The sequence below is a fragment of the Hyperolius riggenbachi genome, chromosome 4 (assembly GCF_040937935.1).
Source record: "Hyperolius riggenbachi isolate aHypRig1 chromosome 4, aHypRig1.pri, whole genome shotgun sequence".
NCBI classification, from domain to species: domain Eukaryota; kingdom Metazoa; phylum Chordata; class Amphibia; order Anura; family Hyperoliidae; genus Hyperolius; species Hyperolius riggenbachi.
Window position 1 is genome coordinate 436520375 of NC_090649.1, and position 72089 is coordinate 436592463.

The 72089-nt window shown below is 45.5% G+C and overlaps 1 long non-coding RNA gene across 1 annotated transcript; it reads right to left on the bottom strand.

The window, feature by feature from the left end:
* Nucleotides 1-9105: 9105 nt before the first annotated feature.
* LOC137570930 (uncharacterized) lies at nt 9106-27956 on the bottom strand. The gene is made up of 2 exons (XR_011031242.1): nt 27591-27956; nt 9106-9323 (listed from the first exon to the last, which is right to left on the bottom strand). It is a non-coding gene; the product is annotated as an uncharacterized lncRNA (long non-coding RNA).
* Nucleotides 27957-72089: the final 44133 nt, after the last annotated feature.

The following is a 72089-nucleotide window of genomic DNA, read 5'->3' on the forward strand; positions in this document are numbered from 1 at the left end:
TGAAAGGAACACAATTATGCAATGAGTAAAAGTTTATCTCGGATCCACTTTAAGCATATACAAGCTAATAATGACAGATCTTAGCTCATCGGGATACAGTCTTTGATGTTAAAATATTACAGTGATTATGTTGGAAGACTGCACAGAATCCTTCACACTTCTGGGCAAAGTGTTGACACCACCAGCGAGATGGTGGCACTTATGTAAGGCAAAAACATATTTTCTAAAGAAAGCCATGTGAAGTATGTCTGCTACTTGATTATGAAATAATGTTACATTTTTTAAAGAATGTCTATAGGAATAACATCTACAATTTATACCTATTCAGAAATTATTGTTCTCTCAAGGTTATCAGCTGCACAATTTTAAAACATTCTTACCAGCCGTGTGACTCGCTTATTTGAATAAATCAGGGTATAAAAAGAGAAACATATTGCCTGAATTACAGCTTCAAGGACAATAGACACAATACACTGCCTGGCAAAAGCAGCCTAGTATTGTTAACGGTTCAGGTGGTGTGAAACAGGCTTCTAAAAATCCAGGTAGACCCACTCTATGAAATGCTGTGTTTACGTTTCAAGGGTGTTTATTAAGAAAAACCACATGACAAAGCAAACACTGAAATATCAATTACCCCACACATGGGGAATCTATATATATAAAATCGGATGTATGTATGTATGTGTGTATGTGTGTGTGTATGTGTGTGTGTGTGTATGTGCCGCGATCACTCGAAAACCCCTTGACCGATTTGAACGAAACTTGGTATGCAGATCCCTTACTACCTGGGATGATATGTTCTGGGGGTCTCGCGTCCCCCCTGCACATGTGGGCGGAGCTACAAACAGCAAATCAGATTTCACCCATTCAAGTCAATGGAAAAAATGTAAAAGGCTGCCATTCTCACAGTAATCAAGCCAGAGTCCCCACACTTGGCACAGTTGGTCACTTGGTGACTGAGGTTACAAATCCAGGAAAAGCGGGCGGAGCATAAAACAGCCAATCAAAATTCAGCCATTCATTTTAAATGGGAAAATGTAAACTGCAGCCATTCTTACACTGTTAATCGCAGGGTTCTCAAACTTGCCACACTTGGTCACTGGGTGAATGAGATTAAGATTTTGGAAAGTGGGTGGAGCCTACAACAGCCAATCAAAATTCACCTATTGCATTTAAAGGGGAATATTTAAACTGCTGCCATTCTTACACTGTTTATGACAGAGGCTTCAGACTTGCTGCAGTCAGTCATTGGGTGACTGGGGTCCAAATTCACTAAAGGGGCGGGGCCACAAACAGCCAATCAGATTTCTTTGCTGGATAAACTGCTTCCATTCACACATTTTTGATGCCAGGAACCTGAAAGCTCACAAAATTGGTCATTGAGTGACTGTGTGACAAGGTTACACAAAGTGGGTGGAGCCAAAAACAAATTTTACAGGGAAAATATAAACTGCAGCCATTCTTACACTGTTAATGGCAGGGTTGTCAAACTTTGCACAGTTGGTCATTGGGTGAATGAGATTAAGATTTTGGAAAGTGGGTGGAGCCTACAACAGCCAATCAAAATTCAACTTTTGATTTTCAAAGGGAATATTTAAACTGCAACCATTCTTATACTGTTAATAGCAGATGCCTCAAACCTGGTACAGCTGGTCACTGGGAGACTGGGGTTCAAATTCAGAAAGGGGCGGAGCTACAAACAGCCAATCAGATATACAAAGTATTGATACCAAGGACCCCAAAGCTGATAAACTTGGTAATTTAGTGACTATATGTCAAGGTTACAAAAAGTGGGCGGTGCAAGAAACTTAATTTTTTACATGGCAGGGTTCCCAAACTTGACACAATTGGCCACTGAATGCCTGGGATTATTATTCAGAAATGTGGGTGGAGCCTACAACAGCCAATCAAAATTCACCTATTGATTTTCATGGGGAATATTTACATTGCTACCATTCTTACACTGTTAATGGCAGAGGCCTCAAACCTGATACAGTCAGTAATTGGGTGACTGGGGACCAAATTCACTAAAGGCGGTGGAGCCACAAACAGCCAATCAGATTTGTTAGATTGATTTCAGCCATTCTGTTGTTGGCAGGGTTCTCAAACTTGACACAGTTGGCCACTGGGTGACTAGGATTAATATTCAGGAAAGTGAGTGGAGTGTACAGCAGCCAATCAAAATTCATCTTTTGATTTTCAAGGGGAATATTTACATTGCTGCCATTCTTGCACTGTTAATGGCACAGATTATTATACAGAAAAGTGGGTGGAGCCTACAAAAAGCCAATCAAAATTCACCTGTTGATTTTCAAAGGGAATATTAAAATTGCTGCCATTCTTGCACTATTAATGGCACAATCCTCAAACCTGATACAGTTGGTCATTGGGTCACTGGGGTTCAAATTCAGAAAAGGGGATAGAGCAGGCATGGGCAAACTTGGCCCTCCAGCTGTTGAGGAACTACAAGTCCCACAATGCATTGCAGGAGTCTGACAGCCACAGTCATGGCTCATAAAGGCAAATGCATTGTGGGATTTGTAGTTCCTTAACAGCTGGAGGGCCAAGTTTGCCCATGCCTGGGATAGAGCCACAAACAGCCAATCAGATGTGTTTCATTTCACTGGGAAAATACAAATTATTGATGCCAAGGACCCAAAGCTCACAAACATGGTCATTGAGTGACTGTGTGTCCAGTTTACAAAAAGTGGGCAGAGCCAAAAACAAATTTCACTGGGAAAATGTAAACTGCAGCCCTTCTTCACTGTTAATGGCAGGGATCTCAAACTTTGCCAAGATGGTCACTGGGTGACTGAGATTAATATTCAGGGAAGTGGGTGGAGCCTATAATAGCCATTTAAAATTCACCTGTTGATTTTCAAAGGGAAAATCCCCCCCCCCCCCCCCCATGGAGCCAGGCATAGGTGCCCACAGTACAGGTTGTACAGGTTAGCTACGTAGGTGCCTCCAGTATAGGGTAGCCTGTATAGTTGCCACCAGTGTGGGTTAGATAGGTAGGTGCTCCCAGTATAGTTTAGATAGGTAGGTGCCCGCAGTATAGGTTCGATAGGTAGGTTCCCGCAGTATAGGTTCGATAGGTAGGTTCCTGCAGTATAGGTTCGATAGGTAGGTTCCCCCAGTATGGGTTAGATAGGTAGGTTCCCCCAGTATGGGTTCGATAGGTAGGTGCCCCCAGTATAGTTTAGATAGGTAGGTTCCCGCAGTATAGGTTTGATAGGTAGGTTCCCCCAGTATGGGTTAGATAGGTAGGTTCCCCCAATATGGGTTCGATAGGTAGGTTCCCCCAGTATGGGTTATATAGGTAGGTTCCGGCAGTATAGGATAGTTAGGTAGGTTCCCGGCGTATAGCTTGGCTAGGTAGGTTCCCGCAGTATAGGTTAGTTAGGTAGGTTCCCGCAGTATAGGTTAGTTAGGTAGGTTCCCGCAGTATAGGTTAGTTAGGTAGGTTCCCGCAGTATAGGTTAGTTAGGTAGGTAGGTTCCTGCAGTTTAGGTTAAATAGGTAGGTTCCTGCAGTTTAGATTAGCTAGGTAGGTTCCTGCAGTTTAGGTTAGTTAGGTAGGTGCCCCGCAATATAGGTGTTAGGTAGGATCCCGCAGTTTAGGTTAGTTAGGTATGGGCGGCATGAGTTGGGCGCAGGAGCGGGGGGAGCGGACATAATAGTAATAACTCACCTGCTTCCGCCGAACCCGCGCTGCTTCAATGTCCTTCCTTTCCCGGCATCTATCTAATTAGTAACAGCGCTTCCTGTGATGACATGCGGTACGTCATCACAGGGGGCGCTGTTACCAGGCAACAGACGCCGGGAGAGGAAAGATATTGAAACTGTGGGGGAACGGATGAAGAAGGTGAGTTATAACTATTATGGCCGTTCCCCCGCTCCGGCGCCCCCCCCCCCTCCTGCAGCACAATAAAGCGCCCCGGGTGATTGCACGTATCGCACGCCCATAGAAACGGGGCTGTAGCAGATGCCTCAAACCTGCTATAGTTGGTCATTGGGTGACTGGGGTTCAAATGTTGGAGAGTGGCGCAGCCGCTAACAGCCAATCTGATTTGTTTAATTTCTATGGGAATATACAAATTATTGATGCCAAAGACCCCAAAGCTCACAAACTTGGTAATTAAGTGTTTGTGCATTAGGGTTAGTAAAAGTGGGCGGAGCCAAAACCGGTCAAATACATACACGGTCGGGCAGTTCCAGGTCATTAGTGGGTGGAGACAAATACAAATTTCACTGGGAAAATGTATATTGCAGCCATTCTTACACTGTTAATGGCAGGGTTCTCAAACTTTGCACAGTTGGTCACTGGGTGACTGGGTTAAATATTCAGAAAAGTGGGTGGAGCCTACAAAAGTGACTCAAACTTCACCTATTGCTTCTCAAGGGGAATATTTAATTGCTGCCATTCTTGCACTGTTAATGGCACAGGCCTTAAACCTGCTACAGTTGGTCATTGGGTGACTGGGGTTCAAATTCAGAAAATAGGGTGGAGCCACAAACAGCCAATCAGATTTTTTTCATTTCAATGCAAATTATTGATTCCAAAGACCGCAAAGCCCACAAACTTGGTTATTGAGTAATTGTGTGTTAGGGTTAGAAAAAGTGGGCGGAGCCAACACTAGCCAAATACATACCCGGGCAACGCCGGGCAATCAGCTAGTTATATATATAAAACTTGTCATATGAGAACTGGACATACAAGCTATTATAGTATCACAGAAAAAGAAAAAAAACTGAAAATTACAGTATTCAAATGTTAATTACAGTAAATAATACAAATTGGAATATATTTGTCAGCTCATCCTGCAGTTTTCTCTTAAAGAGAACCTGTAAGGAAAAAAGTGCCCCTATTGTGTCCGTACCTTGGGAGGGGGAAGACTCTGGATCCTATTGAGTCTTCCCCCTCCCTCCTGTGCAGCACGGATCCAGCACTGGGACCCCCGGACAGCAGCAGATGATAATATTTACCTTTGGGATCAGAGGCGAAAGAGGCTCCAGCCTCAGGGCGCAGTGTAGGAGGGGGGCGCAAAACTCACTCAGCTATCATTCCTCTACAGAGAGAAATAAGAAAAGGGAATACATGGCAGTGATTGCAAGCCAGAAAACTAAAGGTCTAATAGCAATCAGTGTGTGACGGCTGGGGTGGGAGGAATGGGGGCGGGGCGCACTTTGGTGGCTCAGCCTTGGATGCTGGAGGACCCTGTCCCGGCTCTGTTTGGGATCCAGTGCAGGCATGGTAACCATCTTCCCTATCAGCTCCAGTGGAAATAGTAGGGCACTATCGGGTCCACTTTGCTGCACACAGGTGTCTCGTGCCTGTGCAGTATAGCAGACCTGATCGGGCTCAGCTATTTCCACTGGAGCCCACAGGGGCAGGTGGTTGCCATGCCTGCACTGGATTGCAAAGGTAAATATCGCCGTGTGCTGCAGGCACTACTCTGCCCGTGTGCATCCCCTTACAGGCTTGTCAGCGGATTTTCAGGAGGAGCCGGTGCTGGATCGGGGCTACACAAGAATATGGGGATCATTAGGATCCAGAGTTTTCCCCCTCCCAAGATCAGTACCCCATGGGGCACTTTTTTTTCTTTACAGATTCTCTTTAAGTGGGATACGGAGGTTACCATATTCATTTTCTTCTGCCAACAATACTTTAAAGGACACCCGAGGTGAAAATAAACTAATAAGATAAACAATTACTTTTTTTTTGTAATCCCACGGTTTTATTTTATATTTAAATATACTTTTTAAGTTTTTACTGTTGCATGGCCTCAGCTTAATGACACATTCATTGAACTATGCCAGAGCTAAAATTTATGAACTATTGATCCTTTTGATCTCTTTCCTGCTCTCAGAAGCTATTTACTGCCAGCAAAGTGTTTTATGACTGCAGTTCCTTATCAGTGAGGGTTATGCTGTAGTCCAACCTGGTCCCGACCTAGACAGAAACTGTTACTTGCATATCTTGTGTTTAAATCTTTCAGGCAGAGAAATAAAAGAAGGTACACAGCATACTTATTTGTGTGTCACACTTTCTGACACCTACCATCCCCTCTGCACACAAAAAAAAACGCGGGGAAAAAAAACAACAATAATTACCTTTTTACATTTTTCATAAGAATTTCCCAGCTTCAAAGCAAGAAAAAACTTTGCAAAAAAACCCTGATAACAATCGGGCTTCGCCTAGCACCCAAATTTCCTTTTCGGCATTGGCTTGCCGATATTTTCAATTAAAGTCTATGGCAATGCCGATTTGATCAGACACATGCGCCGGACTTGCCTGATACCCTAAAACTGAAGTAACTTAAAGAGGAACTCCAGTGAAAATAGTGTAATTAAAAAAAGTGCTTCATTTTTACAATAATTATGTATAAATGATTTAGTCAGTGTTTGCCCATTGTAAAACCTTTTAAACTCCTGATTTACATTCTGACATTTATTACATGGTGACATTTTTATTGTGGGCAGGTTATGTAGCTGCTGCATGCTTTTTTTGGCCGTTGGAGACAGCTGTTAACAGCTATTTCCTGTCTGTGAACCTTGTTACATTGTGGCCAACTGTCAAAAGTACCGCGGTCATCAGAGCTTCTTGTGGGAGGAGTTTCACCACAATATCAGCAATACAGCGCCCCCTAATGGTCTGTTTGTGAAAAGCAATAGATTTCTCACGTAAAAGGAGGTATCAGCTACTGATTGGGATAAAGTTAAATTCTTGGTTGGAGTTTCTCTTTAAAACTGCTTTATAAGCTGGATAATTATACATTGGGTGCTGAGCAGGCCTTGGCTGCAAAGTCACCTATAATGACCATAGGCTTAAGTGATTTGAGAATCTTGCCCGCTCATCCTTGTTGTTCTCCAGAGCCCAGATTTCTGATTATCCAGTTATATTGCATGATAGCAGCCCCTGTAAGATGTTCTCAGGTTCACTTAATATTATTATTACATAGTGCTGTGTGTTGTGGCTTGTGATGCGTTCATGTCTTCCTGATTTGCATATAAAAAGTCTGGTACCCCGTGAAGTCCTGTTTGTGCTCACTGCTATCCGGAGAGATACATTTAATTGCCTTCGTCTTCCGATAAATGCACTGCAGAACTGTGGGCTGATATCAAACCACCCATTATCACAAGCCTGTAATCTGAAGTCAATAATAGAAACAGAAGAATGAAAAGGTTTATTTATAACTTTCACTTAAATTGTTCCTGCAAAACCTTTCTTAAAGGGGAATTTAAGCTTATGCCATATGGAATTCAACACTACAGTAGTACTAAAATACAGATTCGCAATAATGCACGAGTGTAGCTACCTAATGCTTGGAAGTCACAATGCAATTTCCTGTCCGAACGACAGGTGATCCTACAGGAAGCTATACCGCGTGTACACATCCAAACTGCACCCGATCAATAAAAGGATAGATTTTCCAATGATAACTTGATCCCTTTTTCGATTGGAAATGGAACGGACATGTCGGAAATAATCGCCCATTTCCTGTTGTATGGGAGGGAAATTGCAACCTGTGTTTCTAGCATTGGAGACAGCGGGGTGAATTCACAAAAGAACCGTAATCTTATTATGTGCATTTATGTAGGGAGTTATGCAAATTGCACAACTCACTTACATACATGCGACACATTGATTGGGTAACAGGCAGAGCTATGCATGCTTACAGCGAGATACACAATTTGAGTTATTGTCTAAGTAATCTGCATAAATCCTATATCAATATAGGACCACCTGGTGCTGGACTTGGTGAGTGACTTGTGTTGTATTACATGGGGGGGGGGGGGGGGGGGGAGAGAGGTTGCCCACCTTTAGGTGGAGGTGGGTGGGAGATGGTATGAAAGCATCTGTAGGTAAGGAGGAGCTTTAGACACTGGCCACAATGAAGGGGACACAGATGCTGGCCACACTGAAAGGGGGAGGGGGACACCAATACTGGCCACCATGATAGGGGGGACACAAATACTAACTACACTGATGGGGTGACACAAATAGTGGCCACAATGATGGGTGGGGGACTAGTACTGACCACACTGACCGGAGGGGACACTGTTACTGGCCACACTGATGGGGAGACACTAGTACTGGCCACACTGGGAGGGGGAGGGGGTGACACAAATACTGGCCACAATGATGGGTGGAGGACACTGTTACTGGCCACGCTGATGGGGGGACAGTAATACTGGCCACACTGAAGGGAGGTGAAACAAATACTGGCCACAATGATGGGAGGGGACTAGTACTGGCCACACTGACCGGAGGGAACACTGTTACTGACCACGCTGATGGGGGGGACACTAATACTGGCCACACTGAAGGGAGGTGACACAAATACTGGCCACACTGAAGGGAGGTGACACAAATACTGGCCACAATGATGGGAGGGGTCTAGTACTGGCCACACTGACCGGAGAGGACACTGTTACTGGCTACGCTGATGGGGGGACACCAATACTGTCCACACTGATGGCGGATCACTAATGCTGCCCAAAATTGCTCTGACTCCTCGACTCTGATTCCAACTCCACAGGTCTTGCAGGGGTATGTAGTGAGTACAAAAATCATCTAACTCCGACTCCTCAGTTTATGAAACCACAGACTCCGACTCCAGGTCCCCCAACATTTCTCTGACTCCAATTCCAACTCCACAGCCCTGATTTCCTGTTCCCAAACTCTCTTGGGGGTGGCTGCCTGAGACAGAACAACCATTGGCACATTAATGTTTCCACACACACAGTCCTCATGCCTTGGAATAAAAGGGACCATTCTAGCTGTCACTCATTGCATGAATGTTGTTGGCTGGCAATTATCTCATTTCCCGTCCTCGGTTTGTCTGTCGCATTCGGCGTGGAGGTGGGTGGGAGACAGAAGCCCCTTTTTCAGTAACGTAAGAAGCAGTTGGATTTGTACAAAGGGCACCTTTCAAAGGCTGCACATAATTACATAGTTACAAAGTCATTGAGGCTGAAAAGAGACATCACATCCAATCCCTGATACAAGCTCCTCATAAAGGAGAACATGATTTCCTTTTCTCCATGACAATGCGGTATGTGAATGTTTCCCCTTTTATCCTTAAAGAAACCCTGCTGCCAAGTGGCCCTTTTTATTTGCTGTTTCCTAGCAATGGTTTTGTACATGAGCGATCCGACCTTTACAACAAACATGAGTGGCTGCAGCCTGACTTCGTTTTCCTCTTATACCAGACAACCTCAGAGACAGGATCTGTTTGCAAACACTGCGCAAGCCGCTGTTAACCAGGTCACTCCAGCCTGTGTACATTTCCTGTAGCAGGGCCAGACAGGGGACGCTGAGGAGATAAATCAGGGCAAAGGAAAATGGCGTCATTGACCACAACATCAATCCAGCGTACAGGTTTCTATTGCAGTTTATAACAAGGAAAACTAGGGACTAATTGGTTCCGGTGTGATACACGACCACATTTTGTTTGTTTCATCCCAGGGGCGTAACTAGAAATCACTGGGCCCCCTGCAAAACTTTGGCTGGGGCCCCCTGCACACTGAATAGGGACTGTCTAAAAATCTTTGTCTACAAAACTTTGTATGATTCGTTATTAGTGGCTGAGCAGAGGCAGTCATTAGAACAATTGTGAACAGAGCAGAAAGTTTTTTCTCTCCTTGCTCTTAGTTGTCAATCTCTCAGGACAGGGCCCCCTGTGGCTTCGGGGCCCCCTGCAGCTGCATCCCTTGCAGGGTCTATTGTTACGCCCCTGTTTCATTCCCACTCAGGGGCGCAGCTAGAGGGGAACAGACCCTGTGACTACTAACCTTCCCTTCCTCCGATAAAGGGGACAATACTTTAGATCTGGTGTTTTTGTGGCTACACTTGTTATGGGTGTGAAGATCATGAAGGCCGCACTTATTTTATTAACCTTGTAAGATGGGCCACATGACCATGAAGGGCACCAAAGGGAAGGAAAGGGGTGTGAACATGGGGGGGGGGGGGGGGCAATCAAAGTTTTGCTGATGGGCCCCATGAATTGTAGTTACGCCACTAGCCCCACTTAAAGGACATCCAAAGGGAAAATACACTGATGAGAAAAACTATTGTATCTATCCTCCTTCTCCTAAACATTACCTTTTTAGATATCCAATAGTTTTATTTTGTATTTACATTTTGTTTTTAATTTTTTACTGTTTCATTGTCTCGACTCAATGACACCTTCATTGAAGTATGTCAGAGCTCAAATCTATGAATTACTGATTCTTTTTATCTCTTTCCTGTTCTCAGGAGCCATTTACTTACAGAAAAGTGTATTATGGCTTTAATTACTTATCAGTGGGGATCCTGACTCGGGCAGAAACTGTCACTTACATACCTGATATTTAACTCTTTCAGGCAGAGAAAGAGAAAAAGGAACACAGCATAGTTTTTTGCGTGCTCGGCACTGCACATACCCATGTCTATCTCTTCATGTCACTTGTCACCTCAGTTGTCCTTTAAAAAAATCTTAGTCTGCACCAGCCCATTTACCGTATATCATACAGTGGGGCCTCGGGGGAGCCCTTTGGAGGAGCAAAAAGTACAACATAAAGATGATTGGATGTTAAAGAGAACCTGGACTGAGTAAAAATATTTAAAATAAACACATGAGGTAACTTCAAATGAACATTACATAGTTACCTTGTCATCAGTTCCCCTCAGAAGCTCATCATTTTCTTCTGACAACAATCCCTTCCAGTTCTGACAATATTTTGTCAGATCTGAAATATATAAGTTGCTGTCAGTAAAATATCAGTTGCTGTCAGTTAAACGGATGTACCAAGTAATGTTCATGTTTCCCTATGGCTCAAGTGGGCAATGTTACAGTTTAACTGTGTGCTGACCAGAAAGCTGTTATGGGTAATGGCCCTTTTCAAAATGGAGGACGGAAAAGTCCCTTGATCAGAGTGAACAAACAGCACGTGGGACGGGAGAAAGACACTGAGGAGTACACTACATGGAAGGTAAGTATGACTTGTGTATGTTTATTTTGACTTTTAATTTTCAGTTCAGGTTTTCTTTAATGAGGCAAAGGTCTGCAAGAGTCCTGTCTCTAACTGTAGATATTTAAAAAGACATGGACTTCACATTAAACTCTATGTATCCTTTAACTGCCAAGACCCCTCATACTCACCTGACGAGTTTTTAATTGGAAGCTGGAAATTTGGGTGCGATGCGGCTAAAGAACGATTTGAGCGCCCTTTAGGCTCTAATGCAGATATCGGCTATTGGGTGCTCCCAAAGCAGCAATTTGGGTGTCCGATAAATATCGTCTTGATATATAATTTTTGAAAAGTTTTTATGTTTTGTACGTATGAATTATTCATTTTTTTAAATTATTATTTGGTAACTGTGTTTTTCATTTACAAATTTTTAGATTTTGAAAATTATCGTTTTTAAATGTAGCATTTCGAACATTATAGGGTTAGGAAGGGGGGTTCTAAGGTTAGGCGTCAGGAAGGGGGGTTTTAGGGTTAGGCGTCAGGAAGGGGGGTTTTAGGGTTAGGCGTCAGGAAGGGGGGTTTTAGGGTTAGGCGTCAGGAAGGGGAGTTTTAGGGTTAGGCATCAGGAAGGGGTGTTTTAGGGTTAGGCGTCAGGAAGGGGAGTTTTAGGGTTAGGCATCAGGGAGGGGGGTTTTAGGGTTAGGCGTCAGGAAGGGGGGCTTTAGGGTTAGGTATCAGTGAGGGGGGTTTTAGGGTTAGGCGTCAGGAAGGGGGGTTTTAGGGTTAGGCGTCAGGAAGGGGGGTTTTAGGGTTAGGAATCAGGAAGGGGGGTTTTAGGGTTAGGCGTTAGGAAGGGGAGTTTTAGGGTTAGGCGCCAGGAAGGGGGGTTTTAGGGATAGGAATCAGGAAGGGGGATTTAAGGGTTAGGCATCAGGGAAGGGGGTTTTAGGGTTAGGCGTCAGGAAGGGGGGTTTTAGGGTTAGGCATCAGGAAGGGGGATTTTATGGTTAGGCATCAGGGAGGGGGGTTTTAGGGTTAAGCATTGGCCCGGGGGGGGGGGGGGGGTGTTCTGTCTGTGTAAGAATAGGGTTAGGTTAAGCTGTAGTAAAATATCGATAACATTTACCAATGTTTTACTGACGTTATTACCATTGTTAATTTTTTTCATTCAGGGGTGAGAGTCTGGTGAGAGTTCAGGAGGTTGACAGCAGACGGGGAAAAAGTGTTCCTGTGCCTTGAGGTCCTGAAATAATGGCCCAGGACCTCCACCCTGACTGGATCCGACTGGAGAAACAATGGCCTGGGTGTGAGGGGTCATTGTCAATCCTCAATGCTCTGGAGCCCACTCTGGAGTTGTAGAGGTCGAGAGGGGGGAGGGTTTTCCCAATGATCCTCTCCACTGATCTAATGACCCTCTGTAGTTACAGTCTGTCGCTGGTGGAGGAGCAGGCATACCAAGATGGATGAACAAAGGATAATTCATATTTGTAATTATTATTATTTAGTTTTTATATATCACTGACATCTTCTGCAGTGCTTTACAAGGTATAATTTGTCCCTCCAAGGAGCTCACAATCTAATCCCTACTATAGTCATATGTTCGTTGTAATATAGGGCCAATTTAAGGGCAGGACAATTAACCCCCCTGGCTGTATAATTCCTGCGGCTGCGCAGCCGCAGGAGGGTTTTTTTTCACTTTTTTTTTTCTTAGCATGTAGCTAGCCTAGCGCTAGCTACATGCTTCCCCCCCCCCCCTCCCCGCGGCGTCCGCCCGTCCCCTCCGATTGCCACCGGCGCCGCTTTCCCATAAGGAAATCCCGTTCTGAACGGGATTTCCTTGAGGGCTTCCCCCGTCGCCATGGCAACGAACGGAGTGACGTCATCGACGTCATGGACATCGTGACGTCACAGGGAGTCCCGATCCACCCCATAGCGCAGCCTGGCGGCGATTGGCCAGGCTGCGCAAGGGGCATGCGGGGGGGGCCTGTTTCCATGGTGGGTACTAGCTGCGTGTTTGAAAAAAAAATTATGTAAATCGGCCCACCAGGGCCTGAGCGGCACCCTCACACACGGGGTTACCGCCAAGGAGGTTAACTTATCTCTATGTTTTTGGGCTGTGTATGCGCAGAACACCCCAGACCGGAGGACTTTCGGGGCTAATTGCAGAACATCCAGGTGGCAGAGGAGGACAGAGAGGGAGCGATCAGCCTGGAGGAAGCCTCAGGTATGTATATTTTTTTTAAATCTTCCCGTCTAAACTATAGCTAAATTATTTGATTGAAAAGACCCCAATTATAAATATAACCGATAGGCTTATGAAATTGATTCTGGCAAGTGAAAAAAAAACTGGTCTGCACGAGCAATAAACTTTGTCAGAAACATTGCTCTTACACGCGCCAGCATATGTGACCGGTCATTAGCCTCATTAGTCTGGATGAGAAGAGCAGTGTGTAGCTGACAATTATAGAATAAAAGAGCAAAATGAATAGCCATTTTAAACGACATTCTAGCCTTCTCCGGTCACAACAAGTAGCTTGGTGACGGCTTTACTAGTTTTGTTTTTATATTTTCCTTGTATGCCCCTTAACACACACGCACGCACACAGGCACGCACGCATGCACGCACGCACACACACACACACACATTTTTCATGCCAATTTGCTAAACAGCACCTTTTTATTATCATTCCTCATCATCAGGTCAATGGTTTCATACTTTACGCATGGGTCTTATAGAATACAATGCCTCCGCAAAGCACAGAATATTTTGAAAGAAAATACTTCTGTTCATACTTTGCCTGAAATGATTTAGACGTTCTATAGAATGTCTGCATTTCATATTTTGTCTGTAACAGATTTAGGGCATGATTGGGGTGCGTTATACATTTGCGATTTGTGTTGGGAAAAAAAAATGAGTGGGAAATTGATGAAATGTGGGGAAAATCACATAGGGGTGCGATTGCTATGCGAATTTCCTGCATTCCTATACAAATTGTAGTAGTATAATCACACAAAAAATGTGGCAGGACGACTATTGTGCTCAGGAAAAAAAAAATCACACCACAAACGGATTACACTGATGTGAAATGTTGCCGCGGTTCCACTTGTTTTACTGTACCTAGCATATTGCGATCCGTTTGCGATCAGGTTTGGATTGAAAATGCTGTTAGTGGAAAAGGTTCCTGAGAGCCTTTTGCACTAGCTATGTTGTGACCTGAAAATGGGATTCCATATGTTTTTGTGGTGTTCAGGAAACAGGGACACCTTGATTACTACCGTAAACTGAGACGACCATGTGCGATGCGATATTTGCCTAAGCGTAACTACACCACTGCAGTTTTCCTGTGATTTCACTTGGTAGTAGTCTATGGGAGTGCACGACTGCACAAACTGAATAGCAAGCAGTGTACTATGCGTTTTTTGGTGCGATTACCCTATGCATAAAGCCCCACTGCATTTCCATTAAAAAATGCAATTTTATAATAATCCAAACATTTGTATAGCGCTTTTCTCCTGTCGGACTCAAAGCGCTCAAGAGCTGCAGCCACTGGGATGCGCTCAAGAGGCCACCCTGCAGTGGTTAGGGACTCTTGCCTTGAACTCCTTACTGAATAGGTACTGACCCTAGCCAGGATTTGAACCCTGGTCTCCCATGGCAAAGGCAGTGCCCTTAACCAGTACACTATACAGCCACTCAGTACACTATCTAGCCACTCTATAATTATTACTTATATAGTGCTGGCATCTTCTGCAGTGCTGTACAGAGTATATTGTCTTGTCACTTAACTGTCCCTCAGAGGGGCTCGCAGTCTAATCCCTACTATATTCATATGCCTATACTGTAGTCTAGTTGTACAGTTGTACAGAGGCGCCAAAAGTATAAAAGTAGGATAAAATGTTTTAAAAGAGAACAATGGGGGGTTAGTGGTGGACTTACCTCCCCAAAACAGACACAGAAAAATGTGTCTATTTCTGGCAGAGGCGCTAAGCTTGTACTGAGAACATATGAGTCGACTGTACTCCAATTTTATTGCCTGATGAAGTGGGATGTGCCCACGAAACGCGTTGCATCTTTTCGGAGTATGTCAATAAATCACTTTTGTTGAATTAAGCAACATTTTTCTGTGTCTATTTTGGGAAGGTAAGTCCACCACTAACCCCCCTTTGTTCTCTTTTAAAACATTTTATCCTACTTTTATACTTTTGGCGCCTCTGTACAACTGTACAATAAGTGTGTACACCGACTTGGTTCCCTTTTTTCCGATCTACAGAGAGCAACTTCTTAATCCTGAGACAGGTCAGGTCTAATACTCCCCACCTGACTTCAAAGTGGTTGCCTGATACGGTAACCCAGATTTGTGAGTATTACATTATACTTCTCCCTCTATACCCATATGTTACAGTGCATACTACACTATATTGGGCTCTTGGTGTTCCCCCTCATTATATATTGTAGTCTAGGGTCAATTTAGGAGGAAGCATATTAACTTTCCTGTATGGAGTTTTTTATTGGGTGTGGGAGGAAACCAGCGCGTCCAGAGGAAACCCAAACAGACACGGGGAGAACATACAAACTTCATGCAGATAGTGCCCTGGCTGGGAACCGAACCAGGGATCCTGCACTGCAAGGTGAGAGTTCTAACCAATTCATAACCATGCTGCCCGCAATTGTGCTGCATAAAGCACATGTAAAATTGTGACACAACACACAGAAAAACATGTTTAAAAAAAACTGGGAATCAAAATCCGAATCCCAGCACGACTGCGAATGCAATCGCGATTTGGAGTAGAAACGGGCTCTTGCTATAGTACAGTGCCTTTAACAAGTGTTCAGGGTACAATCAGGAGAGTCTTGGTTCCCCTTTATTAAGATGGGCTTTCCTATTTGGCAGCCCTCTAAAAAATAAAGTGTTTTGAATCTGCTTGTGCCTGTCTCACGTATCACTGCAATATCAAATGATATTATATTGAGGTGCAGCAGTGTGAGGGTTAACAAATTAGAAGGCAGATTTGCTGCAACAGGTCCCAGCCCCCTGTTCTCTGAGAACACTCGAGCCCCCACCCAAGTCTCTCCCACAGGGAGGCTGGACACCGAACAACAATGAGCTTCAGATCACAGATGTGGGCTGACTCTATAGAGTGATGCTATTTACGCCCCCATGCTCAATGCTTATATACCAAAGCGAAAAGGCAGCGAGGACGGATAATGAACTCGGACACTGAGAGGCAAAGAGCAGGAGGCTGCGCTACAGGTGCTGAGCTGGGGGGGCTCCCGTCTCCTTGTGCAATCAGGACTGATGCAAGAAGCTCAAGGACATCTCAGCCTTGTTGTGACATGGGGCACAGCTTAGTAGAGGGACAACCTTCAGGTGAGAGGTCTGTCCTGTTGTAGGAGAGGGAGAGTGTCAGGAGGGGATGAGAACTAGTTGCTATTTATTTTTAATGTCAGTATAATATGTCCTGATGTCCTTGAACAGATTAGCAGTTTGCAATAGGATGTGCTAAGAAAACACTACGGTATAGGGATAGCTAGTGTCTGTGAAAGTGTTATACGTGTATAGCTCAGCTTCATCTAGCTAAAAAAAAACAGCAGAGAAAAATTGAAATATATTTACAAAAAGTTGAATTTGCAGCTGAAGCAAGTGTTGTTGCATTAGACAGGGTAGAGTGAGCAGAGACTATTCTTACTATTGTATTGAAAGGGAAGGCATAAGGCAGCAAGAGGACTGCATCAAAGTGAAGCCTGTGGGTAAATTATTGGTAAACAGAGAGCAGGAACAGACGTGGTGGAATATTCGATGAAGCCGTTGAGTAGGAAAATATTGAATAATTGAAGAATTGCTTACGATTAATTGAGCAACAGTTTGTTTAGCTCATCAGTTCCTAAACAGAGTTGGAAATGATGATAGCTAAGGTAGTGAAAAGGTAGGATTGAGACTGTTAGAGTTGTATTAGTTTTGAAGACCTCAAAAGGTTGGGTTATTCTCTGGACCGTAGTTGCAGTCTCCAGCATTTGCTATGCTCAAAGTGTCCGGTAAGTCCAGTGAGGAACATGGTGGAGCTCAAGCACTCTTGGATGCCATGTCCAATGACCAGATGCACCTGGCCCGCTTCATTCTGGATGCCCTGGATGGGAAAATAGTCAACACCCGAGGTGGGGATTTGAGTCGAACCCCCCTCATTTGCAGCGCCCTGCTTCCTGAGCCACATGCTCGTCAGCGTTACATGCAGCTGCTCCTAGAGAGGGGTGCGGAGGTCAACAGCAGGGACAGGGCAGGGCGCACTGCGCTCAGCTACTCGTGTGAGAGGGGCCACCTGCAAGAGGTCAAGATTTTGGTTCAACATGGAGCAGATCCTGAGCTCCCAGACTTGTGGGGGAACACCGCCCTCATTTACGCCACTGTTTCAGGACACTCATCAGTGCTGGACTTCCTGGCCAGGGCTTTTAAAAGACTTGGCTTACAAATCGATAGAACTAATAGGGTAGGTAACTCGGCCCTAGACGTGGCAAGATACTTGGGATTTAAAGACTGTGAACTGGTACTATGTGGTGGCAGCTTGAGCCGAAGGAGTGATTCCCATGACCCTCCAGGCTGTTCTTGGAGTGAGCAGCAACAAGCTGGGCCTCGCGGAGGAGCACACACGTTTTTACTTGGGAGGAGCAGGTCTTTGGCTACTCATCGACATTTAGAGTCTATGGACTCAATCGAGGAGGAGGACGGACACAAGGACAACTCTTCTACAGATTCTCCAGGATTTTCCAGTGTGTTAAACCCTAGGCCACGATCCTTTAGCCTCCAATATGGTGGTGGCCGCTCTGGAGAGCGAAAAGGAACTGGGTTATGCTTACCAGCTTTGAGCAGTGCTTCCATCCAGATCTCCACAACTCTTTACTCCCCTCGTCCTGGGAAGCAACATGAGCCTACCCTAGCCCCTTTACCAGGGCCACTGGGCATCCTGCTTACACCATTGTCTGCAAAAAAGCCCCCAAAGCACTGTGGAGCTAAAGACCACTTACCTGGATGCTCTAGAGACACAGGATTGTGCAAACTCAATGACAGTTACTACCAGAAACGAAGCAGCTTGCCATCCACTTTGCTGTCTCCTACACCTCCAGAACAAGTCAACTCCAGGGCCAAGAACTCTGGTACCTCTCTTCCTCCTGTAGTATCAAGTAATCCTTTCACAGTGCTGGGCAACAAGCTACTGAGACGGTTTACATTCCCCGAGTTTAAAAAGCAGCAGTCTTCTGAAATTCATGCTGGAAAGACTCCGGCCAGTAGTGGCGGGGAGGCCAAAGACCCGGGTAGCAGGGGGATAGCAAGGTCAGAGACCTTCCCCTTTAGCAAAACCCACCCACAAGTGGTCAGCAAGTCCAGCGTGGACAGCATCAGTAGTGTGAAGTGCGAGTTTGATTTTCAGCAGCAGAGTGGATCATGATGTAATCGTTTGCACGCCTGGTAGTGGCGCTTGTAAACAAGAGGCCTCCTTACAAACCGAATGATGTAGAAATTGCTGTAGATGCCACATTCAGAAACAAGACTTTCATACTGACTGCAAGATCCAGCAAGCTTATTGCAAAATACATTTCTATGGAACATTACAGATTTCTTCACATGGCCAGAAATTTGCAGCAAATGTTTTATGTTACCACATTAATTGCATTACAGTTTTATTGAAGGGGAGCTCCAACAAAGAAACAAAAATCTATGCGTGTTAAGATTGCTACACACTTTCAATTATGAATGGCCAATCACTGACCACCAATTTTACCACCTCCATGTAGTGTTAAGGTCAACAGATATTGGCCTCAATTCACTAAGCTTATCTCCTGTCTTTAATAACTCTTCTAGAGTTGTTACCATGGTGATAAGGCATGTAGTATTCAGGAAACATTTTACATCAGGCAAGCCTAAAGTTAACTCTTCTGTCGTTAAGTTAACTCTCCAATCCTTAAAATAACTCCAGAGTTAAAGACAGGCTGTTAATTAACTGCATGTGAAAATAACTACAGAGGAGGTAAATTAACTACAGAGGAGGTAAATTAACTACAGAGGTGGTAAATTAACTACAGAGGAGATAACTTAAGGAATGAAGAGAGAAGATAACTCTCTCACTGTGTGAAGGTAAGTTTTCTCTTGCCTTATTATCTCCAGCATGATCTTAGTGAATTGAGGCCATTGAATACTATGAGCAGAATGTTTAGTTAAGCTCTCATACTATATGGCAGTGATCTGCAAACTTGGCTCTCCAGCTGTTAAGGAACTACAAGTCCCATAATGCATTGCAGGAGTCTGACAGCCACAGTTATGATTCATAAAGGCAAATGAATTGTGGGACTTGTAGTTCCTTAACAGCTGGAGAGCCAAGTTTGCAGATCACTGCCATATAGTATGAGAGCTTAACTAAACAATCTGCTCATAGTATTCAATATCTGTTGACCTTCACACTACATGGAGGTGGTAAAATTGGTCAGTGATTGGCCAATCATAATTGAAAGTGTGTTCCAGGCTGTGGATCGATTAGATTTATATTGCTGTCTGAGTTTCAGGCTAAAGCTTGTTACAAATCTTCTATTCTGATTGTCCAATGAACTTCCACCTCCATGTAGTATCAGGGCCAACAGATTTTGAATACTATGAGCAGATTGTGCAGGTAAAATCTCATACTACATGGAGGTGGTAACATTTGGTCAGTGATTGGCCAATCAAAATTGGATGTGTGTAGCAGGCTTATGAAACTCTACCTTCCTCCCCTAGTGAAAGGGTCACTGGCTACAGGAAGTTAGACAGAATTTCTCTACAGGAAGTGAGACAGGTTACAACAATATACAAAGGAGTTATAGGAGAAACTGTTAGGATATTGGATTTTTATAGCTGCTCGTGTCTCATCCAACTATTTATTTCCTGTCCCTAAAAATACTCCAGCGAGGACCCATACAGCTACTAACACTTCCTCAAGTGAGCAAAAATGTAAAAACTTAAAAGTAACTTAAACGGTATCTGAGGTGACATGTGACATAATGAGATAGACATGGGTATGTACAGTGCCAAGCACACAGATAACCAGGCTGTGTTCCTTTTTGTCTTTCTCTGTCTGAAAGAGTTAAACATCAGGTATGAAAGTGACAGTTTCTGTCTGGGTCGGGACCTAGTCGGACTATAGCATAACCCTCACTGATGAGAAATTACAGCTATAAAACTTTTTCCTGGCAGTAAATGGCTTCTGAGAGCAGTAAACTGATAGGAAGCATCAGTAGTTCATAGATTTTAGCTCTGGCATACTTCAATGAATGTGTCATTGAGCAGAGATAATGATATCGTAATAACTTAAAAAGTAAATTGCAATTTAAAATAAAACCGTGGGACGTCTTAAAAAGTCATTTGTAGGAGGAGGAGGATAGATACTATTGTTTATCTCATCAGTTTATTTTCACCTCTGATGTCCTTTAAAGAGACACTGTAGCTACATAAAGTAGGATGCAGTAAATTATTTGGGATACCCACTTTTTACAGTAAATTTCCCAGTTTCAGCATCAAAAACACTTCCTATAGCTATATTTTGCTGTATATTAAATGTAGACCTGCCCCCTTATATTTTGTACTGGGTCTGAAACTCTGAGTAACTAAACATTCCGCAGAGATCACCTGACAGGACAATGGTAAAGTTTAGGAAAGATTTTACAAAGGGCAAGCACTGACTGAATAATTTAACAATTAATATTGTAAACAAAAGAATCAATTGTATTTGTTTTGTTATTTTCACTACAGTTCCTCTTTGAGATGTCAATATGCAAATACAAATCAAATCAATGCATATCAAACCCAGATGCCATAGTCCAGTGTTTTCATTCATTCATATAATATTTTAACAAAAAGGTGTTATGTGAAAATCAGAGTCACATTGGGGAGTTTTGGGCACAGCAACCAGTTAGGTTTCTCGTTTTGTTGTCTAGAAGATTGTAATTGGTTGCTACACTCAAAGGTCTGCATTTTCTTTGCCTCAGTTCTCCTGTCAGTAGGCAGGAGAAGGATGATTTCATACTATACTGAAGTTTAGACAATGATGTTCTTAGGCTGTGAGGGTACCAGCAGTGGCGTAGCAATAGGAAGTGCAGAGGTTGCAACCGCACTGGGGCCCTTGGGCCTTCGAGTCCCTCAAACAAAGTATTAGCTCTTTATTGGCCATGTGCTGACAATGATCACTTTGACAGATGCTTGAATAGTAGTGATCATCAAATTGTTCCCCACCCCCTTCTTGCACCTCTGACACTGTGGTTGTCCTTGGCAGGTTTTAGTGCGACACATCAATTGTTATGTGTTAAGTGCGTCACTGGCCCCAATGTGAAACTTGCACCGGGCCCACAACTTCTTAGCTACGCCACTGGAGGGTACATTGCATGGTACATGTGTTACTGTGCTAAAAAAATATTTTGCTTTTGCTCATGTATTTGGCTGCTTTGCATCACCCCCAGCTTCTACCACTGTTGTGACTATTTCACATCCTGCTTCTCCTATGTCCATTCACATAATAGCAGCACAATAAAATGTCCAGTATACTCTATGTTAAACACTACCCCGAAGATCTGAATAAGGCAGAGATTTCCCCCATGTCATTTGGGCTCTTCCACCTGACTGCTATTACTTCTTTGAACGTTACTGTTTGAACGCTATTGTGTCAGTTACGGCATTGACTTGGCTTGGCTGTTAGAAACCCTGACAGGTGGAGAAGACCAAGTAAAGAGGGGGATCCCTGCTCCCATCAGAAGCCCTGCTGAATGATAAGGGGACAGTAGGTCCCCCAAAATTTTATTTTCCAGCATTTTTGACAGAAAGTATATCAAGAACAGTGATGATCTTAATCAGCTAATTACGATTACGCACAATTGCATGTAAATCTTCGCAATTACACCTATATGCAATTATTTTGGATTATCATTCGTAATTACCAGGGGCGTAGCAATAGGGGGTGCAGAGGATGCGACCGCATCGGTCCCTTGAGCCAGAGGGGCCCCGTAGGGCCCTCCCTCAACTGCAGTATTAGCTCTGTATTGGTCCTGTGCTAATAATAATAATCACTTCTATAGATACTTTGAATAGTGGTAATCATTAACAAACTGCTCCCCATCCCCTCCTTGCACCTCTGACACTGTAGCTGCCATTGGCAGGTTTTGGTGCGCTGTATCGATTGTTATGTATAGAGTGCTTGGGGGGCCCCATTGTAAAATTTGCATCGGGGCCCACAGCTCCTTAGCTGCGCCACTGGTAATTACGCATGAATTTAAGCATAATTTTTGTGTAATTTTGTGCCAACTTTAGTGGTGAATAGCAAAGCCCCCTACATGCTATTGCTCATAAATTGCTACATACGTAAAAGTAAAAAAAAAATGGTCAAACAGACATTGTAGTTTTTTGACAAAATCGATTTTAAAGATGCAAAGAAAAGTGGTTTTAAAACTAAAAAAAAAATGACAGTTTAAAAACGATTTTTCTTTGTATTTTTAAAATCAATTTTCTCAAAAACTACAAGGTGTTTATGAACTTTTTTTTAAACTTGTACCCAGTATCCTCCTTAACATATGTATCAATTTTGGTAGCAATAGCATGTAGGGGGACTTTGCTATTCACGGCCAAAGTCGGCACGCAATTACGCATAAATTGATGCATAATTACGAATACTTACAATTACTTACAAAATGAATTACACTTTCCCCCGAAATTTCACATTACAATGCACAATTGCAAATTACGATGTGTAATTACGCATAGGTGTAATTTCTGCTCGTTACTAATCAATAAATTAATTATGCTGCAGTTACTTGAACAATAATAGAGGTAGCATTCTGTGTCACTATAGTACAATGCTCGCACACCAGAAAAGGATTAAGATAAAAAAGGGCCCCTGGCCAGATAGTATTTGCCCACCACTGCTGATCACCTGGCTTTTTTTTAGTAGGATTTGGTGGTGGTGGCATCCACCAGGCCCCTAGGCTTTTTCCATGCCCTAGGCAACTGCTTAGGCAGCCTTGTGGATGATCCAGCTCTGACGCACACACCCATAGCAACTAGACTGAGAATAACCCAACAACCAAATTTGCTATAAGTGGCTGTTCAGCTTTGCTGCCTTAATCTGCATATATCAATATACATGAGGGATCTATGATTACATATATAACAGGATGGATGAATAAAACGTCTGTGCTTGAATTATAATAACTGCGTAGTGCTACACTATGGACTCTGTGACACTGACTTGATTTCTACACATTTAAAATCATTATGTGTGGTGTAATTTTTATGCTGTTTTAGGGGCAGGGCCCACTAGGAATTGCGGTATGCTCTAGAAACACACCAGTGTGCTACAGGAGAAACTCGAAAAATTAGAAAATCATGCAAAAGTCCATTAATTTCAGTGATTAAACTTGGAAGGTGAAACTAATATATGATATAGGAACCTTTTACAGGTAGTTTGGATTAATTAGCTGATTCGAGTCTGACACCTTGAGGCTAGAATATTGAACCTTTTCACAATATTCTATAGTCTGAGATTTAGATTTTTGGGGTTTTTATAAGCTGCAAGCCATAATCATAAAAATTATAACAAATAAAGGCTTGAAATATCTCGCTTTGCATGTAATGAGTCTATTTCATATATTACTGTATATACTTGAGTATAAGTCTAGAAATGTAGGTCTGGTTCACTTCATAAAAGTACAAGGATCGACTTATACACGAGTCCCAAGCAACACTGAGTAATGTGTGTACTAATAGTGACATTTGCAGCAATGTACCCTGTGGTAAGTGACACTTTGAGGAAAGGAAATACCAAGAAAACACAGGTGTGAAAGTCCTTACCACAACAATTAACAAGGAAAGGGGCAGGGGGGAAATACTGGGCTGCATAAAAGGGTGTGAATAATTGCAGCACTTGGGGGCGTGGAGGAGGTTTTGGCTGCACTTAAAGAGAAACTCTGACCAAGAATTGAACTTTATCCCAATCAGTAGCTGATACCCCCTTTTTCATGAGAAATCTATTCCTTTTCACAAACAGATCATCAGGGGGCGCTGTATGGCTGATGTTGTGGTGAAACCCCTCCCACAAAGAAATTCTGAGTACGTACTCTTGGCAGTTTCCTGTCTGTGAACCCTGTTGCATTGTGGGAAATAGCTGTTTACGGCTGTTTCCAACTGCCAAAACAGCAAATAGCAACTACATCACTTGCCAGCAGTAAAAATGTCACCATGTGATAAATGTCAGAATATAAATCAGGGATTTAAAATATTTTACAATTGGCAATCACTGACTAAATAATTTATACATAATTATTGTAAAAATGAAGAACTTTTTTATTACATTATTTTCACTGGAGTTCCATTTTAAGGGACAGGAGGGGTTAATGGCTGCAATACTGTATGCAGTGCAGTCATTAACCCCTCCCGAGTCCCAAGTGCAGCCATTAACTTTGCTGGGTAGACTTATACTTGAGTCAATAAAAAATTCCAGCTGAAGAGGGTTAAATATTGGAGTAGACTCATATACTGTATGAGGTCGACTTGTATTCGAGTGTATACGGTGGTTTCGCCTTTTGAGTTGAATTACTGACATAAATAGACTTTTGCACAATATTCTAATTTTTCGAGTTTCACCTGTACATCGATTTTTGCAGAAACAAAACCCCCAGCTTTTTACAGGGCGATTTAAGGGAATGCAATTTTGGCGCCTGCATCCCTGAATGAAAGTACTGAAGACACCATGATTGTGATTTCAACACATTGCAACCGCTCCATAGGCTTTCCTTAGCTTAGTGCTTTTGAAATTGCCAGTGATTCCTAAAAAGCACAAATCACTGCTAAAACAGCTCTAGTGGGCCCAGGCATCACCCAGACTCCCCTCTTTAGTAAATACATGCACATCACAATATTGAATTGTATTACTGGTAGTAAACAACTGAACAAAATGTATGTACATCATTCAGTATCTTCAGAAGACACTGCAAGGTAAGCATAGGTCCATAGTACAATCAGCAATATTAGCAAACACAATCAAATGACAGGCACTATTTACATGTGATAGCATGCTCTAATATGCACATGAGGAATAGAGTTACACTGAGCCGCGTCCTTTCAAGATTAACCTCCCTGGCGTTATGATTATTTCCAACGTTTACAATGTTGCATAAGTCACAGGAAAAGTCCTTATTAACCATAGGAGGAAATCAGGCAACTTATTACCCAAACAAAATCATTTTTGTGCCTTGGAGACCCCTTGATCACGGGCACAAAAAGCCTGGTTTGCATACAGTGGGTTGCAAAAGTATTCGGCCCCCTTGAAGTTTTCCACATTTTGTCACATTACTGCCACAAACATGCATCAATTTTATTGGACTTCCACGTGAAAGACCAATACAAAGTGGTGTACACGTGAGAAGTGGAACGAAAATCATACATCATTCCAAACATTTTTTTTACAAATCAATAACTGCAAAGTGGGGTGTGCATAATTATTCGGCCCCCTTTGGTCTGAGTGCAGTCAGTTGCCCATAGACATTGCCTGATAAGTGCTAATGACTAAATAGAGTGCACCTGTGTGTAATCTAATGTTAGTACAATTACAGCTGCTCTGTGACAGCCTCAGAGGTTGTCTAAGAGAATATTGGGAGCAACAACACCGTGAAGTTCAAAGAACACACCAGACAGGTCAGGGATAAAGTTATTGAGAAATTTAAAGCAGGCTTAGGCTAGAAAAAGATTTCCAAAGCCTTGAACATCCCACGGAGCACTGTTCAAGCGATCATTCAGAAATGGAAGGAGTATGGCACAACTGTAAATCTACCAAGACAAGGAAATCCACCCAAACTCACAGGCCGAACAAGGAGAGCACTGATCAGAAATGCAGTCAAGAGGCCCATGGTGACTCTGGACAGGGGAGGACTGGGACCTTTCAGCCTGGGGGGAACACACAACCCAGAGGCCCTTTTACGGCAGTCCCAGTCTAAGGGCTCGCCCATTCACTTTCATTAAAATTGCGGTAAAAATCACGTAAAAATGGCCACGATCGCGATTTTAATTAAAGTGAATGGGAGCGCTGATCAATCACGAGCGTTTATAGTGTGGTTGAGAATTTCATGCATATCTTATTGTGTGCAAATGTATCAATGACAATGAGTTCAGTGCGCTAATTACCCTTTAAAGGACAACTGACGTGAGAAGAATATGTAGGCTGCCATATTTGTTTCCTTTTATAAAATACCAGTTGCCTGGCAGTCTTGATGATATATTGGCTGCAGCAGCATCTGAATAACACCAGAAACAAGCATGCAGCTAATCTTGTCAGATCTGACAATAATGTCAGAAACACCTGATCTGCTGCATGCTTGTTCAGGGGCTATGGCTAAAAGCATTAGAGGCAGAGGATCAGCAGGGCAGCCAGGCAACTGGTATCACTTAAAAGGAAATAAATATGGCAGCCTCTATATACCTCTCACTTCAGTTATCCTTTACCTGCTGAGCGGTCTGGACGAGCTCAGCTCGTCCAACACCGCCAGAGGCTGCCGCTCAGGCCCTGCTGGGCCGATTTGCACCAAATAAAAAGCAGCACACGCAGCCGGCACTTTGCCAGCCGCGTGTGCTGCCTGATCGCCGCTGCAGCGCGGCGATCCGCCGCGTGCAGCGGCGAAAGAGGGTCCCCCCAGCCGCCCGAGCCCAGCGTAGCCGGAACAAACAGTTCCGGCCAGCGCTAAGGGCTGGATCGGAGGCGGCTGACGTCAAGACGTCGGCTGACGTCCATGACGTCACTCCGCTCGTCGTCATGGCGACGAGGGAAGCGAAACACGGAGGGCCGCTTATTGCGGCCTTCCGTGTTATCTCTTGCCGCTGGAGGCGATCGGAAGATCGCCTCCGGAGCGCCCTCTAGTGGGCTTTCATGCAGCCAACTTTCAGTTGGCTGCATGAAATAGTTTTTTTTTTATTTAAAAAAAACCCTCCCGCAGCCACCCTGGCGATTTAATCAGAACGCCAGGGTGGTTAATAGTTCCCATCTGGCTGCTAGCAGTGCTGCCAGGGTGAATAAGCTGGTGCATGGTGGTTGCGTGCACCTGTGTAGAGGTACATTGGCTTATGCACATGCGCATGGCCACTGGAGATATTGCACAGGCTTAAGGAGGGAGGCAGCTGTTCAGGCCAGCTCCTGGAAAAGCAGCGCTGAAATAGTTTTGTTTCTTACAATGGCAGTGACCAATAAGCTATTGGGCAGCACGGTGAAATAGTGGTTAGGTCTCTTGACTTGCAGCGCTGGGTGCCCAGTTCGAATCCCAGCCAGGGCACTATTTGCATGGAGGTGGAATGTCCTGCCTGTGTCTGCATGGGTTTCCTCTGGGCACGCCGGTGTCTTCCTACACTCCAAAAGCCTACAGATAAGTTAATTGTCATCCCCCAAATTGGCCTTAGACTACGATACATGCACTACAGGATACATACATAAACATATGACTATGGTAAGAATTAGATTGTGAGCTCCTCTCAGGGGCAGTTACAGGAAACCTGAAACGAGAAGCGCCTCAGGTTTCATACTTACCCGAGGCTTCCTTAATAAAGGAATCATCAGCCAAACAAGATGAAAGCCGGTTTACTTACCTACAAGAAAGAAAGGGGTAGTAGGTACTACCCTCTGGTGCGATCAGACCCCCATTAAAGTGCGCTCAGCTGCTCCCAGATATACCGCTGTAAAAAACATAAAAAAGAGAAGGGGCGCTTGAGTCTTCTGTGCAATACAATGTCCTCGTCTACTAGGCAGGTCTCACCTGTTTACAAAGTGGCTGGTACAGCGTACACAGCCTCGGTGTGCCTGCGTCCCGCTTGGCCGAGCTGGGGACCGAGCTCTCAGCGTGGGGGCGGATGTGACGTCACGTCCCAGGCTCCTTCAGGATAGGTGGTTATGACAACCAGGACGCTCGCTCTCTATAGCGGTGGGTGGTAGTCCTTATCCAGGAAGAGCAGTCGTGGATGTAACACACGGCTGCGTGAGTAAAGAAGATGTGTGGACTAAAATGTACTAGTAAAGTACAAATTTATTAAAACAAAACAACGCGTTTCGCGGAGGTACGCCCTCCGCTTTTTCAAGTTAGTTATATAAACTTTAAAAAACACCTTCCTTAAATACTCAGTATACAATTCCTATCAGCCAATAGGCTTAACATGGGCAGGGATGTCATTACCCTAAGTCACCTAAAAGGCGGCTCATAGTGCATATCTCCTAATATAGGAGCAAATCCAGTGAAATTTACTATGCATACTTTTTAAATGTATAGACTTAGAATTAATAATTTATAATTGTAATGATATGGTTTAACTGAAACAACACCCTACTACATGTTACACCCATGGGCCTCGCACAGGGCAACCCCTCCCACAAACCTCACATACATATATTACACATATAGTAGTAAAACCACATAAATTCCATATGAATAGCCAAAGGAGTAAAGGAATAAAAATCAGTTACACTAAAAGGGGAAGAAAAACCATATCAGAAGGACTGTACTCAAACATACGTGCGCACTGGTACACGCGTGCGTGCGCGCAAACACCTGGGCCTAGGCCCAAGGTACTGCACACACCCACCCGTGCGCCCCCGCACACACCATCCCCACAGAGCAGCCCCCATTGGGCCCCAAGAATCCACCATACCCCATCTCATATCTATCGTACAACTGGCTGGAGATGGCTCATTTCCTCTAAACACTTGTTTCGGCCCCCTGGCTCCAGGGTCCCTAATTTTAAAATCCAAAATGACTCACGTCTGCACAGGACACGGTACCTTTCATATTTATTATGGTGTACTACCTGTTCCATAATGGTGGCCCTCAGAAGCTTGAAGTCCCTGCTATGGGCAAGATGGAAATGCTTAGATACCCCATGATTTAGTTCTCCATTCTTGATATTGGACCTGTGTTTATTCAATCGTGTCTGAAATTTTTGGGTAGTGCGACCCACATAGAACAGTCCACATGGGCAGCTTAGTAAGTAGATTACATAGGTACTATGGCATGTTAGAAAACTTCCTATACTATATTCAATGGAGGAGCTGGTTTTAAATGTACGCGCCCCATCGTTCAGTGTCTTACAGGCTAGGCATCGTCTAGATTTACATGAGAAACACCCCAATCTACCACCACCTCTATTCTGCACTTTAGTTTTATCTACCGCCCCCCCCCCCCCCCCATTTGCAACCTACTGGGTGCAATATGTCCCCTGATGGTTTTCCCTCTCCTAAAGACCACACGTGGTCTCCAGGGGAGGGTTTTCTCCAAAATGGGATCACTCAACAATACTGGCCAGTATCTACTAAAGATCTCTTTGCATTCATTGGCCTGTCCCGAAAAGTTTACCACTATGGGCAAGCTCTTGGAGATCGATTCCATTGATCCAGCTGAAGTTTTCACTGTCGGGTTTGGGGGTAGGAGACACTCCTGCTGTGTCAAAGCAGCTGCTCTATTTAAAGCCGATTCCACCAGAGCCACTGGATAATGTTTCTCCAGGAATCTGGATTTTAGAATGCCCGATTGTTGTTGGAAGTCCTCTAATCTAGTGCAATTACGACGTAGTCGTTTGAATTGGCCGAATGGTACATTTTTAAGCCAAGGTTTGTGATGGGAACTATAGTAGTCCAAATAACCGTTTTTATCAGTGGGCTTAAAATAATTGGTCGTATGGATCTCTCCACTCACTGGATCCACTTCTATATTGAGGTCCAAAAAGTGTACTTTTAAGGGGTCTGTTTCCATGGTGAACGAAAGGCCGAATGCATTCCCATTCAAATAATTGAGATACCCCTGCAAGTTCTCCAGAGAACCCTCCCATATACACAAGATATCATCTATGAAACGGCAATGGAGGACGAGGCCCGCCCGATACGGGTTGGTGTCGGACCATATATAGTGTTCCTCCAACCAGCCCATATACAAATTGGCGAACGCCGGAGCGAACCTCGTCCCCATCGCCGTTCCACGCAACTGTAAATAAAAGGAGTCTAAAAAAGTAAAATAATTGGTTTGTAATATAAATTCTATAGCATCCAAAATGAACTGTTTCTGTGCTTGGGGCATCAAAGGATCCCCCTCCAGATAATGGCCGATAGCTCTGAGGCCCAGATCATGTGGTATATTTGTATAGAGGGCGCTCACGTCTAGAGTCGCCCACCTATACAGAGATGTGGACCACCTAACATCACCCAGCACCTGCAAGGTATGGGTCGTGTCTTTAAGATATGCAGGCAATTGGCACACAAATTTCTGCAGATGGAGATCAATATAATGTGATAATGAGCTGGTGATTGACTCTATCCCCGCAATTATGGGCCTCCCGGGGGGGTTCTGAGTACACTTATGCACTTTCGGAAGATGGTAGAAAAAGGGGACTTTGGGGGCCTCAACGTTCAGGTAGTTATATTCATCAGTCTTAAGTACACCATTCGAGTAGGCCTGACCAATTAGGTCCCTATATTTCTCCAAAAAGCCACCTGTAGGGTCATATGTAAGTTTTCTGTAGTAGAGAGGGTCCTCCAATAATCTATGGGCTTCCTTTATATATACATCACGGTCCTGCACTACAACTCCACCCCCCTTGTCTGTTTCCCTAATGACAATAGTCTCATTGGTTTTTAACAGTTTTAGAGCTCTTTTTTCATCTTTGCTTAGGTTCTGTCTGTGGATGGGTTTATTATGTAGTTTAAGTAGGTCACTAGTGACTAATTTACAAAAGGTCTCCACTTGGGGGCCCTTGTATTGGGTGGGGTTGAATTTCGACTTTTTCTTGAGGTCTGTGTGTATGGGTTTAAACCGTGTGTATGGGTTTGCTTACCTAGGGCTTTCTCCAGCCCCTTGCAGCTGACATGTCCCACGCCACAGCTCTGCTCTCAGCCGCCAGCCCGGGGTCCCTGTGCGGTGTCTAACCAGGCCGTCCTCTACTGCGCCTGCACCGCTGTCAATCAAGGCCATGTTTTCTGTGGCTTACTGCGCAGGTGGGCCGGATGTGAATGGAGCAATCAGTTTGGGACAGTCGACTGCAAGGGGCTGGAGAAAGCCCAAGGTAAGTAAATTGGCTTTCATCTTGTTTGGCTGATGATTCCTTTAAGCCCCCTTTAGGCTGCTCATCCCTCGCCGTCTCCCCAGGTGGCTCCGGTCCCCAGCCAGAAAGCCTGGCCTACTTGTGCTTCATCGCGCATGCGTGTCCCAACCAGGTGCGCTCCCCTTTTGTGCCCCCATCCCTGGGAGCGTTCTGCGCCTGCGCAGTAGTACTGTGCAAGTGCTGAACGCTCCTCACCACGGAAGCAAGACAGGGGAAGCATGTAGTCGGCCATGCGTGACAAAGCATGACTCCAGGCTTTTGAGCTGAATTGCAAGTGACAGGAGCCACCCGGGGAGACGCGAGGGACGAGCAGCCTAAAGGGGGTTTAAAGAAGCCCAGGTAAGTATGGTACCTGAGACGCTTCTCGTCTAAGGTACACTTTAACTGACAAGACTATATACTATGTAGAGCACTGTGGAAGACGGCGCTATGTAAACACTAATTAATAATAACGCTATCAAAATAAATGCAACACATTTGACCCCTCCAGCCATAGCAATACTTTGTTTATTGGTCCCCATTATAGTGGTCTGCGCCACTGAACACTTACAGACCCCCCCCCCCCACACACACACACCGTGCGTGCTTTTACCGATCAATCCTCTACCCCCCTCCCCCCCCTTTGCAGTTTCTTGATTGATCTATTCTAGCCCCTACCACACAGACCCCTCAAAACTCTCAGCTGCCTGGTAAACACAGGGGGAGTACACATCTGCAAGCAGCGGCTAGCTGGGCAGTGCAGCTCTCAGTATGGCACACGTGCTCTCACCTGTGTGAAGTTCCTCCTCCCAACTCTCCATAGATGCACGAGCGAGCAGCACCCTTGTCCTCTCCACGGCGGCTTCTGTGGGCGGGGCCGCCAGCATCACAGTCGGCTGCATAAATTCGCTCCGAGTTCAGTGGGTGTCTGGGTGAGGAGGACAATGAGCCGCCCGCCTTAACAAGTTCTCGCGCGGGAGGGGGGCGGGGGCTGGTAGTGTGACGATCAGAGCCACCTCATATTTTCTTTTAGCGAGTGGCTGCTTGAAAGAAGTGGGGATGCGCAGCAGCCAGGAGCTAGTGCTGCCGATAGTGATCACCGTCGGCAAGCACTGCAGCAGCGCACCACAGAACCAATCACTCTTGACTAAAACCAATACTGGGCCAGGCTGACTTCTTCATCTGGCAGCCGCGGCCCATAATACAAGGGGCAGGAGGCGGCCCGGGGGGAGATTGCCCCCCGCCCCCCCGGGCCAGTCCGCCCCTGACTCTGGACGAGCTGCAGAGATCTACAGCTCAGGTGGGAGACTCTGTCCATAGGACAACTATTAGTCATGCACTGTACAAAGTTGGCCTTTATGGAAGAGTGGCTAGAAGAAAGCCATTGTTAACAGAAAAGCACAAGAAGTCCCGTTTGCAGTTTGCCACAAGACATGTGGGGGGAACACAGCAAACATGTGGAAGAAGGTGCTCTGGTCAAATGAGACCAAATTTGAACTTTTTGGCCAAAATGCAAAACACTTTGTGTGGCTGAAAACTAACACTACACATCACTCTGAGCACACCATCCCCACTGTCAAATATGGTGGTGGCAGCATCATGCTCTGGGGGTGCTTCTCTTCAGCAGGGACAGGGAAGCTGGTCAGAGTTGATGGGAAATGGTTGGAGCCAAATACAGGGCAATCTTGGAAGAAAACCTCTTGGAGTCTGCAAAAGACTTGAGACTGGGGCGGAGGTTCACCTTCCAGCAGGACAACGACCCTAAACATAAAGCAAGGGCAACAATGGAATGGTTTAAAACAAAACATATGCATGTGTTAGAATGGCCCAGTCAAAGTCCAGATCTAAATCCAATCGAAATTCGGTGGCAAGATCTGAAAAGTGCTGTTCACAAATGTTGTCCATCTAATCTGACTGAGCTGGAGCTGTTTCGCAAAGAAGAATGGGCAAGGATTTCAGTCTCTAGATGTGCAAAGCTGGTAGAGACATACCCTAAAAGACTGGCAGCTGTAATTGCAGCAAAAGGTGGTTCTACAAAGTATTGACTCATCGGGCTGAATAATTACACACACTCCACTTTGCAGTTATTTATTTATAAAAAATGTTTGGAATGATGTATGATTTTCGTTCCACTTCTCATGTGTACACCACATTGTATTGGTCTTTCACGTGGAATTCCAATAAAATTGATGCATGTTTGTCTCAGTAATGTGACAAAATGTGGAAAACTTTAAGGGGGCCGAATACTTTTGCAAGCCACTGTAAATGCTAGTGTGGCTACCAACAAGCAGGGAGAGTGCGGCATTCCTCATTGAAATCCATCGCAATTGCAGTTTAACCTCCCTGGCGGTATATTAAAATCATGTAGCGAGCCTAGGGCTCGCTACATGATAGCCGCTGCTCAGCGGCATCCCCCCAGCCCCTCCGATCGCCTACGGCGATAGGCGATCAGGAAATCCCGTTCAAAGAACGGGATTTCCTGGAGGGATTCCCCCGTCGCCATGGCGACGGGGCGGGATGACGTCCCCGACGTCATGGATGTTGTGACGTCTAAGGGAGACCCGATCCACCCCTTAGCGCTGCCTGGCGCTGATAGGCCAGGCAGCGCAGGGGTCTGGGGGGGGGGCTCTGCGGCGGCGCGGATAGCGGCAAATCGGCGTGGGGCGGTGGCGATCGGTGTGCTGACGCAGCTAGCAAAGTGCTAGCTGCATTTAGCAAAAAAAAAAAATTACGCAGATCGGCCCAGCAGCAGGGCCTGAGAAAACCTCCTGCGTTGCTTACCCCGAACTACGTTCGAGGTTACCGCCAGGAAGGTTAAAGAGGAGCTTTAGCAAAAAGGGGGAAAAAATAAAATCAATGCAATGCAAAGTGAGAAGTTAAAATAGAGAAGAGAGATCAAGAAAGTATTGATATTCGCCATGTAATTTGTTCATATTGTTTCATCCACAATCAGCCTGCTTGTAATCATCTTTACTACTGCCAGACAAGAAAAAAAACATATAGCACCAACTGCCATTATCTATAGCCACACCCACTAACAATGCGATAGGCTAAAAGATTGTTTTGTTTTTTTATACATTTACATATGCACAGAGGGAGATGCTGGTTGCTTGTCAGTTGAAAACAGCCATTATTTCCCACAATGCAATGAGGCTCACAGACAGGAAACTGTCAGGACCTAGGTCCTGACATCACACTGTGGGAGGGGTTTACCACAATATCAGCCATACAGACCCCCCTGATGATCTATTCGAGAAAAGGTAAAGATTTCTTATGGGAAAGGGGGTATCAACTACTGATAGGGATGAAGTTCAACCTTGGTTACATTTCCTCTTTAAATACCAAAAGTTGCTTAACTTGATCGGCTGAATTGCACTGGGGAGTGCGACTGAGCTGTGAGCTGGTCCCGATGCAATTGGACCAATCAGGTTAAGCCTCATCTACACGGGTAGATGAGGCTGCGAACCGGCGGCTCGATTAGCCACCGGATCACCTCTTCCGCGTCCCGCTCGCCGCGCGTCCGCCGCATTCGATTCCCTGCTCGTCCCCGCCGGCGCCGCTTATCTTCCGCTCGATTCCCTGCCATTGTCCCCTCGCGGGGAGCGAGCAGGGAATCGGCGGTGCGGAGATCCGTCCTGTCGGATCTTATCAATCGAGCCGCTCGATTGATAAGGCACATCGGAGCCTCATGTACCCGTGTAGATGAGGCTTTAAGCAACTTTATGCAATTAAATATAGTGATATGTGTGTGTATTTACCGAAGAAGTATTTACATATTAATCGCAGCACCCAGCTAATTAATTACGCTAATTTTCTATTAAATCTTAAAAGTCAGGTGTGCAAAACCTTTATCTGTGGTTCTTACCCAGACTGCAACCAGCTTTTGGAATCTGGAGGTTTTCTGTGAAACTGAAAACAACATCTTTGGTAACCAGTTTATTGTCTACATAGCTGTAGCTGAAATCATTATAGCTAACTTAAAGTGACAATGAAGCAAAATTAAACTTATGAGACAATGAATTGTATGTGTAGTACTGATAATTAATAGAACATTAGTAACAAAGAAAAGTTGTATATTTTCAGTTATATAGCTTTATTTATAACATTGTCTAATTCTGTCATATTTGCAGTTTAGAAACCACACTCTGTCTTTTAAGCTGTAGAAACAGAGCAAATCTAATAACCCTTTGAACTTTCCTGCAGTAAAATCTTATCTCAAGCTGTCTCTCATTGTTCCGTGGCTGTTTAAGCTATGAAGAAAATAGGACTGAGCTTGACCAAGTTGGTGGAATAGCTCAGAGAACCTCTTTTGCATAGATAACGACTCAAGTGTTTTAACTCTTCCTGTACTGTAGAACAACATGAGACTTTTTTTCTTTGCTACTGATGTTCTGTTTTTTATCGCTTCAAATTTGCTTTAAAGGTTACCTGAAGTGACACATAACATGATGAGATAAATGTGAGTGTACAGTCCCAATCCTACATACACCTAGCCTTTGTTCCTATTTCTATTTTCTCACTGTAAAGGGTTGAGAATCCAATGCTACGTACACACATGCGACAACGATCGTTCGTTGTCAACGACAAACAAACTTTAAATTGATGAAAGAACGACCTAAGTAAAGTTAGTTTTAAATTGTGTGTAACGATCTGATCGTTAGAATGAACGTTACATCACGTAAAGCAACTATTGTGCTTGCGCATAAAAATGAGACATTTCATGGAGAAATAGCGAAATGCGCATGTCAAGCCTAGTACGAACCACCGTTTCCAACGATGTACTACTTTTGCAAACGATCGTCGTTCGTAAAAATCCGCCAAGCTAGATCGTTCGTTTTTAACGATCTAGCTCGTCCGTCGTTAGACTTAATGATCGTTAGTTGCTTTTTTTTAAACGATGGTCGTTTGAAACGATCGGGGAACGATCGTTTCAAATGACTATAGTCGCATGTGTGTACGCACCTCAAGGCTGTAAATGACAGTTTCTCTGCATCTAAGTGCAAGGGAACAGATAACAAGTTCAACAGTTCTAAACTGGTCTGTATGGGACCTGAGTTTTGACTGCCTCATAGGAGTAGATTTTTGTTTTTTTATGCTAAGTTTTTATCTTGAAATGCAGAATAATACTGCGGGATTCCAGGAAAGTCCTACTATACTTATGATTGCAAAAGTAGATACAATTGTTTAGCAAATCATTTTCACTTCAGGTGTGCTTTAACATCAACCAGTTATTATTATTATTATTTAGTATTTATATAGCGCCGACATATTACGCAGCGCTGTACAGTGTGTGTATATATATATATATATATATATATATATATATATTGTCTTGTCACTAACTGTCCCTCAAAGGAGCTCACAATCTAATCCCTACCATTGCCATATATCTATATTATGTAGTGTAAGTACTGTAGTCTAGGGCCAATTTTAGTGGGAGCCAATTAACTTATCCGTATGTTTTTGTGATGTGGGAGGAAACCGGAGTGCCCGGAAGGAAACCCACGCAGACACTGAGAGAACATACAAACTCTTTGCAGATAGTGCCCTGGCTGGGATTCAAACCAGGGACCCAGCGCTGCAAGGCGAGAGAGCTAACCACTACGCCACCGTGCTGCCCCGGTTCCTTGGGAAATATGCATGAAACAAATGCTATTTGCCGTTACTGATTCTAATGCTGCATACACACTTGAGATAAAAGTCTTTGGAAAAGGCAAGATCACAGACCAATTTTACCCCATTCCATGTAGTATGAGAGCCATACCTACAGTCTATTCTATGGAGCTGCACTCCCCATCAGATAAACTCTTTGCAGGATGCTGTGCACAATGATGCCCGTACACATTCAAAAGATCATTATCTGCAAAAGATCTCTTCCTGCAAAAGATCCATTTCTGCAAAATGCATTTATAGTCTATGATATCTGCAGATCCTCATACACACCTTGTTTAACAGACATTCATCTGCAGATCTGGCAATCATCTGCAGATCTGAAAATCCATCCTGGTGGATCCGATCTGCAGATGATCTGCAGATGATTGCCTGTTAGGCCCATTGCACACCTGAGCGGTTCTGCTGCGGTTTGCGATCCGCTTGCGGGTGCGGATCCGCTTGGGTAATGTATTCCAATGGGCTGGTGCACACCAGAGCAGGAGGCGTTTTGCAGAAACGCATACGCCCGGGCTGCTGCAGATTTTGGATTGCGGATGCGTTTCTGCCTCAATGTTAAGTATAGGAAAAACGCAAACCGCTCTGAAAAACGGCACTTCAGAGCGGTTTGCCAGGCGGTTTTTGTTACAGTAGCTGTTCAGTAACAGCTTTACTGTAACAATACATGAAATCTACTACACCAAAAACGCTTCCCAAAACTGCAAAATGCTAGCTGAAACGCTACAGAAAAAGAAGAAAAAGCGTTTCTAAATCTGCTAGCATTTTGCAGATCTGCTAGCGGTTTTTGGTGTGCACCAGGCCTTAAACAAGGTGTGTATGATGATCTGCAGATCTCATAGACTATGAATGCATTTTGCAGGAATGGATCTTTATCAGGAACAGATCTTTTGCAGATAATGATCTTTTGAATGTGTACGGGCATCTTTGTATGCAGCATCTTGCAAAGATTGTATCTGATGGGGAGTTCAGCTCCATAGAATAGACTGTGTAGAGTATGGCTCTCATACTACATGGAAGGGGGTAAAATTGGTCTGTGATCTTTCATTTTCCAAATACTTTTATCTCAAGTGTGTATGTAGCATAAGGCTTTACTGGCATGTGTTGTGTAGATAGCTCATGTTATATAAACAACACACACGCTGGTCGTGTAACACACATTACAGGTATTTGCTATGTTCACAACGCATGTTACGCTGATAGCATAAATACCGATAAAATGTTGCAGAGGTTTTGTAAGACAAACCTCTGTTTCTCTGTGAGCATATCCACTAAACACCATTAAAATTAGCATGCACACACAATGCTAATGTACATAATGCTAGTGAAATGAGAGTTACACAATTGCTAGCAAAAAGCATAATGTGCATCATCCTTGCTCATCCCTACTAATAAATTAGACTCAGAGGCTTATATGCAATTTCCTTTATCTCCGGAGTTTTCTCCTAGGCGATATTTTCACAACTTGCCAATAAAATTCTATATAATGCAACAGCAAGCAAAAAAATGCTCAGAACAATTTTGACAGTACTTGTTCACCTAATTTTTGGTACTTTTTCTATTGCAAAGTGCTGAAAATTTATTTTAAATGGAAGATGAAAAATTATCTGTTCGAGTCGAAAACTCAGGAGAAAAAGTTAATTGCATAAGGGCCAGAGTGCATAAGCATGGCTCAGACAAGTTGGTTTATTGGTAAATTGTGGTACAGAGGAAAAATTCTACAAGACTACAAATGCCAGGCTAAACAGGTGGCTTTTTAGTCTGGATTTGAATAACTTTAGGGATCTTTACTTGGTGTGGTAGGGAATTCCAAAGGGTAGGGGCAGCATGACAGAAAACTCTGGCTCCAAAGGTTTTGAGGTGCACTCTGGGAGTGACCAAGTTTTATGGATCCTGCTTATCTGAGGTTGTGAGAGGTGTGGTGCAGCTTCAGCAACTCCGTGTATCCAGGGCCCAAATTGTGAAAAATTCGAAAGGTGGGAGAATTCATGAGAGAAATTATGAGAATCAACCCCAACTAGAGTTAATCCAAGTAGTAAGACAGATAAGCAGATGTAATTTATATTTCATAAGATTTTATGAGTCAACCTTCTAGTCACTACTATTGAGGAATCACCCAAGCACAGGCGTTACTACGGTTGGTGTCACCCGGTGTGGAAACTCATCGCGTCACCTCTCTCTTACCTCATGAACCTCCAACCTCACCAGGCTAAACAAAACCATAAATACATTTTTTTGTAGTATCGTTAGTTGCTGCATTTGTGGGGAATCGGGTTAGGAAGGGGTATACTGGACACATTTGCTGTAGCTGAGAGAGGAGTTGGGCAAAAGCTTTGTTAATATTTACATAGTCCGCTACTGCCTACTTCACTGTCCCTTAGCCTGGAGCTGGTGTCACCCTTCTGCTGGCTACACCCAGTGCGGTCTGTACCTAACGCATCGCCTAGTGACTCCACTGCACCCAAGTGAGATAAAATTGCGGTGAACAGAGTAGGCTCAATGTTGAGCAATATCTTTCCTGCTTCCTGTCACTAACAAGTTCATTCACTGTGATGGTAATTAATTCATGGGCCCCCTCCTGCACTTGTGAGGTATTACAATGTGTCATACCACATGTGTCATAGGCCCAGTCACAATGAGTGTGTGAGTAATAAAAATGCAAGCTTTAAAAAAAAATTGCATACAATTAGCGTACTCTTTTCATCAGTTCAAAGTGATGGCATGAAAATGTATACCCTGCTGGAGTCCAAAATTATCTATATATATATATATATATATATATATAAAATCGTGTGTGTGTGCGTGCGTGCGTGCGTGCGTGCGTGTATGTGCCGTGATCACTTGAAAACGTCTTGACCGATTTGAACGAAACTTAGTATAAAGATCCCTTACTACCTGAGATGATATGTTATGGATATGGATCTCGCGTCCCCCCTGCACACATGGGCGGAGCTACAAACAGCCAATCAGATTTCACACATTCATGTCAATGGAAAAAATGGAAAAGGCTGCCATTCTCACAGTAATCAAGCCAGAGTCCCCCATACTTGGCACAGTTAGTCACTTGGTGACCGAGGTTACAAAGCCAGAAAAAGTGGGTGGAACAGTCAATCAAATTTCAGCCATACATTTTCAGTGGGAAAATTTAAACTGCAGCCATTCTTAGGGCCTTTTTCCACTACCCTGTGATTTGCGATTTGATTCCGATCGCAAAACGCAAGGAACATTAAACTAATGGAAATGGCAGCAACAATTTCTGCAATCGCAATCACATTTCATAGTAGAAAAGAGCCCTTAGGTCTCTTGCACATTACAAGCGATTCCGATTTTTTATAGGTCCGATTTTGGATTCTTAGCAGCATGCAGTACGTTTTTCAACCATTTGGGGACCTGCTGCCTAACCCCCCTTAAGGACTAGGCGCGTTTGGGGGGCGCGTTTGGGGGGGTCAGGCAGCCGGACCCCCACTGTTGCTTCCTGGGCCAGATGTCCCCCCTGTAGCCATATGTCCCCCCTTTAGCCAGCAGCATTTACTCACCTCCCAGGCTCCAGCGATGAGCCACAGTTGACCCATCCACTCTCGCTGGCATCCCCGCTTGTACTGCTGCTCAGTTCCATGTCATGGCTTGATGACGTCATCAAGCTGGGACCCGGCACTGACGTCAGAGTGAGAGAAGATGCTGGCCAGAGTGGAGGGGAGCACCGACCGCCGGGGAAATGGCAGGAAGGTGAGTGGATCCACTTCTTCCCCCCCTACCGCCGCATCAGTAACAGGGATCACTACGATCCACCGGAGATCGTAGTGATCATGTGATCAGCTGCTGATCACTGATGGGAGATGTCAGCTGTCATATGACAGCTTAATCTCCTCTCTTGGGTGCGCAAGATTGAGTTGGGAGCGGAAACGGCGGGTGGTGTAAATCATACGCCGCATCAGGCTAGAACAGCCACAAGTGCGGCTTAGGATTTACCATCGTCGGTCCCCAAAAGGTTAATCTGAATCCAAAATTGGATCAGATAAAAAATTGGATTCGCATGTAGTGTGCAAGAGGCCTCAGACTGTTAATTGCAGGGTTTTCAAACTTGGTACACTTGGTCACTGGGTGAATGAGATTAAGATTCAGGAAAGTGGGTGGAGCCTACAATAGCCAATCACAATTCACCCATTGATTTTCAAGGGGAATATTTAAAATTTAAAAGGCTTCAAACTTGCTACAGTCGGTCTTTGGGTGACTGGGGTTTAAAGGGAACCTAAACTAAGAAGGATATGGATTTTTCTTTTTACAATAATACCAGTTGCCTGACACTTCTGCTGATCCTGTGTCTCTAATATTTTAGCCACAGCCCCTCAACAAGCATGCAGATCAGGTGCTCTGACTGAAGTCAGACTGGATTAGTTGCATGCTTGCTTCAGGTGTTTGATTTAGCTACTACTGCAACCAAAGAGATCAGCAGGACCGACAAGCAACTGGTATTGTTTAAAAGGAAATATCCATATCGCTCTCAAGGTTCCCTTAAACCACTTAAGCCTATCTGGACGAACATTCTCGCCCAGATAGGCTGCGCGCACTCTTGCGGGCCGCACGCGCTCCTGCTGCCAGCCGATAGCTCAGCGATTAATAAATGGGATTATAGATCCCATTCATTGATCGAAGCCCCCCGCAGAAAAACCGACAGCACTTATCAGAGGCTGTGGTTTTTTTTTTATTTGAAAAGTTTCCCGTCCTCCTGATGCTTCCTGGAAGCATACAATCCCGCTTCCAGGACTTTTTGACTGTGGCCATCTTGTGGCCAAATAGTACAACTACACCCACATCCATTTTTTATTAAATAAATACATTTTTTACATTTAAAATTAGCTGTTTACCTCCCACGCCAAAAATTACCCAAAGAACATTTTTAATAATAAATAAAATAAAAAAATTACAATTAAAAAAAAAAGGAAAACATAAATAGTTACTTAAGGGTCTGAACTTTTTAAATATGCTTGTCAAAGTAGTATATTATAATATTTTTTTTAATTATGGGCTTGTAAATAGTGATGGACGCAAATTGAAAAATGCACCTTTATTTTCAAATAAAATATTGGTGCAATAAATTGTGATAGGGGCAAAATTTAAATGGTGTAATAACCGGGACAAATGAGCAAATAAAATACATGGGTTTTAATTACAGTAGCATGTATTAATTTCAAACTATAATAGCCAAAAACTGAGAAATAATGATTTTTTCCATTTCTTTCTTAATATTCCTGTTAAAATGGATTTAGAATAAATTAATTCTTAGCAAAATGTATCACCCACAGAAAGCCTAAATGGCGGTGGAAAAAACAAGATATAGATGAATTCATTATGATGAGTAGTGATAAAGTTATTGGCAAATGAATGGGAGGTGAAAGTTGCTCAGATGCAAAAAAAACAACAACCCTGTGGGCTTAAAGGGATACTGTAGGGGGGTCGGGGGAAAATGAGTTGAACTTACCCGGGGCTTCTAATGGTCCCCCACAGACATCCTGTGCCCACGCAGCCACTCACCGATGCTCCGGCCCCGCCTCCGGTTCACTTCTGGAATTTCAGACTTTAAAGTCTGAAAACCACTGTGCTTGCGTTGCCGTGTTCTCAATCCCGCTGATGTCACCAGGAGCGTACTGCACAGGCACAGACCATACTGGGCCTGCGCAGTATGCTCCCGGTGACATCAGCTGGAGCGAGGATACGGCAATGCAGGCGCAGTGGTTTTCAGACTTTAAAGTCTGAAATTCCAGAAGTGAACCGGAGGGGGGGGGGGGGGGGGCGGAGCATCGGTGAGTGGCTGCGCGGGCACAGGATGTCTGCGGGGGACCATTAGAAGCCCCGGGTAAGTTTAACTCATTTTCCCCCAACCCCCCTACAGTGTCCTTTTAAGGAGACTCTGAAGTCCCATAAAAATCATCTTTTTATTTACAAAAACTATGTAACATTATTGCCCTAACTAAAACATTGCATACACTAACTAAATCCCCGCAAACTCCCCGGGGCACACTGCGAGGAGCGCTTCCGTGAAAGGCAGAGCTTTCAGCTGCAGCCTCTCCACGCGTCTATCAGCTCAGATCGCTGCCTCCGCCCGCCGCTCTCAGTCTTCCATTACTGAGAGGGGCGGGGGAGAGGCGGAGATACGCGTTGATTAACGCGTAAGGAGGCAGAGCTGCGGCTGACAGCTCTGCCTCTTCCAGCAGCAAAATCCACGACCAAGAAAGGTGTGGATTTTGCAGGGGAGAGGGAGGGGGGAGTTAGGGGGGATTTAGTTAGATTTCAGCCGCAGGGATGCAGCGTTTTACTTACGGCAATAATGTTACAGAGGTTTTTGAAATCCAAAGCTTTTAGGACACTTCAGTGTCTCTTTAAGTGGTTAAATTCACTAAAGGGGCGGAGTCACAAGCAGCCAATCAGATTTCTTTGCTGGATAAACAACTTCCATTCACACATTGTTGAAGGCAGGAACCCACAAGTTCACAAACTTGGTCATTGAGTTACTGTATGTCAAGTTTACAAAACGTGGGCGGAGCAAAAAACAAATTTCACTGGGAAAATATAAACTGCAGCCATTCTTAAGCTGGCCACTAACGATCCAATTTCTAGCGAAAAATCGTTCGAGCGATCAGAAATTCTGATCGGATTGGTTGTAAATAACCTCCATTGGTGGACACAAGCGATTTTTAACGAGTGAAAAAAATGTCGCCCGAATGACCTTTCGTCGAACAAAAATTTGGATTTTCTTGGTGGTCTTGATAGATAGGAAGCAATGATTGGTTAGTTGATGGTGTAGTGAACGATTTTTCGTCCGATCAGAATTTCTGATCGCTCAAACGATTTTTCACTAGAAATTGGAACGTTAGTGGCCACCTTTACACTGTTAATGGCAGGGTTCTCAAACTTTGCCAAGTTGGTCACTGTGGTCACTTTTGTGGCTGAGATTAATATACAAGGACGTGGATGGAGCCTACAATAGCCAATCAAAATTTACCTGTTGATTTTCAAGTGGAATATTTAAATTGCTGCCAACCCATTTTTACACTGTTAATAGCAGATGCCTCAAACCTGGTACAGGAGGCCGCGTGATCTCCTGCTAGCCCCATTGAAAGCCATTCACGCCAATTGGCGTGGAGCGGTCCTGGGGCTGCCGCCGTGTTCATGCCAATTTGCGTGGAGCGGTCGGTAAGTAGTTAATTCCTATGGGAATATACAAATTATTTATACCAAAGACCCCAAAGCTCATAAACTTGGTCATTGAATAACTATATGTCAAGGTTAAAAGAAGTGGATGGAGCCAACTACTACATTTTGTACATGAAAAAATATAAACTGCAGCCATTCTTACACTGTTAATGGCAAGGTTCTCAAACTTTGCACAGTTGCTCACTGGTAGACTGGGATTAATATTCAGAAAAGTGGGTGGAGCCTACAAAAGCTAATCAAGATTCATCTATTGATTTTCAAGGGAAATATTTAAACTGCTACCATTCTTACACTCTTAATGGCAGAGGCCTCAAACTTGATTCAGTCGGTCATTGGGTGACTGGGGTTCACATTCTGAAATTGATGCCAAGGACCACAAAGCTTACAAACTTGGTTATTGAGTGACTGTGTGTCAAGGTTATAATCAGTGGGCGCAGCCAAAAACAACTCACTTTTTACATGGGAAATTATAAACTGCAGCCTACTACTTACACTGTTGATGGGTGACTGGGATTAATATTCAGAAAATTGGGTGGAGCTTACAACAGCTAATCAAAATTCACCTATTGATTTTCAAGGGGAATATTAAAACTGCTGCCATTCTTACAATCTTAGGCCTCTTGCACACTGCAAGTGATTCAGATTCCGCTTTTTAATCAGTTTTTACATCCGATTCAGATTCAGATTTGCAGTGTGCAGGGAGCAAACTGCAAATCGGAATCGGAATCGGATGTAAAAACTGATTAAAAAGCGGAATCTGAATCGGAATCACTTGCAGTATGCAAGAGGCCTTCATGGCAGAGACTTCAAACCTACTACAGTCGGTAACTATGTGACTGGGTTTCTAAAGGGGGTGCAGCCACAAACAGGCAATCTGATTCCTTTACTGGATAAACTATTTCCATTCACACAACTTTTATGCCAGAAACCTGAAAGCTTACAAACTTGGCCACTGATTGACTGTGTGCCAAGGTTACAAAAAAGTGGGCAGAGACAAATACAAATTTGTTATGCTAAGTAAAGGTATCTGTAGGTGGTTGCTGTGGGATACTGCACACCATTCCTCTTATCATTATGTAATAAAACAATAGATTATGCGCTGTATAATACTGTGTGTGTGTGTGTGTGTGTGTGTGTGTGTGTGTGTGTGTGTGTGTGTGTGTGTGTGTGTGTGTGTGTGTGTGTGTGTGTGTGTGTGTGTGTGTGTGTGTGTGTGTGTGTGTGTGTGTGTGTGTGTGTGTAAACCCTGTAAGTATATGCAAATGCTTGATAAAATAGTGTTTCAGGGATGCAATAATGGTAAGTATGCCCCCAAATGGATGTTCAGACCTGCTGACAGGGGGAATTAACAAGTATCTTCTCTCTCAGGGTGTCCAGTAGTGTGACTGCACTGCCCACATCTCCTACACTGTCATGGAATCACACCTCCAACTATTGCCATAGAATCTTATCTGCAGCTTTCTTATGGAGTCTCATCTCTACCCACTGCCATGGAGGCCTATCTCCACCCACTGCCATGGAGTCTCATCTCCACCCACTGCCATGGAGTCTCTTCTCTACCCACTGCCATGGAGTCTTATCTCCACCCACTACCATGGAGTCTCATCTCCACCCACTACCATGGAAGTCCATCTCCACCCACTACCATGGAGTCTCATCTCCACCCACTACCATGGAAGTCCATCTCCACCCACTACCATGGAGTCTCATCTCCACCCACTGCCATGGAAGTCCATCTCCATCCACTACAATGGAGGCCTATCTCTGCCCACTGCCATGGAGTCTCGTCATCTCCACCTACTGCCCTGGAAGTTCATCTCCACCCACTACCATGGAGGCCTATCTCTGCCCACTGCCATGGAGTCTAATCTCCACCCACTGCCATGGAGTCTCTTCTCCATCCACTGGCATGGAGTCTCATCTCCACCCACTGCCATGGAAGTCCATCTCCACCCACTACCATGGAGTCTCATCTCCACCCACTGCCATGGAAGTCCATCTCCATCCACTACCATGGAGTCTCATCTCCACCCACTGCCATGGAAGTCCATTTTCACCCACTACCTTGGAGTCTCAGCTTCACCCACAGCCATGGAGTCTCATTGCTATCCACTTCCATTGATACCCAACCCCACCCACTGCCATGGAGTCTTATCTCCACCCACTACCATGGAGTCTCATCTCTACCCACTGCCATGGATACCCAACCCCACCCACTGCCATGGAGTCTCATCTCCACACACTGCCATGGAGTCTCATTTCCACCCACTGCCATGGAGTCTCATCCCCACCCACAGCCATGGAAGTCTATCTCCACCCACTACCATGGAGTCTTATCTCCACCCACTACCATGGAGTTTCATCTCCACCCACTGCCATAGAAGTCCATCTCTACCCACTACCTTGGAGTCTTATCTCCACCCACTGCCATGGAGTCTCATCTCCACCCACTACCATGGAAGTCCATCTCCACCCACTACCTTGGAGTCTCATCTCCACTCACTGCCATGGAAGTTCATTTTCACCCACTACCATGAAGTCCTATCTCTGACCTCTGCCATGGAGTCCTATCTCTGACCACTGCCATGGAGTGCCCTCTCCACCCACTGCCACAGAGTCTCATCTCCACCCACTGCCATGGAGTGTCATCTCCACCTGCTACCATGAAGTCTCAGCTTCATCCATTGCCATGGAGTCTCATCTCCACCCACTGCTATGGAGTCCTATCTCTGCCCACTAACATGGAGTCTTATCTCCACCCACTGCCATGGAGTCTCATCTCCACCCACTGCAATGGAGTCTTAACTCCACTCACAGCCATGGAGTCTCATCTCCACCGACTTCCATGGAGTCTCATCTCCACCCACTACCATGGAGTCTCAACTCCACTCACAGCTTTGGAGTCTCATCTCCACCCACTGCCATGGAGTCTCATCTCCACCTACCACTACCATGGAAGTCCATCTCCACCCACTACCTTGGAGTCTCATCTCCACTCACTGCCGTGGAAGTTCATTTCTACCCACTACCATGGAGTCCTATCTCTGACCACTGCCATGGAGTCCTATCTCTGACCACTGCCATGGAGTGTCCTCTCCACCCACTGCCACAGAGTCTCATCTCCACCCACTACAATGGAGGCCTATCTCTACCCACTAACATGGAGTATCATCTCCACCCACTGCCATGGAGTCTCATCTCCACCCACTGCCATGGAGTCTTATCTCCACCCACTGCCATGGAGTGTCATCTCCACCTGCTACCATGGAGTCTCAGCTTCATCCATTGCCATGGAGTCTCATCTCCACCCACTGCTATGGAGTCCTATCTCTGCCCACTAACATGGAGTCTCATCTCCACCCACTGCCATAGAGTCTCATCTCCACCCACTGCCATGGAGTCTCAACTCCACTCACAGCCATGGAGTCTCATCTCCACCAACTTCCATGGAGTCTCATCTCCACCCACTACCATGGAGTCTCAACCCCACTCACAGCCTTGGAGTCTCATCTCCACCCACTGCCATGGAGTCTCATCTCCACCCACTGCCATGGAGTCTCATCTCCACCCATTGCCATGGAGTCTCAACTCCACCCACTGCCATGGAGTCTCGTCTCCACCCACTGCCATGGAGTCTCATCTCCACCCACTGCCATGGAGTCTCAACTCCACTCACAGCCATGGAGTCTCATCTCCACCCACTGCCATGTGTAATAAGACGGCGGCCTGACCGCATTCAGCAAGCGGAACGCGGAGGTTTGGCCGCGTCCGCATCAGCGGCACCATCCACCACATGGTCGCATGCGGAACGCGGAGAAACATCCGCATCGGCGTTGCGATCCACCGTTCGGTCACAGGCCTCTCGGCGTACTTTACGTCGAGGCTGTGGTCCGGTTCTTCCCTCACAGGCCTCAGGGCCTGCCACACACCAACGCTATCCTCAATCCAGTCTGGACCCCGTAGGGGCTGCGCGCGTGTGCAATAAAGCCTTTTATACTCTTAGAAGGAGAGTCAGCTGACCAGCTGGTCAGCTGACCTCAGTAAGGTCCTTGAGCTGTGCTGCAAGGTCCTTGAACTGTGTTGTGATTGGCTGATTGGCTGGGCGTGCTGGTTGAGCCCAGCACAGTATAAAAGCAGGCATTCTGTCAGTTGCAAGTTGTCTGCAGTAAGCGTTACTTTGTGATAGCCCTCAGACCTTAGCTAGATCCGAGAGAGACAGTCCTAGCTGGAGCAAGGCTCCTGTCTCTCATCAGTCAGTCTTTGTTGTTTTCCTGATTATTGTATATTTGTATGTAACCTGATCTCTGTTATAGTCAGCCAGTCAGTTGATCTAATAGTCAGCCAGATAGTGATCTGACAGTCAGTACCATCGTGGGCCAAATGCGGCTTGCCGTAACTAGCCCACAACAGTCAGATTTGTTATTTTCCTGATCTGCGACATATATTGGTTTTGCCAATATATTCGCAAGCACTATTGTTATCTGTGCCATTTTCTGATCTCCCGTTGCCGAACCTCTGCTTGTCTATTTCACTACGAGTTCGGCTTTCTGACTTTGTACCTCCGCCTATCTGATTTCCGTTACTGACCTTGGCTAGATTTCTGACTTTGCCCCCTTTAGTGGTTCTCCCACTAAAGGGTTTATTCTGCTGAATCCCTCCTTGCGGAGGTCTCAGTGGTTCCCCAGTATATCATTGCTGCTGGGGAACGCGATTCTAGCGTTACGTCATCTAGTCGCAGAATCGCACACACTGCGTTTCTCTTTTAGAGGTACCCAGTCCTCTTAAAGATATCAGTGTGGTGGGTTTTCCACTGTTGTTATACCCGGTATCCAGAGTTACAAATAAATATCCGCATTATTGGCGATTCCGCAGATCGCCACATAATCGGATATATCAGCATTATTGGTGATACTGCGGATCACCAACAATCTGAATACTCTGAGTGTGCACCAAACACCACACATTGTTACAGTACTGCAGACCATATTATGAATATGGAAGGTCTGGTGGAACGATTGAATATGCTGTCAGCCACTATTGGAGAACTGTCCAAAACTGTGACCTTACAGCAAGCTCAGATCTCCCAGCTTACAGAGAGAATTAATGCCCTGTCTCCACCAGTGGTTCAACCTTCCCCTCACACAGTCGAGCCCAAGATGCCCCTTCCGGAAAAATTTTCTGGCTCACGGGCCGACTTTAGTAACTTTAAAAATCGCTGTTTAGCATATTTCCAGATGAAACCTGTGTCGTCCGGTTCAGAGGCACAGAGGGTTACTCTGATTAGGACCCTCTTACAGGGAGATTCCCAGACCTGGGCATTTAGCCTTCCCGAAGGTCATACTGCCTTGTCATCGGTGTCTGAATTCTTTAAAGCGATGGCCATTATCTACGATGATCCCGACATCGCCGGCACAGCCGAGCGCAAGCTCAGGGAACTTAAACAAGGTAGTCGCATGGTTGAGGAGTATGCGGCAGAGTTCAGGAAGTGGGCAGTCTCAGTGAGGTGGGATCAATTCACACTATTAGACACGTTTATGAATGGGTTATCTGATTCCATCTCTGATGTCATCATAAGCCACCCTGAACCGAAAAGTTTAGATGAGGCCATAACACTGTCCATTAAAATTGATAGACGTATTCGATATCATAAGAAGGGCAGATCTTTAGCACTCGCCAAGGTGTCCCATGCGGTTAGTCCTCCTGAGGTCTCGGAGGAGGAACCGATGCAATTGGGGCATGGCCATCTGACAGGGTCTGAGAGAGCTAGGAGAATGAAGGAGGGACTATGCCTATACTGTGGGGAGAAGGGTCACTGAGTGCAGAAGTGCAGCAAGAGGACGGGAAACTTGTCCGCTTAGGGCTGGTTGGAGGTACCGCCCTAAGCGAGCCAACCCTACCTCCATATCACAGTAAGATCTTGCTGCCTTGTTCCCTTCAATGGGAGAATCAAGTTTGTCACACGTCTGCATTCATCGACTCGGGCTCCGCCGCCAATTTCATAGATCGTGATCTAGCTTTGAGGTTCAATATCCCCATTCTCCCCATTCAGAAGCATATCTATGTCACTGCAATCGATGACTCCCCACTGCAAGACAAGTCACCTCTTTGTCAAACTCCATTTCTCACCCTCCAGATTGGGGTTCTTCACACAGAAAACATTCAGTTCTTTGTTTTAAAGATGGCCACCTCATCAGTCATCCTGGGTCTCCCTTGGCTGAGGAAGCATTCTCCCCAGATAAATTGGAGAGAGGGACAACTGTCTGCATGGTCACACTATTGTCAGGAGAATTGTTTAGGGTCTGTATCAGTCTGTTCCTCTGAGGTTCACGTTGAAGGGGTTCCACCTCAGTATTCTGAATTCAGTGACGTGTTTTGTGCCCGGTCTGCGGACAGGTTGCCTCCCCATAGACCCTATGACTGTCCTGTTGAGCTGAGACCAGGTACTATGCCCCCTCGGGGACGGTTGTACAATCTTTCTGGTCCCGAGAAGATCGCGATGAAGGATTATATCAGGGAGAACTTGGAGAAGGGCTTTATCCGTCCTTCCAAGTCCCCTGCGGGAGCGGGGTTCTTCTTTGTTAAGAAGAAAGACGGTGGTCTTCGCCCGTGTATAGATTATAGACAACTTAACAAGATCACCATCAAAAACCGTTACCCTCTCCCACTCATCGACGATCTATTCTCACAGATTACTGATGCCTGTGTTTTTTCCAAGTTGGACCTGAGGGGGGCATATAACCTTATTCGTATCCGAGAAGACGACGAGTGGAAGACCGCGTTTAAAACACCTGACGGTCACTATGAGTACCTCGTCATGCCCTTCGGGTTATGCAATGCCCCGGCGGTCTTTCAGGAGTTTGTCAATGATATCTTTAGAGATGTATCAGGCAGATTCTTAGTGGTTTATCTTGACGACATTTTAATTTTTTCGAAAGACTTGCAGCAGCATAGGCAGCATGTTAGGTTTGTCCTCCAAAAACTACGTGAGAACCAATTATACGCCAAGTTGGAGAAATGTATTTTCGAAGTCAGGGAGGTAGCCTTTCTGGGATACATTATCTCCACATCTGGGTTGGCAATGGATCCTAGTAAGGTCGCAGCAGTCCTGGAATGGCCACAGCCTTCAGGCCTCAAGGCACTGCAGAGGTTTTTGGGATTCGCCAACTATTACAGGAGGTTCATTAAGGGGTACTCTTCGGTGGTGGCCCCTATGACTCAGTTGACAAGAAAGGGGGCTGATGCTAGTAACTGGCCATCTGAAGCAGTTAAGGCCTTTGAGTTGTTGAAAGCAGCCTTCTGTTCCGCTCCCATCTTGCGTCATCCTGACGTCACCCGCCCCTTTATTGTGGAGGTGGATGCATCCGATGTAGGAGTCGGCGCAGTTTTATCGCAGGCTTTTGGCCCGGATGGTAAGGTCCATCCGTGTGCATACTTCTCAAGGAGGTTTGCGCCCGCGGAGAAAAATTATGATGTGGGGAATCGAGAGCTGTTGGCCATCAAACTGGCACTGGAGGAGTGGCGCCATTGGTTGGAAGGGGCAGAGTTCCCTTTTACAGTGTATACAGATCACAAAAACCTCGAATACATCGAGAAAGCTAAGAGGTTAACGCCCAGACAGGCCAGATGGGCGCTTTTCTTTTCTCGTTTTGATTTTGTGATCACGTATAGGCCAGGTGACAAGAACGTTAAGGCTGATGCCTTGTCTAGGTGCTTTGAGCCTGAGTCTGCCCCATCTGCTACTCCCACTAATATCCTCCCTGAAAAGTACTTTCTGGCAGCCACTGAGATCTCGGAGGATCTTTCCAAGGTGCTTTCGGCATGTCAGGCTAATGTTCCTAAGGGGAAACCCGAGGGTCTCCTGTATGTTCCCATCCGCTTCCGAGGGCAAGTGCTACGTATGTTTCATGAACACAAGAATGTGGGACACCCGGGCATTGCCCGTACTCAGGAACTGTTGAGTAGGGCTGTCTGGTGGCCTTCTTTCATGTCCGACTGTGAGGAGTTTGTCAAGTCCTGTTCTGTCTGTGCCAGGTGCAAATCCTCCAGGAAGGCTCCAGCCGGGTCTCTCCAACCCCTGCCTTCTCCACAGGTTCCATGGTCCCACATCTCCATGGACTTTGTGGGTGAACTGCCTGAATCTGACGGTAAGACCGTCATCTGGGTCGTAACTGACAGGTTCAGTAAGATGGCACATTTTGTTGCTCTGCCTGGGTTGCCGTCTGCTCAGGATTTGGCAGAACTATTTGTGCATAACATCTTTAAGCTTCATGGAATTCCTGTGGATGTGGTTTCAGACCGAGGGGTACAGTTTGTATCTAAATTCTGGAGGTCCTTTTGCAAAGATTTGGGCATCTCTCTGTCTTTTTCGTCTGGCTACCATCCCCAGACCAATGGGCAGACAGAGAGAATCAACCAATCCCTTGAACAATTCTTGAGATGTTACGTGGCGGAGGCGCAACATCTGTGGGTAAAATTCTTGCCATTTGCTGAATTCGCTCACAATAATCTCAGGAACACATCTTCCGGGTATTCTCCATTTCAGGTCGTTTACGGTAGATCACCCAAATTCTCGTCGCTTCCAGTCAGGGAGTCACCTATTCCGGCTCTCCAGGAGTGGCAAGGAGCCTTCAAGAAAATTTGGGAGAATGTCAGGTACAATCTGAATAAGGCCTTTAAGATCCAGAAAAAGTATGCGGACAAAAGACGTTCCATTGAATGGAACTTTGTTCCGGGGGATTTTGTTTGGGTATCCACCAAACATATCTCTCTCAGACAGCCATCGGCAAAACTGGGTCCCCGGTTTATTGGGCCTTTCCCTGTGGAAAGAAAGATTAATGATGTGACATACAGGGTGAAACTACCTGCCAGTCTGAGATGTGGCAGGACATACCATGTCTCCCTATTGAAACCTGCTGTTAGGGTAGACTCGGCTCCCCCTTCGCCTGTGGTGGTCGATGGGGAACTGGAGTATGAGGTTCAGGATATCCTGGATTCTCGCATTGTACGCAATAAAGTTCAGTATCTGGTACACTGGAAGGGGTATGGACCAGAGGAAAGATTATGGGTTCCCCTTCGAGATCTGCATGCCAAAGAGATAAGAAAGAAGTTTCATGAGTCACATCCCGGGAAGCCTGGAGAGGCATGTCCGGAGGCCACGCCTGAAAGGGGGGGTACTGTAATAAGACGGCGGCCTGACCGCATTCAGCAAGCGGAACGCGGAGGTTTGGCCGCGTCCGCATCAGCGGCACCATCCACCACATGGTCGCATGCGGAACGCGGAGAAACATCCGCATCGGCGTTGCGATCCACCGTTCGGTCACAGGCCTCTCGGCGTACTTTACGTCGAGGCTGTGGTCCGGTTCTTCCCTCACAGGCCTCAGGGCCTGCCACACACCAACGCTATCCTCAATCCAGTCTGGACCCCGTAGGGGCTGCGCGCGTGTGCAATAAAGCCTTTTATACTCTTAGAAGGAGAGTCAGCTGACCAGCTGGTCAGCTGACCTCAGTAAGGTCCTTGAGCTGTGCTGCAAGGTCCTTGAACTGTGTTGTGATTGGCTGATTGGCTGGGCGTGCTGGTTGAGCCCAGCACAGTATAAAAGCAGGCATTCTGTCAGTTGCAAGTTGTCTGCAGTAAGCGTTACTTTGTGATAGCCCTCAGACCTTAGCTAGATCCGAGAGAGACAGTCCTAGCTGGAGCAAGGCTCCTGTCTCTCATCAGTCAGTCTTTGTTGTTTTCCTGATTATTGTATATTTGTATGTAACCTGATCTCTGTTATAGTCAGCCAGTCAGTTGATCTAATAGTCAGCCAGATAGTGATCTGACAGTCAGTACCATCGTGGGCCAAGTGCGGCTTGCCGTAACTAGCCCACAACAGTCAGATTTGTTATTTTCCTGATCTGCGACATATATTGGTTTTGCCAATATATTCGCAAGCACTATTGTTATCTGTGCCATTTTCTGATCTCCCGTTGCCGAACCTCTGCTTGTCTATTTCACTACGAGTTCGGCTTTCTGACTTTGTACCTCCGCCTATCTGATTTCCGTTACTGACCTTGGCTAGATTTCTGACTTTGCCCCCTTTAGTGGTTCTCCCACTACAGGGTTTATTCTGCTGAATCCCTCCTTGCGGAGGTCTCAGTGGTTCCCCAGTATATCATTGCTGCTGGGGAACGCGATTCTAGCGTTACGTCATCTAGTCGCAGAATCGCACACACTGCGTTTCTCTTTTAGAGGTACCCAGTCCTCTTAAAGATATCAGTGTGGTGGGTTTTCCACTGTTGTTATACCCGGTATCCAGAGTTACAAATAAATATCCGCATTATTGGCGATTCCGCAGATCGCCACATAATCGGTTATATCAGCATTATTGGTGATACTGCGGATCACCAACAATTTGAATACTCTGAGTGTGCACCAAACACCACACATTGTTACACCATGGAGTCTCATTTCCACCCACTGCCATGGAGTCTCATCTCCACCCACTGCCATAGAAGTCCATCTCCACCCACTACCTTGGAGTCTTATCTCCACCCACTGCCATGGAGTCTCATCTCCACCCACTACCATGGAAGTCCATCTCCACCCACTACCTTGGAGTCTCATCTCCACTCACTGCCGTGGAAGTTCATTTCCACCCACTACCATGGAGTCCTATCTCTGACTACTGCCATGGAGTCCTATCTCTGACCACTGCCATGGAGTGCCCTCTCCACCCACTGCCACAGAGTCTTATCTCCACCCACTGCCATGGAGTGTCATCTTCACCTGCTACCATGGAGACTCAGCTTCATCCATTGCCATGGAGTCTCATCTCCACCCACTGCTATGGAGTCCTATCTCCGCCCACTAACATGGAGTCTCATCTCCACCCACTGCCATGGAGTCTCATCTCTACCCACTGCCATGGAGTCTCATCTCTACCCACTGCCATGGAGTCTCAACTCCACTCACAGCCAAGGAGTCTCATCTACGCCCACTGCCATGGAGTCTCATCTCCACTCATTGCAACAAAATCTAAGCTGCAGCTTTCCTATGAAGTCCAATCTCCACTCACTGCCATTGAGTCATTGCATCTCCTTCCGTATGTAGGAGAAACAGACAACTTAGTCCTTAGCTATTTAAATAGGAACTCCAGTGAAAATAATGTAGTAAAAAAAGTACTTCATTTTTTACCATAATTATGTATAAATGATTTAGTCAGTGTTTGCTCATTGTAAAATCTTTCCTCTCCCCGATTTACATTCTGACATTTATTACATGGTGACATTTTTACTGTGGGCAGGTTATGTAGCTGCTCCTAGCTGTTTTGGCTGTTAGAGACAGCTGTAAACAGCTACTTCCTGTCTGTGAACATTGTTACATTGTGGCAGTTTGCCCAGAGTACCGCGGTCCCAGTGCTTCTTGTGGGAGGGGTTTCAGCACAAAATCAGTCATACAGCGCCCCCTGATGGTCTGTTTGTGTAAAGCATTATATTTCTCATGTAAAAGGGGGTATCAGCTACTGATTGGGATAAAGTTCAATTCTAGATTGGAGTTTCTCTTTAACTTCAAAACTGCATAACGGGATTCTGATGGTACAAAAACAATGCATATGGCTTTTTATCAACTGTAAATATTTTTTGGGCCAAAGGACAATCATTTCTGATAAAACATACTGTCCTACTATTTTCTGCGTTTCAGAAACAAAGAAAAGTGAATATGGCAATATGGCAATGTATTGAAAATACAAAAGAGTTTTGAGCAACTACTCTGATATATGTATATATTTTATAATATTTTCTTGCTTGCTGGTGGCTTAAAAGGCATTTTATTGATAGATGTGAAAATTTCACGCAGGAGAAATCCAAGGTTGAAAAGAGAATTGGATCAGGCCCATAAAGAGAAGTTCTTCACCACCAATGAAGTTTGAATTCAACATATGAAGGACACTTGGGTCCAGGGACACTACCCGTGTTTTTGGACTTTGCACATCTATGCAGCTGGTCAATTCGGGTGCTGCTTGCGTTTGGAAATGCTGCCATCTTCTCCCAGGACCGGTTCTAGACTTTTTGCTGCCTGAGGCAAACTTGTGAAGATGCCCCCTCTCCCCCAATTACAATGATAGCACAGCACCCAACAATTTGCACTGCACGTTATAGCTGTGGTGAGCCCCCCCCCCCCAAAAAAAAACACCCTTAGTATAGGTCGGTAGCCAGGTGCCCCAGTATCGGTAGCTAGGTACAGTTGCCCCCAGTATAGGTTAGCCTGGTACAGTTGCCCCCAGTATACACTCACCTACAGGATTATTAGGAACACCATACTAATACGGTGTTTGACCCTCTTTCGCCTTAATTCTACGTGGCATTGATTCATCAAGGTGCTGAAAGCATTCTTTAGAAATGTTAGCTCATATTGATAGGTTAGCATCTTGCATTTGAAGGAGATTTGTAGGATGGACATCCAGGGCATGAAGCTCCCATTCCATCACATCCCAAAGATGCTCTATTGGGCTGAGATCTGATGACTGTGGGGGCCATTTTAGTACAGTGAACTCATTGTCATGTTCAAGAAACCAATTTGAAATGAGTCAAGCTTTATGAGATGGTGCATTATCCTGCTGGAAGTAGCCAAACGAGGATAGGTACATGGTGGTCATGAAGGGATGGACATGGTCAGAAACAATGCTCAGGTAGCCCGTGGCATTTAAATGATGCCCAATTGGCACTAAGGGGCCTAAAGTGTGCCAAGAAAACATTCCCCACACCATTACACCACCACCACCAGCCTGAACACTGGTAACAAGGCATGATGGATCCATGTTCTCATTCTGTTTTCGCCAAATTCTGACCCTTGTGCAAACTGTAGCCTCTTTTTCCTATTTGTAGTGGAGATTAGTGGTACCCGGTGGGGTCTTCTGCTATTGTAGCTCAAGGTTGTGCGTGTTGTGGCTTCACAAATGCTTTGCTGCATACCTTAGTTGTAACGAGTGGTTGTTTCAGTCAACGATCCTCTTCTATCAGCTTGAATCAGTCGGCCCATTCTCCTATGACCTCTAGCATCAACAAGGCATTTTCGCCAACAGGACTGCCGCATACTAGATGTTTTTCCCTTTTCACACCATTCTTTGTAAACCCTAGAAATGGTTGTGCTTGAAAATCCCAGTAACTGAGCAGATTGTGAAATATTCAGACCTACCCGTCTGGCACCAACAACCATGCCACGCTCAAAATTGCTTAAATAACCTTTATTTCCCATTCTTACATTAAGTTTGGAGTTCAGGAGATTGTCTTGACCAGGACCACACCCCTAAATGCATTGAAGCAACTGCCATGCGATTGATTGATTGATTAGATAATTGCATTAATGAGAAATTGAACAGGTGTTCCTAATAATCCTTTAGGTGAGTGTAGGTTGGCCAGGCACTTCACTCTTCTCTCACCTGAGGAAGTCCCCTCACTTGGCATCATGTGCGGACTGGGCCTGTCTCCTCCTGTTGTACAAAAATGTAAGGCTACTTATGGCTAGCTGCATCCATGTGCATTTTGGGTTTAGTGCATAGTTTGCATCTGATTTGTGTTTAAGGTGTGTATAAGTCATTGGGGGGGTCATTTCATTTCATTTGCAGCCTGATTAGGAGTGCTGCCTATTTTTGGCTGTTCTCTGGAAAATGTGTGGACCATTTTATGGCTCGCTGCCCCAGATTTACACTATGTTTTAATTGTTAGTCAGAGGTTAAGTCTCTTCCGTGAGGCAGGAAGAGTCTAGTAGTACTACTAAACAATCTGCCTGCAAACTGTTTTTGGAAGCTAACATCCTCCATTCGCTGCATCTGTTTTGAATGCAAGTTGTGTAGTCTGCCTGTGCTTTGGGCTCTGCACATCTATGCAGCTGGTCAATTCGGGTGCAGCCTGCATTTGGTGCCATCTCCTCCTGATGAAATGGTAAGGTGCTTCACATTCATTTTGCAAAAGGGCCCTATTTTTTCTATAGCAATCCCTGAAAATCTGGCGCCGTTGTACACACGCTAGAGGCTAGTCTTGGCAGCCTGCCGGCCTTGCCCGAGTTTAATCTATCATGTGTACATGGCTTTAGTCTCGGTGTACTGCTCCTGTAAATTAAAATGTGTCTCTCGTTAGCAACAATTAATTCTAATTACTTTATACGTTCACAAATAGATGCTATTATATTTAGTAAATGATTGCAGTGTTGTCTGCTCAGAACCCTTATTCCCCTTTGCTTTAAAGCAGCATCAATTCTATACACTTTGATGTATTATTGTCAGATGTATTCGCCTTCATTTTAAATAATGATGTTTAATGTGGCAGCTCAGTGACTTTATGATTAGCAGCATTGTTTTGCAGTTACGTGATGAAACTGTAAGCATTGGTAAGAAAGTAAAATAATAGTTATTATGTAAAGGAGCACATGGATGCCCAAGTGATAACATGAATAGAGAATAACAAAAGCCAGCCATTCAAAGTTTATGCTTCACTTTCATAGTCTCGCAAATGGCTCCCTCTGCTGGTGACTGAATGAAATTACTTAAAAAGTTATTTTTGTCTAAGTTCCTTGATGTGTTCAATTACTTTAAATATTAGAACAGCCAGGCTCAAGAGAAATTCTGTTTAATTTTGAACACACTAGTGTGAAATACTCCCTTAGCAAATTGGATCTTAGCGATGTGATGTGAAATTTGACTTACCAATATTTGCTTTCCTCTTCAATGACCAAAATTATATGGTGAACCAGAGATTTGCTAATTAAATTTATTAAGAAATTATTTAGGGTTCCACTGTATGCACCAGTTGCATCAGTTGCATCATTGTGTTTTAACGGATCGTGTTATTCTGCAGGCTTTGAATTAACGTGTGTGTTATAATGCATTAATTGCAGTTCACACACAATATAACATGTGTACTATTCAATAGTGTGAATCCAGCCTTAATTTCAGACTAGCCCTCTTAAAAAAGTCAGTTAAGCCTCAGCTTATTCTAAACACATCAGCCAATGCGTTTCATGGGCTCTGGCCCCTTCATCAGGTCAATAAAAAGTGCTTTGGGAGCAATGGGTCATGAGCGTGAACGCTTCTAGAAAGGAAAGTCAAATTCTAAGCGTATCTGTGGGTCTATGGAGTCTGCCATCTTGACCTCCTCCTACAGCAGGTCCAGTTAACTAGACTTTGCTATGCACTCAGTGGGAACAGTGAAATGGGTTTCCTCTAAGAAAGCATCAGCCACTGTGCATTGTATTATTATTATTATTATTAATATTTTATAAAGCACCAACATACTGTATTCCATTGCATGTGTTCTATTATCTCGAGTGTCTATAATGTTTATAGGCAATTATACTTCTTTTTCATTTGGAATTAAACTTTGGCAAGAAAGAGGATCAAAACACCTTTAAAAGTCGCCACATACAAGAGTTAAAAAATCTCTGGCTTACTTGCAAAGACGTAACTAGAAATCACCGGGCCTTCCAGTCAGGGCTGGTACGGTATTGGAATGGGGCCATGGGTAAAGATGAACATGATACTTTCTGACAACATTAAGTGACCTTTGTGACCATCCCATCTCCCAGATAGGACTGTTGGGTAGCTTTCCCCGCACTTCCCCATAGCCCCCTACCCCCATGTCACCAGGTAACCTCTGTGCCTTTTAAGCAGAGTAGCAGAGTGGAATACTGTATGACACCTAACTGCTTTCAGAGCTATGAGCACGCACCTGAAATGACGTTTCTTATTTGATTTGAGTGACATTTGACACCAGATCACTGCAGAGATTAGCTTCAATTTTCTGAGCACCCCATGCTGTTCTGTGGAGATGGAAAGAGGGAAGATGGGCAGGAGATGTCCCAGTAAATCTTGTAGCAGTATCGAACTTGATGGTAGGCTGAAGGGGTGGCCTGGGGGACACGTACTTATACCTTCATCAAGCTTGTCCATTCTAGACACAGAAAATCTAGAGTGTAAAAAAGAAAGAAAATCTAGTGTCTGTAAACAGCTATTGTGGCCGTTACTGCTACACACTGATGACATTTCTGGCACAGGAGATTGGCAGGCGTATGTGCAAAAAGGGTGCCCAGAAATTTTGGTACTGGAAATCGCTGTTAGTAGAATACTGGTAAATTTACCGATATAGTACTATTTGCACTGCTAATTCCAATAGTAAAATATGGGTACATTATATCAATATTTTACATTCAGAAAAACCTAACCCTGTTCTCACACAGAGCCCTCCTCCCTCTACCGATGCCTAACCCTAACTGATCCCCTGCCAATGCCTATCCCTAACGCCCCCCCCCCCCCCACATTGATGCCTAACCTTAACCACCCCCCTCTGATGACTAACCCGAACCACCACCCCACTTATACCTAACCTTAACCTCCCCGCCTCCAACTTCTTATCCTAGCCGCCTCACCCCAGTGATGCCATGTATGTCCTATCTTATATGTTAACCAATTTATCTATTGGGCAGAAGCAGTGTAATATGTTAGCGCTTCATAAATACAATAATTAATAATAATAATATGTCTAACCTTAAAAGACCTCCCACTGATACCTAAGCTAAGATGAACCCCAACTATGCCCAACATCAGGGGCGTTCCTAGGGTCCTTGGAGATCGGGGGCACCTGTGGGCACTAGGTGGGGGGGTATGGCAAAAATGGGTGTGGCCATGCAGTGAGTGGGCATGGCCATGGATGGGGCCAAATGTACATGAACTTAGCAGCGGTGTAAGCTACAGATAACGGGCCTGCCCATCAAAATATTGGATGGAGCCCCCTGTCCTTTATTTAGATCATTTACAATCAGTATAGGCATAGATCAAAGATGTATACGCACATACAATTTTGATTGGTCAATCACTGACCAATTTTACCACCCCCATGCAGTAAGTGAACCAACAGACAATGAATTTGATGAACAGAGCTAAAATTGGCTAATCAAAATTGTACGTGTATACCAGGCTTTACAGCTAATACTGTACATACTGAAAGTAGCAGGGATCAGCATACAATACAGCTGGTTTACAATCAGTAAAGGCAGGGCCGGTTTAAGCAACAATGGGGCCCCAGGGCAAAATAAACCTGGGGGGCCCCCCCAACATATACCCCAGAACAAAAATCGGCATTAGGGGACCTTTTTTGCAGCTGGTATAGTCAGGGTGTGAAGTCCCAATTGGTCGGAGCTCCACATTCTGGCTATCCCAGCCTGCATGAGCACAAGGGGTTAAAACGTTTTAGGGGGGGGACCCCACATAATTTTTTTTAAAAAAATTCCCACACTCTAAACATAAAAAAAATTTGGGAAAATAGGAAAAAATGCCAGGGATCTTCATACAGCCATATTGCAGCTGTATAGCGATCCCTGGCCAAAGCGCTGCGTATAGACCCCCTGGAAACCCCGTCAGGAAATGTATTGCGCTTTCGTTTGATACATGTAAAATTACACTACTGTTAAATTTGCTACTAAAAGTGACATTTACCGCATTTAAAAGTATATGTTTTTTCTTCGAAACTTTAAAATAGATTTTCTCAAAAACTATAAGGTCTTTTTAAAAAATTGTTTTTTCCTCTTATTCCTAATGAACTCCTTAACATATCCTGCACATTTAGGGTTTCTAGCATGTAAGGTGGATTTGCTATCAACCATTAAAGTCGGCAGGTTTTTAAATGTGTATTTTTCTTCCTTTGAAACTTTAAAATCAATTTTCTCAAAAACTATAATGCCGATTTGAAATTTTTTTTCCTCTTGTAGCCACTGGGGGCCCCTACAAGCTCTGGAACCCTGGGGCAGCTGCCTCCTTTGCCTTTATGGTAGCGCCGGCCCTGAGTAAAGGCACAGAGTAACACCTTATACTGTACACACTGGAGGTAGATCAGTACACAGTGCAGGCACTAGAGCACTGGTGTAACAATAGGCCCTGCAGCCCCTGCACTCGCGTACGGGGCCGTTTTGGGGGGCTGGAGGGGACGCAGCATGAGGAAAAGCCATGCTGCACTTCGGCAGGGAGGAGGGATGGCCCCCCCCTCCCTCACCTTGGGCTCTCCCCTCTGCGCTCCCCTCTAGCTTCAATACCATTCTGTGAGCAGTGGCAGGCAGCGGCAGCTACATACCTTCCGGGCGCTCCAGAGGCTAGAGAGAGAAGCGCACGGAGGGTATGTAGCACAATGGTATTGAAGCTCCCCACCGAAGTGAAGCATGGCTTTCCCCTCATGCTGTGACCCCTCCAGCCCCCCAAAACGGCCCCGAGCGGGCCCGGGGGGGGCCACTCAGAATTTCTGCAGGGGGGCCCGGGGGACGTAGTTACGCCCCTGCACTAGAGAACAGCTTATACTGTACATACTGTAGGCAGCAGAGATCAGCACACTGCAGCTAGCGCGCCGAAAAATATGAGGGTTCCGTTGTGTGGCACACGTTTGTGCGGCGCGCATTGAACTTAGCAACGGTGGGACATTATATTAGGTCAGTGGTGGAGAACCTTTTGGAGGCCGAGTGCCCAAACTGCAACCCAAAAGTAACTTATCTATCGTAAAGTGGCAACAGCAACTTAAACTAAACACTGTACAAATGTTTTAAAGGGGAACTGAAGAGAGAGGTATTTGGAGGCTGTCGTGTTTATTTCCTTTTAATCAATACCAGTTATCTGGCAGCCCTGCTGGTCTATTTCTCTGCAGTAGTATCTGATTAAAACCAGAAACAAGCATGCAGCTAGTCTTGTCAGATCAGACTTATAAGTCTGAACCACTGAAACACCTGATCTGCTGCATGCTTGTTCAGGGGCTATGGCTAATAGTATTAGAGGCAGAGGATCAGCAGGGCTGCCAGGCAACTGGTATTGTCTAAAAGGAAATACACATGACAGCCTCCATATACCTCTCTCTTCAGTTCCCCTTTAACTCATACATGAACATTATGGAAAATCCAAGTTGAAAATAAACTGTAACGATAAAATATTTCATCCATTCTACTCCTGATGTATTCATTTTTTTTAGAACCTCACGGTTATATTTTCTGTTTTAAAAAGCTAAAAAAGTAGGTTTAATGCTATTGTCTCATATGATGATGATTCAGCTTTTCCCATAGTCTCGCAGTTAGCAATCATGTAACCCCCAACAAGGCAAATTCAGCAATCTTGAGGCCCCCCATCAAGACAAATTCAGCAATCATGAGGCCCCCAACAAGACAAATACAGCAATCATGAGGCCCCCAACATGACAAATTCAGCAATTGTGAGGCCCCCAACAAGACAAATTTAGCAATCATGAGGCCCCCAACAAATAATGAGGCCCCCAACAAGACAAATTCAGCAATCTTGAGGCCCCCAACAAATCATGAGGCCCCCAGCAAGACAAATTCAGCAATCTTGAGGCCCCCAACAAATCATGAGGCCTCCAACAAGACAAATTCAGTAGTCATGAGGCACATAAATAGACAGCATTTCACATAAATAGGCAGAATGCCCCCTTAATATGGTAGACACCTCGCACCTGGCTTCTGAATTGGCTGCTGTGCCTGGCTGGCAATACTGTTTTTGGCTGGATTGGGGATGATGTGTGGGCTGAAAGGCCAGACAGTGATGCTGTGGCCTGGCTGGCGGTGATGCTGAGGCCGATGCTGTGGCTGGGTTGGCTGGCGGTGATGCTGTGACCTGGCTGGCAGTAATGATGGGCTGTGCTTGGCTGGTTGAAGTAAATGCTGGCCTGACTGGTGGTGATGCTGTGACCTTTTTGACAGTGATTCTGGGCTGGTTGGCTGGTGGTGATGCTGGGCTGGCTGGCCTGGATAGTTTAGGTAGTGACAGTTGCCCCCTAGTTAAGGTAGCACCAGGAGTCCCCCAGTTTAGGTAGTGACAGGAGCCCCCCAGTTCAGGTAGTGACAGGAGCTCCCCCAGGTTAGGTAGTGAGTGACAGGCGCCCCCCCACGTTAGGTAGTGAGTGACAGGGACCCTCAGGTTAGGTATTGAGTGACAGGGACTCCCAGGTTAGGTAGCGACAGGGATGTCCAGGTTAGGTAGTGAGTGACAGGCGCCCCCCAGGTTAGGTAGGGAGTGACAGGCGCCCCCCCCCCCAGGTTAGGTAGTGAGTGACAGGGACGCCCAGGTTAGATAGTGAGTGACAGGCGCCCCCCAATTTAGGTAGTGAGTGACGGGGACCCCCAGGTTAGGTAGTGAGTGACAGGGACCCCCAGGTTAGGTAGTGAGTGACAAGCGCCCCCAGTTTAGGTAGTGAGTGACAGGCGCTCCCCAGGTTAGGAAGTGAGTGACAGGGACCCCCAGGTTAGGTAGTGAGTGACAGGGCCCCCCAGGTTAGGTAGTGAGTGACAGGTGCCCCCCCAGGTTAGGTAGTGAGTGACAGGGACCCCCAGGTTAGGTAGTGAGTGATAGGGAACCCCAGGTTAGGTAGTGACAGGGACCCCCAGGTTAGGAAGTGAGTGACAGGCGCCCCTCAGGTTAGGTAGTGAGTGATAGGCCCCCCCAGGTTAGGTAGTGAGAAGACAGGGACCCCCAGGTTAGGTAGTGAGTGACAGGCACCCCTCAGGTTAGGTAGTGAGTGACAGGGACCCCCAGGTTAGGTAGTGAGTGACAGGCACCCCCCATGTTAGGTAGTGAGTGACAGGGACCCCCAGGTTAGGTAGTGAGTGACAGGCGCCCCCCAGGTTAGGTAGTAAATGACAAGCGCCCCCCAGGTTAGGTAGTGACAGGGACCCCTAGTTAGGTAGTGAGTGACAGGCACCCCTGCCAGCAGCGTCAGACCTCAGTATCAGCTGGTGACCAGTTAGAGCGGGCGCACGGCCACGGACCCACCACGCTGTATATGCAGAAGTGATGTCACTTCCGCATATCAGTGCGGTGTCCACTAGGTCCTAGCGCCCGCACTAGTGGTCACCGGCTGGTCGGAGGTCTGAAGCTGCCTGGGCTGTCTGGCAGTGGGGATGGCCAGGGGGGGGGGGGATTGACAGCGGGGCACCCCTGTAAATAGATTAGGGGCACCCTAAGGACATGTTGGGGGCACGGGCAAAATATCCCAGCATTAAAAACTAACATGCAACAAAAGACAAGAATTTCGAGCACTGTAGAAGTTTAAAGAGGAACTGTCACAAAAATCTTAAAAGTAAAATGAGCCATATATTACTTTTCTCCTATGTTGCTGTCAGTTACAGTAGGTACTGGTAGTAGAGATCTGACATTACCGACAGGTTTTGGGTTAGTCCATCTCTTCATGGGGGATTCTCAGCAGGGCCTTTATTCTTTATAAAGACATTCCCTGAAAAAGATTTATACAAAGATGCTCGCCAGCCTCTCTGCTCACCGTACACTATTTTGGCAGTTGGACGGAGCAACTGCCATTCACTAAGTGCTTTTAAAAATAAAGAGAAATATGAGAACCTTTTAAGTAGCCAGATGTGCCCCATTTATAAGTAGCCTACCCCCCAATTTAGGTAGCTACATGTGTCCCATTATTAGGTAGTCCCCCATATAGGTAGTCAGACATGCCCCAATATAAGGTAGCCCCCCATATAGCTAGCAAGATGTGTTCGATTAGTAGGTAGCTGAACCATATAGGTAGTCAGATGTGCCCCATTTATAAGTAACCCCCCATTTAGGTAGCAAGATGTGTCCCATTATTAGGTAGGTCCCCATATACTGTAGGTAGCCAAACACGCCTCATTATTTGGTAGTCCCCCTAATATAGGTAACCAGATGTGCCCCATTATTAGGTAGCCCCTAGGTCACTAGATGTGCCCCATTATTAGAAAGCCCCTAGGTAGCTAGATGTGCCCCATTATTAGGAAGCCCCTAGGTAGCTAGATGTGCCCCATTATCAGGAAGCCCCTAGGTAGCTAGATTTGCCCCATTATTAGGAAGCCCCTAGGTAGCTAGATGTGCCCCATTATCAGGAAGCCCCTAGGTAGCTAGATGTGCCCCATTATCAGGAAGCCCCTAGGTAGCTAGATGTGCCCCATTATTAGGTAGCCCCTAGGTCGCTAGATGTGCCCCATTATTAGGTAGCCCCTAGGTCACTAGATGTGCCCCATTATTAGGAAGCTCCTAGGTAGCTAGATGTGCCCCATTATTAGGAAGCTCCTAGGTAGCTAGATGTGCCCCATTATTAGGTAGCCCCTAGGTAGCTAGATGTGCCCCATTATTAGGAAGCTCCTAGGTAGCTAGATGTGCCCCATTACTAGGAAGCCCCTAGGTAGCTAGATGTGCCCCATTATTAGGAAGCCCCTAGGTAGCTAGATGGTCCCCATTATTAGGAAGCCCCTAGGTAGCTAGATGGTCCCCATTATTAGGTAGCCCCTAGGTAGCTAGATGTGCCCCATTATTAGGTAGCCCCTAGGTCGCTAGGTGTGCCCCATTATTAGGAAGCCCCTAGGTAGCTAGATGTGCCCCGTTATTAGGAAGCCCCTAGGTAGCTAGATGTGCCCCATTATTAGGTAGCCCCTAGGTAGCTAGATGTGCCCCATTATTAGGAAGCCCCTAGGTAGCTAGATGTGCCCCATTACTAGGAAGCCCCTAGGTAGCTAGATGTGCCCCATTATTAGGTAGCCCCTAGGTAGCTAGATGTGCCCCATTATTAGGTAGCCCCTAGGTAGCTAGATGTGCCCCATTATTAGGTAGCCCCTAGGTCACTAGATGTGCCCCATTATTAGGAAGCCCCTAGGTAGCTAGATGTGCCCCATTATTAGGAAGCCCCTAGGTAGCTAGATGTGCCCCATTATTGGGAAGCCCCTAGGTAGCTAGATGTGCCCCATTATTAGGTAGCCCCTAGCTAGCTAGATGTGCCCCATTATTAGGTAGCCCCTAGGTCACTAGATGTGCCCCATTACTAGGAAGCCCCTAGGTAGCTAGATGTGCTCCATTACTAGAAAGCCCCTAGGTAGCTAGATGTGCCCCATTATTAGGTAGCCCCTAGGTAGCTAGATGTGCCCCATTATTAGGTAGCCCCTAGGTCACTAGATGTGCCCCATTACTAGGAAGCCCCTAGGTAGCTAGATGTGCCCCATTACTAGGAAGCCCCTAGGTAGCTAGATGTGCCCCATTACTAGAAAGCCCCTAGGTAGCTAGATGTGCCCCATTATTAGGTAGCCTCTAGGTAGCTAGATGTGCCCCATTATTAGGTAGCCCCTAGGTCACTAGATGTGCCCCATTACTAGGAAGCCCCTAGGTAGCTAGATGTGCCCCATTATTAGGTAGCCCCTAGGTCACTAGATGTGACCCATTATTAGGTAGCTCCTAGGTCACTAGATGTGCCCCATTATTAGGAAGCCCCTAGGTCACTAGATGTGCCCCATTATTAGGTAGCCCCTAGGTAGCTAGATGTGCCCCATTATTAGGTAGCCCCTAGGTCACTAGATGTGCCCCATTATTAGGTAGCCCCTAGGTAGCTAGATGTGCCCCATTATTAGGTAGCCCCTAGGTCACTAGATGTGCCCCATTATTAGGTAGCCCCTAGGTAGCTAGATGTGCCCCATTATTAGGAAGCTCCTAGGTCGCTAGATGTGCCCCATTATTAGGTAGCCCCTAGGTCACTAGATGTGCCCCATTATTAGGTAGCCCCTAGGTCACTAGATGTGCCCCATTATTAGGAAGCCCCTAGGTCACTAGATGTGCCCCATTATTAGGAAGCCCCTAGGTAGCTAGATGTGCCCCATTATTGGGAAGCCCCTAGGTCACTAGATGTGCCCCATTATTAGGTAGCCCCTAGGTAGCTAGATGTGCCCCATTATTAGGAAGCTCCTAGGTCACTAGATGTGCCCCATTATTAGGTAGCCCCTAGGTCACTAGATGTGCCCCATTATTAGGAAGCCCCTAGGTAGCTAGATGTGCCCCATTATTAGGTAGCCCCTAGGTCACTAGATGTGCCCCATTATTAGGTAGCCCCTAGGTCACTAGATATGCCCCATTATTAGGCAGCCCCTAGGTAGCTAGATGTGCCCCATTACTAGGAAGCCCATAGGTAGCTAGATGTGCCCCATTTTTAGGTAGCCCCTAGGTCGCTAGATTTGCCCCATTACTAGGTAGCCCCTTGGTCGCTAGGTGTGCCCCATTATTAGGAAGCCCCTAGGTAGCTAGATGTGCCCCATTATTAGAAAGCCCCTAGGTAAGTAGATGTGCCCCATTATTCTGAAGCCCCTAGGTCGCTAGATGTGCCCCATTCTTAGGTAGCCCCTAGGTAGCTAGATGTGCCCCATTATTAGGAAGCCCCTAGGTCGCTAGATGTGCCCCATTCTTAGGTAGCCCCTAGGTAGCTAGATGTGCCCCATTATTAGGAAGCCCCTAGGTAGCTAGATGTGCCCCATTATTAGGTAGCCCCTTGGTCGATAGACATGCCCCATTATTAGGTAGCCCCTAAGTAGCTAGATGTGCCCCATTATTAGGTAGCTAGATATGCCCTATTAAGAATCAGTTGAAATTTCATGCCTGAGCCATCTGTATTAAAAGGGCGCCTCCATAGACTTTAATGGTATTTCTGCAAATCTCGGCTTCAAGGTCGTGAAAAGGGCGCCCGAGTTTTCATTTCGGCTACAAGGTTTTCAATTCGGCTACAAAAGGGCGCCCCTTTGGAGCCCATATTTATGATTCGGATACAACATTTTCGGCTACAAGGTTTTTTATTATTCTGCTACAAAAGGGCGCCCCTTTGTAGCCCATATTTTTTATTCAGGTACACGGTTTTCGGCTTATCGGCTACAAGGTTTTTGATTGAAAACAGGACTGCTTTTGACCCAGTGGGTTGAATAGCTCACTGAAGCTCTTTTGTATAGATAACAACTGAAGTTCTTTTTAACTCTTCTTGTACTGGAAAACAATATGAGACTCTTTTCTTTGCTAATAATGTTCTATTTCTTAGCTGTACTACACATGCAATTCAGTATCTCATAAGTTTAGTTTCAGGTTTGCTTTAACAGAATGGAAAGCTGAAATAAAACTTAAAAGTTCAGAAATCAGGATCTGAAAGTCTGAGCAATCCTTCCATTTATCATTAACATTTCTAGCACAGAGCTAACAAATGGCCACTGTAATTATTGTGCATTGAAAGTAAAAAATGTTCATATGTAATAGGACAATGGCAATCTTAAAATGATTGCATGTGCAGTAACAGCTGTCTGCACTGAATAATAATGTTTATTCACCTAAACATAATTCCATAAATGAGGTCTAAGTTCTCGCTGCTTCTCTTATCGTAGCGTGCGTCTGGCTGTGTGGAGTGGATGGATTTTAATTATATGTAACGTAATAAAATATAATTGGAGGCATGGGAGTAAGCGTAAGCTTAGCACACTGTTCTGGAAAGAAGGTACACTACTCATATGAGGGTGGGGGGTTTAAAACGGTGACATAGTTACAGTAGTCACAAGAGAAAGGAAAATTGTAAACAGACACAATAAAAGGACAATGCATGACTTTAAAGGGACCCTGAGCAGTGGGTTCAAAAATGTCTCTTACCTGGGGCTTCCTCTAGCCCACCGTAAGCCGCGAGTAGAGATGGCCCAGCCTTGGAGAACTCATGAAGAAGCACATGATCAGTTTGATCAGCTGATAGATTTGTAAGCCTCTGATTTGCTGAGATGACTTCCTGGTTTAACACAAGATCATGACCAGCAAATTAGAGGCTTACAAAACTATCAGCTGATCAAACTGATCATGTGCTTCTCCATGAGTTCTCCAAGGCTGGGCCATCTCTAGCCGCGAGGTCCCCCGGCGTCCTCCTGGCTCTAAAGCGGGTCCTACTGGTGGCTCTGTTACCGGCGACACCCGGGACACTTCCTGGATCTTTGTTGCACAGCGTCATCACACTGTCCGGTACGCGTCATCAAGGCGGCCAGTTTGACAGTACTGCGCATGCGCGTTTTTCTAACTCTGAACTTTGCATGTGCAATACTGTCATGCCCGGCCGCCTTGATGACGCGTAGCGGCCGGCATGATGACGTTGTGCAACAAAGATCCAGGAAGTGTCAGCCCGACACCCGGCCCGGCTGTCACTGGTAACGGAGCCACCAGCGGGACCCGCAGAAGAGCCAGGAGGATGCCCGGGGACCTGGTGGCCTCCGGTGGGCTGGAGGAAGCCCCAGGTAAGTGAAATTTTTTATTTGAACCCACTGCTCAGGGTCCCTAAGCACCCATTAAAATGACCTGGCATCCTCTTGGCTATTCCGGTGCCCTTCTGGTTCTTCTCCTGGCCCCGGCTGGCGGCTCCGTTATGGTACGACTTCGGCCTGAACTCATCAGGGCTGCGTCCCGCTTTGCCGGTATGCATAATCACGCTGGCCAGCTGTGCGTCATCATGCCAGCCAGCGTGAGAGTCCTGCGCAAGCGTGGTTCGCAGGACTCTCCCGCCTTCCGGCATTATGGCACGTAGCTGGCGGAGTGATAACACATATCGGCAAAGCGGGAAGCAGCCCTGATGACTTCAGGCCAAAGTTGTTCCATAACAGAGCCGCCAGCCGAGGCTGCCAGAGGAGCCAGGAGGACGCCGGGGGACCTTGCGGCCTACGGTGGGCCAGAGGAAGCCCCAGATAAGTCACAATTTCACTTTTAATTAGTGCTCAGAATCCATTTAAAGAGAAACTGTAGGAAAAATAACATAATGAAAAATTGCCTATTTTTTTTATAATATTCATGTATAGATTATTTAGCCAGTGTTTGCCCATTGTATCATCTTTCCCTGATTTACATTCTGAGATTTATCCCTGGTGGTGACATCTTTAGTTATGCCAGGAGATCTGTACTGAATGTTCGTTACTGAGAGTTCTATGCACAGAGGGAGATATTGCTTGCTTGGGAGTTGGAAACAGCCGTTATTTCCCACAATGCAACAAGGTTCACAGACAGCAAACTGTCAGGTCCATGGTCCTGACATCACACTGCGGGAGGGGTTTCACCACAATATCAGCCATACAGACCCCAGGTGGCAGACAAATCCAACAGTGGACCCCTGCCCTGTATAGAATAAATAAAGGGGCCCGCTGTGAGTGGGCCCCTTTATTTTATCATATCAGATTATGGTAGGATCCAAATAATGTTGAGAACATAAAAGTACATGAATCTAGGTTACATTCTGTAGGCACTGTGTTAATGTAGCACATATCTCATACTTGAGTATGACTGGGCCACAAGCTAATATCACTGTTCCCTTATGGGTTTCAGAGAGAAATACACAGAGAAGAGCCCACAAAATAATTATGCTCTAACTATTGTGCAGCTGCATGGGCCCTAGAGGGCAGGGGGCCCCTGTGCAGCTGCTGGCCTGAACGGACCTATGTCCGCCTCTTCAGACCAAGTTCCCAAACCCCTCCCCGCCCCCATTGATGAATTTGATTGACATAAGGTTAACATTTCTCATGGTAAAGGGGTATCAGGTACTGATTGGGGAAATCGTCAATCCTTGGTTAAAGTTCTGCTTTAGGTCTCAGACACACTATACGCACTTTTCTGAGCGCTTTTTGGCCTTAAGAGCTTTCTGAGAGCTTTTCAAAAAATGCACTCATTGACTTACATTAAAATTGATGCAAAATCACATCGTGATTGCAGTAAAATTGCATGTTTTACCACGTGGTTTTACTGCAATTTTACCGCAATGTTAATGTATGGGCCCCGTTCCCACTAGGGCGATTAGTGGGTGATTCCTGCTAATTGTCAAAGCGCTAGCTCTTTAACAGAGACTTAATGACAGTAATCTCATTGTGATCGAATCTGCTGTGAAATCGATGCGCAAATGTTGACAGAACGATCGATTTCCATCCGAAATCAATAGTTCCCATCGATCCGTCCACGCGGAAGATTTCGCTCGATCGCCGAGGGGGTCGGGAGTGCATCGATAGCGGTGTTTGAAAGCCCGACGACCAACGCTAGCGGCAATACATTACCTGCTCCGCTGGTGCGTATCCCCTCTGTCCCCGCTGCTCCTTCTCTGATAGGTTCTGGGTTCCGGCTGGCTGCACTTACTTCCTGTCCCGACAGCAAGTTTAAACAGTAGAGCGCCCTCTACTGTTTAAACTTCCCTGGACAGAAAGAAGTGAAGCCAGCCGGAACCCGGAGCCCAGCAGGAGAAGGAGCAGCGGGGACAGAGGGGGACTTGCGCCGGCCGGAGCAGGTAATGTATAGCTGGCGGGGGGCGGCAGTAGTGGCAGCTACACAGATTGTGATCGGTTTCATGCTG